We start from the raw sequence: 71711 nt of genomic DNA on the forward strand, positions 1-71711 counted from the left end.
CAGAGATCCACTAGTGTGACGTCTAAACAAAAAGTGAGATTATTTGTTAATATGTCTCTTGGTTGTCTTACTTTACATTTGATTCAGATTTTAAAGTGTCTGGAGGGATTGCACCCATTTTCGGACGAAAATCCATTTAAAGTGAATCGTCGTAAAAATGACATAGAGGAAATGTACTACAATACCTTTAGTACATATAAGACACTCCCTCATTGTCCTTCTCCCTTGATCTGTCTCAACTCTGTTGGCTATCTCCGTTGCAATGCATTCACCCCAGGAGAGTGGTTGAGGTAATAAAACGGCACCATACATTTGGATTCTGCACTCCAAATGAAAGCAGTGCCATGTAGGGCCATCAGATATTTTAAGTACAATAGAGGATGGTCTCCAGGGTCTGCACCTCTGCACGCAGCTCCTTTGGAGCAGGGCCTGGCACACGTCGCCCATCTGATACATTATGCATTATGCCCATATGTTGGTCTATGGCACTGGATCCCTCTGGAGACATGGAGAAGACAATGGAGATAGAGGGAGATACAGGGAGAAAGAGAGAGAGAGGGAGAGAGGGAGGAAGAGGGAGAAAGAACGAGAGAGAGAGAGAGAGAAGGGAGGAGGCTTTCCCTTGATGCGTGACATGTAGAAATAATGGGTAGGGCTTCCTCGTCTCAGTGCTGAGCTCCAAGTCTATTTGGGTGTGGATGCTTTCAAGTGTTTGTTTGTTTTCTTCGAGTGCATGCAAATGTGTGTGGCCTACATGCACTTGTATTTGTCATGCAAATGTCAGTGGTACAGAACATTCGCATGCCTGCTTGCACACAATACTGAGGTATGTCAATCTGGTTGCATAGAAATCATCATCTGTCGTTGTTTGCAGTGATGCACTGGACAAAAAAGACATGCACGGAAGTGTTTTTTTGTATGTTTGTATGTTTGTGTGTTTGTGTGTGTGTGTGTGTGTGTGTGTGTGTGTGTGTGTGTGTGTGTGTGTGTGTGTCTGTTTCTCTGTCTGTGTGTTTGTGTGCATGTATGTCAGGACTATTATAAGTCTAATGGGACATGCACAGCTGATAGCCTGACAGCAGGATGGATGAGTTGTTGGAGCAACACCAAAGGGCCTCTCCCAGATGGCATGGCCAGTCGTCTGCCACACTTCACAGCAACTACAGTTGGCATTCAATGGAACACTCTCACCAGGTGGCACTAGTTGCTCTGGCCAAGTAGGCTATTATTCTCTCTCGCTCTCTCCCTCTTCCTCCCTTTCTCTCTCCCCCTCTCTGTACAGGTATGAGTGCATATGTATGCAACAGCATTAAAAAAAAAACTTTAAATGGACTTTGCATGTCAAATTATGTAAAATAACATAATTACAAAAGTGCAAAAATAACTAAACGTGACAATATGTGCATCCTTAAACTAATATATAACAAACAGCATCATATACTGCAAAATAATATTTCTACAATAAAATGCTACAATATATCTGTGAAATGATATATTCACAGTGTAATGAATGAATTTAATAGATTCCAAATTGATTCCAGATTAGAGGTCAACCCTAATACTTCTCATACTTCTGAGTGGGAGCCCTTAGCCCAGTCAGTAGTGTGCCTGGTTCACAAACTAGAATAAGGGTGCCCACTCGGACGAGGTTTACTTACCCACAGGGTGACCTGATGTCATTGACGTGATATGCAAATGAGCGAAAGAAAACGATCACCAAAATGTCATCAATCCTAATTTGTTTGCGCAAGGTGCCGCCCTGGGTAGCTGGATCTTGAGTTGGATCAACCACTGCTTCATAGACCAGGATTTCCCCACTATATGAATATTATTGTATTTTATGAGCAAATTAAATCACAGTACAACCACCAGGTGAGGAAAGATTTGTGGAAAGTGTCACTTGAATTGTCATTAATTGCATACTGCCTTTGAAGTACATTTTCATTCCCAAGTGTATCACAACACAAATAAAGCTTTCATAGTCAGTGAGATCTCATTCTACTCTGGAAACAATAATCTATTAATCTCTGAAAAGTGTATTTTTAGATTGTGTTCAGCAAGTTTTTGTCTCTTGTCAAATAATTGAGGAGGTCTTTTCATTCTCAAAGAAACTGGTGTGCATGAATAGTGCCTGACATGAAAATGATTGGCAGGAATGGCATTTAAGTGTAAAAGAATTATGACACTTCCTTTAACATTCTTAAAAACCTGTCAACCATACAGCTCTAAAGTAGGCATGTCCTTCATGTCGCACCCCTAGCCCCACACACACACTCACACACACACAAATACACAATAACACACACTTGTGCTAAAAGTGAATGTTTCTCATAGCTTTAAAGGGAACCCTGTGTCTTTGTCCTAATGTAACCTAATGTGTAGGACTTTCTCTTCCACTGCACAGTATGAGATCTGTGTAGCAAAAAACATTTCCTAAACCTTGATGAGCATCATTAGATAATCCATGCTTTTTTGTGCATATTTCCATTAATTCCTGTCAGTAATGCACGGTTGTATTGACTGCCTGTCCATCTCCATCCTGTTTGAGAGAAATCAATTTTGTGAGCTAGGTGGTGGTGCACTGTACCAGGGACCACCTGTGTTACCAAGCACAGCACAGCACAGCACAGCACAGCACACTCACCAACTCACTCACTGTGACCACAGCAACTGCCAAAAGTTTTGAGACGGCCCATGAGGGATCCCATGATCTTCATGTGCCTCATTTTTCATTTTATTTATTTATTTTTAGCTATTTCCTCTGTTTCTCTCTCTCCCCCTCTCCCTTTCTCTCTCTCTTTCTGTCCAATCATCTTTGTGAGTGGGTGCATGTGCGTGCTTAACCACATGCACACACTCACAACTACTCTATGTGTTTGATTTGAATGCATGTGTGTGTTTGTGTGTGTCAGAGTTCGGAGATTGGACCTAGTCGGAGTTCATGAGACTGGGTTTACAGTTGCTGGTGAGTGGGACAAAGGGCCAGTTGTTCCGACGTGTCATGGAACAGCGTGTATCAGACACAAGATTGAATGTCCCTTAAGCATAAAGGAAACATAAAGGAAGGCGAGGCCATGCCAAACAGACACCAAAGAGGCTTTTTACAGTGAGCAAACAGATGGTTGGGAATGGGGAAACAGGGTCAGGGGGAACATAGAACAAGGCTCTCACCCCTCTACTCCGCTCTCCCTCTATCCGTCTCTTTCTCCCTCTCCCTCCCTCTCTCTCTCTCTCTCTCTCTCCTTCTCTCTCCTTCTCTCGCTGAGCATTTGATACTCTACAGCATCATCTGATGTTTGCCTCTCTTTTTTAATTAAAATGGATGGTTCAGAATAGGAGCTCTCTTGTTTTCACTTGAAGGTGGTCAAAGAGCGGTGGGGTAGGTGTGTGGGTGGGGAGGATGGGGATCAAGAGAAAGGAGGGGCTTTGTGCAACAAGCCTTTCCGGAATGAAAGAAGCCACTGTGTCACTGGCATAAGACCAATCAGAGATAACCTGCGTATGAATGATAACGCTGGTTGTAGCTTTTCTCAATGGCTTGTATCTACACCAAGGTCTGATAAGTAGACATGGCTTGTGGAAAGGGGACTCCCGGCTCTCCCCGTGGTGTGACTACTGCATTCAGGTCTTCACAATGGCACAGCCCTGTTTCACATGTTTTATATCTTTATCTCGCAAATGTCAGACTTGACATACGGACTCTCCAGTTAGGGATCACAGCTATCCATTGCCACTGTTGTCTTATCTGTTGTCTGATTAGTTTGTGTCGTATTTTGTTCTTAAGCCCAATCATGGCAAAAAATATGATAGCCAAAGAGTAATTGGATATGATAGATACTAATCTCTTTATTTGCCTAAATTACTCTTTAGGTTAGGAAAGCCTAAACATACTGTCATATGATATGGCTTGAGTCAAACAGGTTTTTGTGTTTCGTTGCCTGGAGGATTTGTGTAATCTTCTCAAAGGTATTTTTTGTGCAGAGCGGAAAGATCTCTATAGTCATTTGTAACAGCCCCTACAATGATTGTCAGTTTAATAACTAAAGCCACAAATATGTTTGAAACAAGTATTCATGTTTGCACTTGACTCAGATTGGAAATTACCTTAATCCAGGTTTTTTTAGCATTTAGATACTATCGAGCATGAATGTACAAAAAAGAAATATGTCAACTTGTTTATTTTATTTCTATGAGATGGACTTGTAGGTGTGAACAGCACACACTGCTTGTTAGGTTTAGGGAGTAGACAGGGAGACCAACAGCCTTTCTTCTCCTATCAGTGACTAACAGGGTGACGACAAAGGTACATTACTAACTATGGTTGTGTTACTGTAATATCGGATGTGTCACTTTCACTCTATCAAGTTTCTGTGTATGAAATAAAACATTTATTTAAATATCTATTTTGTGATGCAACCATGATAATACAGGCTTAGTCTGTTGTAACTAAACTTCCTTTAAATGTTACTTCTATTATATGTAATCCATCAATAGTTCACCATAAATATTCTGTTCACGGTACAGGGCAATACAAACGATCTAATTCAACAGCATCATAGATAGTAAATATATGTTACCGAAACCCAGCATGTAGGGCAGTCTTTTCCATTTTACTGAGCTAATAATGGTTGGTTCATATGTCTGGTTAGTAAGTGGATACTTCATGCTCTCCTGGCTTATTGCCTCATATAGGGCTCTGTTTCACTGTGAGTGACACTGGGGGTGGGCCCAGGGCCTGTGCACTCATGTGCCTTGATGTTCCTACACTGGCCCAGCGGCATAGTCAGGCCTTTGTTGGACATGGGCACTGCCCCGGCCTCCCTGCCCCAGCAGCTGTGGAGGGTTGAGTGGCCCTGAGGTTAAGGAGGCCAGTCTACCTTTTGTAGGCTACTCTGAGAGAGGCAGTGGAGGACCACAAGTGCTAGCCCAAGCGAACAATACACACAGCATCAGACAGAGGAGACAGGGAAAACAAAGTCTGGGTTGTGTTGCTTGTTTTTGTTCATCATGGGAAAGTAAAAGATTTCACTGATAGAGAGAAAAGCATTCATTTCAAATGGCCAAAGTGCTCAACCACTGAAGCTCTGATGCACTGATATAGTCTAAAAGATAGTATTAAAATACTTGGTAGGGAGGAAGATCATACACATTCACATATTTTGAGATAAATAGATACAAAATGGCAGTTACAGCAGCATGGATAGATAAAACCCCTTTTGCCAATTGCCTTAATGAAATTGCGTTGTGTCAGGATAGTCCTCCCTGTACAGGGGAAGCTCACACTCCATTCCATATTATGACCATGACATTATTACTTACCAACATATTAGTAATCATTATGATCTGATATAATCAACCATGCTTTTTTCATTCTTAACTTAATTGTCATGAATATGTTTACTATATCTGTGAAAATGAGAGCTTGCCATGGTGTATAATTGACTCATTTTGCAAACGTGTTAGAATGTGTTGAATTTATACATGGTGTATGAGAGAGGAAGTGCTGAAGGCCTATTAAATCACTATATGACTAAGTTTTAAACAAGGCTACTACCCAACCCTATGGCTTTTCATTCAAAAGAGGACCATTCAGTGAAACCCATTTTCATTCCAACATAACACCTCCACAATGGTTTACTGATAATGTTGACATTATCACATTTTCTATCTGTAGTCAGTGCAGTCTGTTTCCCAATGCTTCTGCAATTAATAACAGGAATGCATGTGACCTGGAGCAGAACTTAAGGAATCTCACAAGCATAAGGAATTCCAGGGGACCAAAACAGGATAAATCAATTACTTTTCCCTTCTAGGAAAACAGGAAGCTTCAGCAGTCTGGGCAGACGTCAGCCTCTCGGTTTCTTGAAGATCTGTTTGAGTGACATAATCCTGTTTATCCTTCTCGTCAATAAATACATTACAAACTTCAGTAATAAGAAAAATAATATGTGGGCAGTCATTCTGCAGTGTGCCCATTTAAAGGTCTTCCTCAAGACAGAGAACCCAGACGCCGGCAGCTGAATTTAACCACAGAACTACTTTGTTTTCAAACACATGTACATGTCCCACTTAACCGAGCAGGAGAGCAGGCCGCAGCCGTGGTGAGTGGGAGAGATGCTAATGTGAAGCGAAAGTCCCACTAGCTCTGTTAAATTGTTCCCAACACCTTGCATGAGCTCGGACAGACTCCTTAGTCAGTGGGAGAGGGAGGATTAAAGTCATAAATCCGAAACCTCCACACCTTCCCCCAGCTGTTAGCCTGCCCTCAGCAGAGGGAGGGAGGGAGGGAGAGAAATAAAGTCACGAAGTAAGAGAGAGAGAGAGAGAGGCGGGGGGGTCTGTGTGTGTGTGTGGAAGAGAGAGAGAGAGGGTATGTGTGTGTGTGTGTGTGAAAGAGAGAGAGAGAGGGTCTGTGTGTGTGTGTGAAAGAGAGAGAGAGAGAGAGAGAGAGAGAGAGAGAGAGAGAGAGAGAGAGAGTGGGTCCATGTGTGTGAGAAGGAGAGAGAGAGAGAGGGTCTGTGTGTGTGTGAAGGAGAGAGAGAGAGAGGGAGCGAGACTGCCACAGTCACACTTGATCTCTGTTATATAAAAAGGACACATGCACACATGCACAAAGAAAAAAACATCTGTGTTTCCCCCCACACACAGTATCTACTGTGTTCAGAGCTTTTGGCCGCTGGAAAAGTCAGACAGCTGTGTATCACTGAATAACAACTCAAAAATGACCAACTTTATTATCTTACAGAAGATCTTTACAAATGGTGCTGTGTGGAGTTATTGTTCATAGAATCAGACTCAAGTTTGGGATCAAACTGGTTCTTTCACGTTGGGATTTGGCTTGTGTGGTTGTCCAAATCAAAATGACGGACGGTGATCACCAATTATCCACTTAATTGATTATGAGTGTTTGTTTCTTCACCATGACTCTGGTTCCTTCCCATCGGTTTTGTTTCCTCTTCTTCATAGACTGCAGTCTAAGCAATATTCTCTCAACAAGCCATAGCCTAATACTTCTTATCCTTGAGACCTAGGCCGAATCTCGATTCTTCCCCTTGCCCCTTTTGCTTTGTCTTTGTCTTTGTCTTAACCCTAGCACTTAAGTGTAAGGGCCGAGGGCTGAAAACTTTCCCCTATGAAATGAGACGCTACTCGGTTTCGGGTATGTCACTTGGCGTCGCTGGATAATACAGGATGGTACATGTAAAGCACAGGTCGATGTCTTCAAACAAGTGCTGTCATTCACAGATATCAAACGGAGTTAGCGGATAAGTTATCTGTAGACATGCGTGACTGTATGAGCTATGAAACTAGCGATTTAAAAAAAGTTTCAATTATGGTTGCAAATATATATACGACTGTATAGAGCACAAAACTAGACTGTCGTAATTGTTTTGTGGACGGTACATGTAAAGCACGGATCGATGTCTCCAAAGCAAGTGCTGTCATTCACAGATATCAAACGTAATTCGTGGATAATAAAGTTATCTGTACACATGCATGGAGTCAGGCTAGTCCTAGCAAGCTACCATATAATCCAATGAAGTGGTGGCATACGCGCTAATTGTAACCTAAAACTACCGTTTGAAAGCGTCAGTTAAGACCTACAATACTATGCATAGTTCGTGTAGCACATTTCAGATCAAACCGAGTCATTATAAACATATAAAAAGTTGTGTAGATAGCTTTATTCATGTAAAATATTCCTCGCTTCAAGCAGCCATTTTTTTTTTTTTAAATCCCGAGCTGGTTTCGCTGTGTGCTCTGGGATAGCCCTTGGAGGAGCAAGGTAGCTCTCGGATCAGCTTAAAAACGAGGGCCATACACCACTCAATCTTACCCCTTAATCTTGATCAAATTGGGTATTGAGACACCACTAGCTATCACATGAACGCGCAACTTCAAGGGTAAGGGGAAAGATAAGGGGTAAGGGGAAGTATTGAGATTGGGCCCTAGTATGACACCTGAGGCTCACACCAACTATAACATTTACATTTACACTCACAATTCAGGAATACAAGTCACAAACATTGTGTACAATCTCACATTTGACTATTTACTTCCCCTTAGTAGAGAAGGGCCATTTTTCAGTTGCACAGGGCCATTGTGCTCACGCCAGCACTGTAAACAAACCATCAGTGACTCAAGCTGCTTCTCCCACTGAGCGCCATGCACCTGCTGCTTCATTGTAAGCTGTCTGCATTCCCCAACACCTCCATCACCTTTTCCCCACTTCCATACGACGACCACCACTCCACTTACAACAGACGAATGGCTTTTCCAAACCACTCTTACAGAGCATTTCTAAAACACAGCGGGCGTAATACACACCACATGTTTAGATTAGGAAAAAATGAAAAATGTTGGATGTTAAATGTTCAAATGTGTTATGCAGACAAATGTAGGCCTACTCATAGATGTGGTGGTAGGCCTACTAATGTGTTGATGTAGTATAATGTCTGGTGCGTAGTGTAAATATAAGATGAACAAAAAGCTGTACCTTTTTCTTTCACAGAAAACTATGAAGTTAGGGTTGAGGCTCATAGCCTGCATTTCAGAAGCTTCTGATATTGCGTTGAAGGACGCAGCAGCACACTTCTGAACTACAGTGAATGAAAAGATTTGTAACTCTCCTACTCCCCCACCGGACAGTGAAAGTGATGCTGCTCGACAGCTTATACGGTTGTAGACCTATAAATACCCCTTCTGCTGCAGTTGTCCCATACAGGAAACGGGAATAGGAGTGGCTTGTAAATTCTTTGAGCGTCTGTATTTTCGCTCATACACTCCAAGTGAGGCAGCGAAACAAATTATTATCATTTGTTCACGTAAGGACAGTTGGTTATCTGCGCACGAGTTCTTAGGGTGAATGACCCGGGGAATAAATTGTATGTCCGATGTTAACATACATCAGTGATGGGTTGCTACAAAATAGCATGTTGGTAGATCTTATTGATGTTTTCTTTAACGACGATACTAATGCAATTTCATCAGATTTGACTTTTGCAGGATTTTTGCCGTATGATAGATTTAGGCCTATGGTTTCACCTCGCTGCTTCAGAGGGGTCTCTGGGGTTAAAAAAAAAGGAAAAGGAGAAAGGAAATTGATGAATAACATAGGCTATTACACTGTAGCTAACCTAATCAAATTGGATAAATTGTCTACAAAATCACAACACTGAGCACGTACAGTGTCAGTTGTATCTAAGACACCCGCTTTCTTCAACTGAAAAACAACATTGTGACCAAAACCGATTGCTGCCAATTGAGATGTGCGATTTCATCATGTTTCTTTAATTGCTAACTATTTCAGCCTTCTGTTAATCACCTGCAAGTGAATCTCAAATGCAAAACATTATGTCAGAATATCCTTCATTGCTGCGTATCGTACCACTTCAGTGTGGTGTCCCATTGAGGATTATGACAAGCCGTTTACATGTTCTCCGCCTGATAACATGCTCTATTTCAGCATGAAATGACATGGCAAAATATGATTAAACTAGCAAGAATATGGCCTAATCTCTACATTTGGTAAATGGATAATCTAACTGCAGTAGGCTAACAGGTGTTATCTACAAGAGAAAAATATATTCTGTATAGAATTGAATTACAACCAGTGTTTCACCCTAATGACAAGTTCCAGTTGCAGTATGGAAGAAGTTTATCCTAAATCTGACCATGCAATTTGCTAAGATATTATTAAACAGGTTGATTTTATTTTTCCACAGTCCATAAATGGTGGTGATGACATTTTTAAAAGGACAATTTAAGCCCACTTATGAGCTACAGGGTAATATTAAACAGCTGATTTTAGGCTGCAAATTCTGTTTTGTGTGATAAAACCAAAACATTTCAAATTATAGTGCTATTTTCGCAGATTAAAGTTACCTTTATTAGATCAGTAGCCTACAAATAAGTCCAGATGAAACCCTTAAACGGCTTACCAGAAATTTCTGCTCCCGGGAAAGATATAACTCAATGGGCGGTGCTTGTGTTCTCCATGGGCGTGGTTTCCGCTAAACGAAGGGTTTGGTTGATTTGCAATCGATCAGTTGGAAAAGACAGGGGTAGATTTTCTAACTGTGGTAGAGAAATGTGATGTGCAGCATACGTGTTTGTGCAAGATTGCTACGTTCGGGTTGATGCAAGCGTTGAAACGATTTGCTGTTGAGCGGAATAGTCCACACGGATAGCAAACCAACTTCGAGTTTTCAAACAACATATTTTTTTAAGTGTGTTTTTGATAATTGTTTTCGATCGGATACATATAGAAGTATTACTTTATCTTTGTTTTGCATTTACGAACGGAAGGCGCACAGATCGTGAATCTATTACTGACGATTTTAATGCAATTACGGACCACAGGAAGCCGGGAGTAAAGAAGAAAACAGGAGCGCAGAGGCCCGATTTCTCCGCATCGCCACAAGTCCACCTCTGTTTCTCCTGTGGAGTAGGCTACTTGAGTCTCTCACCACCGCGACCTGGATGGATGGGTATGGGGAAAACAGGATTTTGTTACCGCGGGGCTGAGCGCCTCATCTACGCGTCATCATTTCTCCTGCTGATCCTGCTCACTTTCTCGGCCGTGGTCCAGATAGGTAACTGATATTTCCTCATCGCTTTCGTCCTGTTCTTGTGGTTTTTGCCCCCTGACATGTCAGTGATAACACAACACACCCTGTGTTGAGCATAGCCTATTAGATATCCAGACGCCAGCTACACAAACAAACTACACAAAACGTCAATCCTATTGCTTAAATCATTCTTAAAGAAGGTCCTGAAATTGCAGATCATGTAGATGTAACGACACTGAACTTTGAAAGAGTTTCAGCCGTAACACTATTCCTTCCTACTTTCACGTTCGGCCGGATTCTTGGCTGAGTTCGGACTGTGTTTAGTTCATCTACGATTTCTCACTGTAATAGGTTGTGACTTGAAGGCTAGTTGATACCAGGTTGACAGAAAGATTGAGTTAGAGATAGTTTTGCGGTTGTGTCTGCCCCGATCGTTGCTATCTCATCATTTTAAAAATTGCAACTCTGTTTCCATTCATGGCCTCGATGTAGCCTACTTCTTCGTTCCACACGCCATTCCAATAAGCTAATATGGTTTGCCAAGAAAAGTTACAAAGTCGCAGTAAAGACACACTATCATGTTTTAGAAATGAGTAGCCTAGAAAGGGCACATAGCACTCATCTCAACATTTAGAACTTTGTCTAGAAAATCCACGCTTCTTTTTAAATAATATAATAGCCCAGGCCATATTTCGAAACATGTGGCAGTTACATTTAGTGAAATCTTATTTTGTTTTTCATTAGGATGCCAACTGCAATTATAAGATAGCCTGTAGCCTGTAATAATTAGTCTGACAACCTGTCGTTGTTGTTTAATTTGAGCATTACGACAGCTGAATATGACTCCGAAGTAGCCCACGCCCTTTTGATTTCCTATAGCTTATGAATGCTGATCGATGCCGTCAATCAGCCTTGTTGCATAGAGCAGCCTACTCTGTGGAAGTGTTTCCCAGCTAACTCAACCCAGCAATTATGTTCCTGATCCGTGAATAGGACACTGTTAATTCTAGCCTACACGTTTGGTGGCCTGTTCTCTCTTGGCCCTGTGACAGCTGCTCCACTTCGGGTGTCCTGACCGTTGCCCGTGTTCGCGGCCATCACAAATGAATGGTGGATGGTATGCTGCTGGGTGTCCATTGAGTACTCACACCTTCATAATTCATTTAACATGGATCCCGGGCAGCTGGAGATGATACGGTTTAAGTCACTGAGATGACCAGGCGGTGGTTCTAATCCACGTTTATCCACAGGAAAATTCCCCCTAGAAACTATGTTGATTCAGACAGATTCTTGGGGTGATTTCAAGCATTCAGTAGAACCAGTTTCCAATGTGGATGCACATGTGGTAGTCAGTTTGTATGTTGCTTTTGTTTTGGTTTAACCTTCTTCTTCTTCTTTCTCGTCCAGTTATGACCAGCAACTGTAGCATTCATGCCATCTAAACAATTTAACACTTTTCAACAGCTACAACTTCTATAGACTATTGAATTTGTTCAGGCCATTCAGAATTGGTAAACATTTGTCCAATCTTGTATCTGGCACATGCTTTGAAAACATGATATTGAAATGGAATATTTATCTTTAAAGTGGCATTTGCGTTTAAGTGGTAATATGTTTTTTTTTTTTTTAGAGCTAATGCCTCTTGTAAGAGGAGTTATTGGCGAACCCCTTTGTGTCTTGATCAAATTCACAATTAAGAGACCTGAAGAGATTATACATACGGTAACCCAGGCTTGTCATATTTTCAGTCTGTACTTCATGCCCATCACTTTATCTTAAAGCTTTTTTAATTTGACAGTTAAAAAAAAAGACTAAAACAAGACAAGACTAAAAACATCTGTTGTATAAGAACACAGTCGTAAAGCAACCTTTGTTTGTTATTACTCCTGTGTCCCGGATTAGAGAGGCATTCTTCTTAAATCACTGAATCGTTGAGGAGGAGCACACAATCTCCCCTCACACAGCCTGGATATTGTATGGATAACAAAGGATTGCTGAGGCACAGTGTTGCAGATGTCATTTAGATTCTGAGGCTCATATGGAAGACGGGACGGGACGGGAGGGGGGGGGGGGCTGGAGAAAAGGGCTCTTGCTTGCCTGCTCAGCGGTCGTTAACATTCACTCCTGCACAAGGCGTAGGTCTGCTGACCTCTCTGCCCTGGCCAAATTCCACATCTTGAAATTTCACTCCGCCACACCGGTTGGGGCCCTCCGGAGCAGAGAAGGTCTGCTTAGAAGGCCACCCTGAGAAAATATTTCCAGCTACTTAATTACAACAAGGCCGTGCTGTGTGCTCCGAACGGAATGCCTCAATCATGAAGGAAGAAAACACAAATTAATTTTGGGGGCCTTGAAACAAATACCTTTTGTGTTTTATTCTCTTCAGTTTTTATTGCTGTGCAGGTTTTTATAATCTGCCTGGAACAAGAAGGACAACACCAAGCCCATTGTTCTTGTTGAACTCAAAATTGGAAGAAAAAAAAATATTTTATTTTTAAGCAAATAGCAGAGGTTATACCTAAAATATATACATATAACAACATACCACAAGAGAGTGATTTTCACATATTTTATGTAACCTTCTTGAATGAAACAGTAGTCATAAGCTGATTTTCATATATTAATAAGCTGAAAACATTTGATGAAAGCAATTTCAAAAATGTATGTAACTTAAAAGGATTTTTACCTGTAGAAACAGAGAGTTCCTTGCCTCATTCATACCTGTGTTTTAAGGTCAAATGTTTGAGTGAGTGTTTTGAACACCATCTCATTCTTATATGTGCCTTGGATCGCTCAGTTTGGCACTACGGTTTTTGATGCTAATTCTAAAACCAATTAGGCGTCTGCTATGTTAGTCAAGAGATCTAGCGGCACAGTTTGACAAGGCGCTGAGAAATTCTTGCTCTGCATGTGACGGTTTGATTTTTACACCTCTGCTGCCCCCAACTGGGGCCCTCCTTAGCCATAACACAGGGCAGTTCTTCATATTTACCCTGATGCACTTTTCTTCAGTCTTGATGAGTCAGCCATGCCATGTGGATAGTCTTTTTGGCAGTGCTTCTGGTACGGAGCCCTTCCCGCTCCCCCACCCTACCCCACCCCCAGGTTTGTTTGTGTGACTCCTGTCAGGCCCAAGAAATATCCGGGCAGCGTGCTCCTCACCATGCCGATTTAAATAGGAATGTCAGGTGATGCTCTAATTGTGTCCAGCTGCCCAATGGTGAAAAACAGCTTGTGTCGATGATTTCTGTAAATCTGATTAGATGGAGTGATTTCAGATGAGGTCCTGGTCCGCTGGAGCTGCTTCAGGAGGCCCGGTGTGCGGTCACGTCCTGCTCACACATGTTGGTGATAAAGGTTCTCCAGGCAGTGTCAGGGCTCGATGGCATATGAGGTCACACGGGGCCGCCTGTGTTCTCTGTGAAAAGATCTTCTGTCTCTCTGCAATTTACAAGGCATGCCCACCAAACATGGTTACATCTGCAGTGAGCTTCTTCTGTTTGCTCCTCATTTGCTCTTCTCCGGATAAGTAATCCATCTGACGCCTCAAGGTGGATTGACGAATCCATTGAGATTCTTGCTCTGATAGTGGAATGTAAACACATCAAAGAGGTTCTTGGTGATTAAGACCCTCTCTTGCACTGGCCAGAACTGGAATTTGGCGGCTCGGAGGAAGCCAAAAGTCTGTTGTATTTGAAACCAGGCCTGATGAGGTGTCTTGGACTGAAAGTCAAGATCGCTTTCCCATCCGCTCTCTTTGCCTGATTCAAAGCCCACAAATGATAACATGGTATTAGAGAAGGCTTGGGGTATTGATCGACAGAAAATATTGAATTGGCACATTCTCTTAAGACCATGCAGAATTCTAATGGCGCTATGAAAGATAGCCTGTCAGGCAAGTTTGAAGGTAGATAAGTTCATAATGTACTCTGTTGCATTTGAGTCCTCATCAGGCTGTGGCTTATTGGCAGTAGAAGGCCTGCTTGGGGAGCTCTCACTATTTCAGATGTGAAGATTAAAGGTGTGTTAATGGAAAAACAAGAGTGGCTGTCTGATTTAAAAGGCTCTCTTTTTTGTAATTAAATTAGGACTTGCATTAGGAAGTGTCAGCTGAAGGACTGGATAGAAAAGTGCATGATTATCAATGTGTTGGTCCTCTTAGAGAACCAAGTAGCCAGCAAGCTAAGCTGAGTAAGTAGAGTATTGATACGTTACATTAGGCTAGACATTTTGCAGAGATTCATCAGAGCTACTCAGAGGAAATGTCCTGAAGTGAAACCAGAGCCAAATGAGCAAAAGTCATACTTAAGCCAGGATGAATGTAGTTTAGGCTCTGCCTCTACATGGAAGAATAAGTCTGAAGAATTGCAAGATAAATTTGAGATTTTACACTATGCTCTCACTATGCTACAGCCAGTAGAATAAAGTCCCTGTAGTTTTGTAGAGTGCCTTGGCATTTTAACACAATTACTTAGATTTGACTTTGACTCTGTTGGTTAATATTTTGTGATATATCTGGAGATTTGGCAGTAAACAGGAGCTGTTTTGTTTTGTCCCAAAGCCCCAGAACCTTTTGACCTATGTGCCGTCAAAGTGCTAGATTCTTACCATACCAGGAGTATTGTACGAACTGGGAAAAGACCATGGAAACTTTCAAGGTGCTGGCTCTTCTTTCAGCAGCTAGTCACTGGGAAAGCATCCACTGTTTGTCTCTACTGAGGTGATAGTTTTATTAGGACTTCCTGTTGACCTCATTTTAGTTTCATGACTTTATGTGGACCATGTGATTGAACCTAAATCTCTCACTCTGAATCTGACATAGAAATATCTGCGTCTGATTTGCCCTCTGGACGAAATAGTCAGCTTTAGTCTTGTTCAGTTAGATATTTCCAGAAAACCTGAATGCTGAATGTTTTGGTTTTGCCTTACTTTATTTATGTTGCTGTTCGAACATTATCAACTAATCCTTTATCGCAGGTTTACTGGTATGTGTTTTTAGAATCTTCCAAAAACCAAGTATTATAAATGATTAGAGTACAGCCAAATCAGGGACCACTACTGCGGACGGCACTTTATCAGTGGCCACACCAGCGTAAGGGAGACTGTGATCCCCTTTTGTTTTTATTAAAGCTTAGATGCTAACTAGATGGTTTTGCTGTGATTTATAACTCCACCATGTGTTTGTTTGTTTGTTCCTCTGGCTCCAAAGCCTGCCCCACTCACTTTCTTTTTTTCCTGTTCCAGAGGGAAGCCAAGGGCACACCCCACAGTGCCGCATCCAGAAGTGCACCACCGACTTCGTCTCGCTCACCTCCCACCTTAACGCGGCGCTGGATGGCTTCGACACGGAGTTCTGCAAGGCGCTGCGGGCCTACTCCGCCTGCACGCAGCGCACGGCCAAGAGCTGCCGTGGTAACCTGGTCTTCCATTCGGCCGTGCTGGGCATCAGCGACCTCATGAGTCAGCGCAACTGCTCCAAGGACGGTCCCACGTCGCCCACGCACCCTGAGACGCCCCTGGAGCCCTGCAACTACCACAACCGCCACCTCCACCAGCAGGCCTCATGGATGGGCCAGGGGGCAGGCACCGTGCAGCCCCCCACCTACCTTTTCTGTGGCCTGTTCGGCGACCCACACCTGAGGACTTTCAAAGACCACTTTCAGACGTGCAAGGTAGAGGGTGCCTGGCCTCTCATCGACAACAATTACCTGTCCGTTCAGGTCACCAACGTGCCTGTGGTGATGGGCTCCAGTGCCACAGCTACCAATAAGGTCAGTGATATGTTCCATGCTCAGCGTTCCTTTGAGTTGACCTCACTGATCCGTGCTAAAGGACCATTTATGTATGATGCACAAGATTTACTGTGATTTTATGTATTAGTGAGGACTCGTACCATGTGTTTAAACTGCAAACTCACATTTTCATGTTCAATTTTTATCACAGTGTTCTATAGGCATGCATGTGTGACTCTTATTTGGTTACATGTTATTTGCTTTTATTTGAATTCTATTTTACTACTTTTATTGTTCTGCTTAATAACCATGACAGATGTTTCATTCATAACTGTTACATTTGCATTACTGGTGCTTGTAAATCTCGTAAAAGTGGACCTGATGTTGTAGAGATTTACTAAATCTCTGCCTCAAGTTTGTCTGCTTACAAGTGATTTTCATTCATGTTATCCAAACTATCTTTACACAGAGGTTGCAATATACATGCCTAATTTTGTTATTTAGACAGACACTCAAATGATGTTTATTACCTGAGGTCTTTCGAGGCCAGTGTCCCGCCTGGCTTGAATGTGCACATTTTCAGCCAAATATAGAGGGAGCCATCCACAGAGCAGCGACTTTCCCAAAGTCATATGCATCGCATAAAAAATTGTACATCTGAGGCAGTGTTGCCAGATAACCCAATTTTCAACCCTGACCAAATTTTCACATGTGCAAGCTAAACAAAGCAACCAGCAAAGGCCTTGTGACCAACACTTGTGACCAGGCAGTCCATGAAATCCTAATTTTATTAATGAATACATATAGCATTCACTGTGGTATGACCTGTAATGAATTGAGTTTGAAAGAAGCCTTTGCTGTTACATTCAAGTAAAAGGGGCGGAAGAAATGACCCACACAGGATTTTTTAACAAACAGAGGAATAGCTTTTCTTTCACACTTAATGCAAATAAATATGGCACAGTCCCTCGTCAGTGAGGTAGGTGAGGGGTTTTGTGACCTGGGTGGAAGACGTTTCCTTCACAAAGATGTCTTTGTAGTTAAAATACTGAATTGTTGTTTTCCCCTGAAGTCACCTGAAGCCGTGTAATGAAAGCTTGAGCCTAATGCACAGAGAGACTCAGTTGACCTTGTGACTTGGAAGGTGGGAGACTATTATTAGCCATTAGCACATAATTATTAGCACACACTCCTTGACTGAGGTATTTTTTTCAGATTCTTGCCCCTAATGGCCAGCTAGTCGTCACTTTTCATCCATGTCATCTGGGGACAAAACCGGCATTCATTGTCCTGCTAATGTAACACCACACTTCTCATTAACCAACTGACAGTCTCCCCCCTTATTGGACAGAGTGGAGTTTTTCTCTCACTCTCTTTTTTCCAACCACACATTAATTGAATTTCATTAAATTGTTCTTTGTGCTCAAGCAGCACAATAAGTACTTTGAGGGCCAGTCAGTGTGAGATGAAATCAGAACTGGCAATGTTTGGAATGGGGAAATTTATAAGAGCTTTATTGCTAGCCAGATAAAAAGGTTGCCATTTATGGATAAAGCCTCCGTCTTGCGTGATACAGTTTTTGTTGTACTGCTTAAAAACAACAATTTCCTGTTTGGTTGATCTGAAAAAGTTTCGAGTCGGATTAAGGCAGGGATAATGTGCAGATGATAAACAGAATGCAGTATTTATCCTATTTTCCTATATCCTTCTTGAAATGGTTATATTTCTGCAATCAATTTAAGGTTTTAATCCGTTAATCTTCTTTCTTTCTTTTTTTCTTTCTTTCTTTCAGTGTCAGACTAGCTAGTCATTTTTCGGGTTGGAAATTTCGGGTTGGAAATGTAATAAAATATCCTTTCTTCTTTCAGGTCACAATCATCTTCAAACCCTACCAGGAGTGCACTGACCAGAAGGTGTACCAGGCTGTGACAGACGACCTACCAGCTGCCTTTGTGGACGGTACCATCAGCGGCGGGGACGGCGAGATCAAGAGCCTGTGGGTGATCGAGAAGTCACCCGGGACCCACGTGGAGATCCACGCCGCCTACATCGGCGTGACAGTGATTGTGCGTCAGCTGGGACGCTACCTTACGCTGGCGGCGCGCGTGCCCGAGGAGATGGCCATGGCCTTCGACGAAACGCAGGACCTGCAGCTGTGTGTCAACGGCTGCCCGACGTCAGAACGCATCGACCGGGACGGCCACCTGCCTCTCCCCCTTCAGCTGTCGCAGGCCGGACTGAGGCACCAACAGCATCACCACCAACATAGCCACAACCACAACCACAACCACCACCACCACCACCAGCAGCAGCAGCAGTACCAGCTGCCCAAACCCAACGCCCAGCGGGCAGCCTATTCCCTGGAGGCGGCCATGACCAAGTGCAGCGAGCAGCTAGAGGTGAAGGACATCTACTTCCACTCGTGCGTATTCGACCTGCTCACCACCGGTGACGCCAACTTCACCATGGCGGCATACGACGCGCTGAGGGACGTGAAGGCGCTGCACCCCAGGAAGGAGCGCTGGCACATCTACCCGCCGTCGGGCGCTGTGCAGGGCCAAGTGCTGCCTCTGCTGGTGTTTCTCTCTTCACTCCTTACTGTTTTGCTATGGTGAAAACAAAAACAAAATAAGCTTGCGCAAAACTGTACCATGTGGATCAGGACATTTTTTTATGATGGTACAAGTGAAGCAAAGCAACAACAGATACAAAAGTGTTGATGTATATACTGTGCATAACATGACAGGAGTCCGACTTTCTTGATTTTAATCCTGAAAATGTAACTCTCTCTCATGACTGTAAATTTTGTGTATAATACTTTTTTTTTTCTCCGAAGACCTGGATGTAGTAGTTTGGTGTGTGAATTGTGTGATTTTTTTTTTAATACCTCAAGATAGAGGACGTTTTAACAGAAGCACTTTATTTTTAAATTTTTTGCAAGAAAAAAAGAAAAGCAAAAAGCAAAAAAAACAGAACAAAACAGTGTTTCCCATAAGCAAGCCCAACAACCATGGAACAACTTGGGACAGTCTAGAAACGGTACTAGGCCTCACCACATGAATCAGATGAACAGCTGAACAGTTTTAAATATGAGTGCAATTCGTTATGTTTGAAAGTGAATGGGGTGGATGAACTTGGGATCTCAGCGTGCTTTTCATGCTTTTCATGCGCGCACAACATTTGACACTAACTTCACATGTCCGCACATCTCTGCCCACTAGTGCAAGGAGACGTGCTGCTCGGTACCTGACCAAACTGAGAGGGTTTCCCCCTAGCCCTGTTTGGAAGATGCCCATGAACAATATATCTCACTCTGTCAGTTGTGATGGAACACTTAATTGGAGCCAACAGCAGCAGCAGTATAGCATTTATACCTACTGAGTTTTTAAACATTTTGGGCACACTAACTGGTAGTTTTATGACCTGAATATGAAATTTGTGGTGGTTGACAGTTGTAGGAACGACTATCAGTAGGCCGTGATGAAGAGTGAGAATGATTGGTGGGCAGACATTAATATGGTTTCTAGCTGATCAGCATGTGAACATGCAGGAACCAGTAAACAGAAGCAGAAAGTTCACAGAGATTTCTGTCAGTTGTCACTCCAGAATTATTCTCTCTTACCAAACCCATGTTAGTGTTGAATAAACTGGAATCCAGCAGCTCTCATCTGCTCTCATACAGCTCTCATCTGCTATATCAAGCTTCCTGGTAACAATCCACAGTGTACAAGCAATCACAAAGTCTGGGTACTATTCTTGATAGATCTGTTTGTCTTCACCAATGTCTTCTCTCAGCAAGCGGCACTGACGATCACCTTATGGATGTCGGATGATCGATTAGCTAATTGGTCGATTGGATTCCTTTTTTCTTTTTGCTAACCAAAGATGAACTTACCCGAACCATAGGAGAAACATAGTAGAACACAGAAGTACAGATGAACATTCTTGTGTGTGAATGTGTGTGTGTGGATGTGTGTGTGTGTGTGTGTCCGGTGTGTGAATCCAGGATTTGTTAAAAAAAAAAAAAAAAAAAAAAACGTGTAGAGTTGTGATTTCTTTTATGTTCCGATAGCTCATTTGCATTGATATGAATGTCCTCCTCTCAGTGCAGCTTCCTCTGTCTGTCGCTCCCGCACCCGCTCACCCCTTGCCCCCTCTCTCTTTCTCTTTCTCTTTCCCTCTCTCCTTTTCTGTTTTGCTTTGATGGAATAAAATTCATAGCAACAACGGCAGGTACTGATTTCAAGAGATGAAAGACACTTAAGGGCGGGTTCATGACAATTATGGTTTCCCACATTCTTCCCTTCTCTATCTGTCTGGAGGTCAATGCAACCCAGTTATAGTAAAGTCAAAATTGATGATCTGATGTGTTGACAGCTCCATTTTGAATTTTTAGTAGTCGGGTGCGAGAATATTCCCACCAGGGGCCACCAGTGTACCATCCCAAACTCCCTTTATCACATTATCACCTTCTAAAAAAGACATTGCTACTGTAGATTTTCTTTCTTTTTTTTGCAACTACTGCCAGTGCTGAAGAGCTGCTACCATACTGTGACAAGTGTAATAGATTGTATTTAGAACACTGGGAGTTTGACAGGAGGTCGGTTTTCAGAATCAGAAATAGTCTCTATTTCAATGTGAGGTGGGATATTTATGTCCAGAACAAGGCCTTGGAGTGCAATCAACTGCAAAGTTAAGCCAACATCCTGTGTTAAGCTTTCGTTAGCATTTGACTTTGTGATCTCTTTTGTCGTGAGTGAATATGAGTTTTTGTTTTGTGAAGAGTGACTGCTCAATGGTGATACTTAAATTATTTATAAATGTAGTGTCTTGTTAGAGAAAGTTAAGCTCCATACTCTTTGCTGTTGGAAAAAAATGTTTCAGATGTGATTGTACTGCCACCTAGTGGACCACCATTGTTACATCAGTGTTTTAGTATTTTACTGGATGTGGTGAAGAAAAACTGATAAAAGGAAAACGTGTGTTTTATTTAAAACAATAAATTAAAAGTACAAAATCATTGTTAGTTCTTTTGTTGCATTGTAATTAACATTCACTGTTCATTTCACAATTCACAATCATCTATCAATGCCACTTAATACACAACTTACCGAAAACATTGATATGGACACGGTGCCTGTTTATCATGATTATGACTATGAAATTTCCCAATCTGCATAATTGTGTAGATGGCAAATTGTTATAGGTGATAGTCCACTCTGTGATGGAATTAGAAAACAAATTAGCATTACATTCACATTTTGTGTTTTCAGTGTATCAGGTCCTAAAGACAATCGCCCCACAATGATTGTTTACAAATGCAGCCTATATTTCCTGAACTTAAAGTTTAATGACAGCGAAAACAGTTTGCCAGTGTCTCAAAATGACAACGAAAGACAAACAAATGCACAAACATATAGCACAGCCCCTTCGATAAAGTCGGTTAGTTTGCCTGACACCTGCGAACAGTATCTGCTCATTCTTGGATAGTGTGATCAGTGAGATCAGATATCACTGTGTGCTGCCACCACACCACACCACACACATCTGTGTGTCACCGCTGAACCCAACGTCTCAGAGACACTCCCATCAGCAAAACACACACACACGTCGGGACCTTAGACCCAGGCAGCATCTCCCCGTAATGCTGAATCTGACCAGAAAATGTCTGTGGAGGTCAGTTTCTCTCTGAGGGTGCTCATGAACTGTGTCCACCTTCAACGTTCATGGGAAACGTTCATGGGAAACGTTCTGGAAACCGCAGGCAACACACAGGCTCGTCTGTGAGAGTGGTGACACCATGCATTTAAAGTACCGGTACCGGTTATTTATCACAGATCAAGTCAACACCAGAAAAAAAATCTGTAGTAATACAGCATATGGAAGAAGTGAGAAGAGCATATATAACAGCCTCTTACCATCTCATAAAAGCTTGTGCTGTCATCAGCAAGTTAAAAATTGTGATCTTCAGAAGAATTATCCTGAGAGCCAGGATCATCAGGTGATTTGTCTGCGCTGTTATCCCTGCTGATTGAGACAGATAGGATGATAATAGAGCATATATTACCTGGTGTATGACTGTTGTATGGCACATAATAAACTGTCTTCTGATAGCTTACAGTAGACCACACCAGCCACCAATCATTACCTTTAGATATGCCGGACGTGCTGGTTTGATGTTCATAACACTGGTTAGGCTCTTGTCCTGAATCTGAAAACAGTTCCTCCTTGTCATTTCCAGTGATACATTCCGCAACACTTTAAGGAGAGGTTTGTTAAGTGTTCAGCATCTGCATGGTGACTCACCTGTGCTCTTATTTGGAAATCCAACATATTGCGTCTGTATGACTTTAGCCATCCTTCTGCGGCTCACAAAACAGATGTAGCTCTCCCATTCGCTGGATGCCACCAGTATCACAGACGTGGCGGTCTGGGTGCCGTCCTCGCCTCTCATCAGGTGGTTTGAGGCAGGCTGGGGTCCTCTGGATCCCCCGGAGATCCAAGCCACCTCCAGATCCCCATTCAGGACGTTACCGACCATGCACATCAGGATGGTCAAGCCCCCTTCTGACCCAAACCCATGCCCTGGCAGGTGAAACGGAGGAGAGAGAGTAGCTAGCAGCTCACTCTCTACCTGCACTGTAGAAAGCAACCCATTTAATACAAATGAATTAACATGCTTTAAAACCCTTCACACACATAAGTAGTTGGCTCATACCACAACCCAAGGTAATTAGTCACCAGCTTTTAACTCTACCCTTCAACTTAACATGTTTATCTTGTACCAGGTCAACTGTTGAGTTATTGAAAGGTCTTTCAAATCTATATCATGACACCCCCCCATTCAGCTGTCCGGTCCCGTCCCGCTGGGACGTTGGGACGTTGGCACGTTGGCACTGTTGCCCCCCGGCTCTACTCACTTGTGATGAGTTGAATGGTCAGCAGGTGGAGAAGCATGGTGCTGTGCCAGGCTGACGGCCCTGTGGAATGAGCAGCGCTGTGTGAAGGATTAACCCGCTCTCTCTCTCTCGCTCACGTGACTTCTCACCCGCCACGGAATCTTTCCACTGTCTGTCTGTCTGTGTGTGTGTGTGTGTGTGAGTGTGTCTGTGTGTGTGTGTGTGTGTGTGTGCGTGCGTGTGTTTTTCCCCATGCTGACAAGATATATGGTGGGGGATTTCACCAGAGTAGCTTTCAGTTACCTTTGCTCTTCTGGGCACCTACAGTGTGTATAAGCATCTGGAGATGAATGGTGGACCCCTTAGGGGCAAAATGCATCACAGTGGCAGGAGACAACACCTGGGTCAACATTAACAACATTAACTCCTTTCATTTCGCCACTATTCCACTTTAATTTGAGCGCATAGAAGCAACTTTATGTAGAGGCAGTGGTGTTCAGGATTGTATTTGGTGAAGATGGCAGACAAGTGTGTGTGTGTGTGTGTGTGTGTGTGTGTGTGTGTGTGTGTGTGTGTGTGTGTGTGTGTGTGTGTGTGTGTGCTTGTGTGTGTGTGTGTGTGTGTGTGTGTGTGTGTGTGTGTGTGTGTGTGTGTGTGTGTGTGTCAGAAGGCATTTAAGTTGTTGTTGGCAACTTCTGACAATTGTTATGAATTATTCTTCGATGTTTCTTTTGATATGTTTTAGAAAAAAAGGTTATTCAGACTTTTTAAGTGTCAGGCTGCAGAGCCCTGCAGACACATCTGTGATATGCCTGTCTCTGTTGAGGTGGTGTGGTTGATGATAAGATCGCTAGCTCTCAGAAGTCTGTACACCTGTTGTATTTGCTGGTTTGATAATGCAGACATGTTCACTGCCTGATGAAGTTATGAACACCAGAGAGTCTCAAATAATATTGAGTTAATTAAAGATTTTTAACAGACTAACAAATATGATTTCATTTGTCACAATTACCACATACTGTATGAGGTTATAATGAGGTCATGTGCCAAAGTAGAGTATGGGTATCAACAGCTCTGTTTGAAACATTTAGCTGTTAGGCTCCTGAAATTGCAATGCGGTTTTAGAGAAAGCATCATAAAAAAATAAAAAAAATAGTGGCTCAGTTGGTCAAGAGAGGAGTTGGTCAAGAGAGAAGCTGATCAAGAGAGGTGTTGTTCAAGAGAGGAGTTGGTCAAGAGAGAAGCTGATCAAGAGAGAGTTGGACAAGTTTATTTCACACAAAATGAAAAGCTACACCTCATGAGAGTGACAGCCCAATTTGCATCCCTTCTGCAATTGGATCTTTTTTTCCACCACATTAACACACACACACACACACACACACACACACACACACACACACACACACACACACACACACACACACACACACACACACACACACACACACACACACACACACACACACACACACACACACACACACACACACACACAGAGGCCAGGTGAGAACAGCCGTGCCTACATTCACCCATTTCAAAAACGCCCCGTTCACTGAATTCTACCCAGCCTAAGTGGCCTCATTCCTGTTGAGCGTGAAAGCCGTTTGTTCTCTGAAGCCTGTTTTTGTCCCGGCGCTTGCAGCCATTGGCCGGCCCTGGCTCTCATTTGCATACAGAGCACAGGAAGGCAGCATAGGCACAGGCAGCAGCTGCAGCGCACCCGAGAATTGTGGGTCTGACACATGAAAGGGAAAATGAAAGCTGACTGCCACAGGAGACGCACAGGCCCAAATGATGCAGCTGAAATTGAGGTAAATGCGTCAAAGTCGATAAAGAGACTACCCCTCTCAAAGGGCGACTCTCTTCTTTGGCTTCGACTGAGTGTATTTGTGTGTGTGTGAGACTGTGTGGGTGACGTGCTTAAAGGGTAGCTCTGTGTGGTGTTTTTTCAGCAGACAGTAGAGACACTAAAGCAGACAAACACACACACACACACACACTCTCTTTCTCTCTCTCTCTCCCTTTCTTTCTGTGTGAGGCACGGCCATGTGACAGAGCTGATCCCTCTGTATTAACATCAGGGCTGGAGCTCATGCAGGCTCATATTACAGATACAATGTGATCTGTCTCTTTATATATACATAAACTCTACTGCCTGAGAGTTTTCAACACACAGACGCACTGAGCCTGATCTGTTGTTGTTGTGGAAATTCCAACCTGTACTGTCCCGGTAGGATATTGGGAGCGATGCAATAAATAAAAAGGGTTGAAATCAGAAATGGTGATTATCAGATGACTGTCAGAAGGGTGGGAGCCATAATGATGTATTTTGCATCCCTACAGGTATCTCTGAGGACTGTTCAGTATCTTTCCGCTTCGGGCAGCATTTGTCCCTCGACTGCAAAGTAACAGAAGTCTTCTCTGGTTAAACGCCGTTATGCTACTGTTGGTTTTCACCCTGCTCCCCCTGACTGTATTTGGCACTGGCCATGCCTCCGATTCGAAGGATCAGGTGGATGAAAGCGTGCACACGGCTACAAACGGCGTCCCCTTTCCATGGAGCAAGGTCAGGCTCCCAAACTACATTGTGCCGGTCCACTACCATCTGCTCATCCACCCCAACCTCACCGCGCTCAAATTCAACGGCTCGGCCAAGATAGAGATCGACGTGAAGAACAACACCAACTGGGTGGTGCTGCACAGTAAAGGTCTCAACATCACGACAGCCACCATCTTGGATGAGAGCGAGGCCCACCTGTCAGACCGAGTCCTGCCCGTGCTGGAGTACCCACCCCATGAGCAGATCGCCATCTTCTCGCCCAAAATTCTCACCTCTGGGGAGAAGTACTTCCTTTACCTTGAGTTTGCTGCTCCGCTGGGCGATGGGTTCTATGGCTTTTACAGGAGCACATATAAAACTAAAACAGGAGAGACCAGGTACCTTCACTGGTGTTAACAGCTAAAGTTTCTGGTGTGTCTGTCTCTTTCTCTTTTTCTCTCTATCTTTCTCTCTCTCTCTCTCTCTGTCTGTGTGTGTAATTGTTTGTTTATGTGTTTGTTGTACTGCATTAAAGAAAAGAATGATAGCTACTGCATAACAGTAATATTTCCAGCTCAAACGGAAACTCAAGGAGTTGTCTCTGGATTGTGTGTTTCTTCTCTTCTCTGTCCTGATTTTAGGATCCTGGCCTCCACGCACTTTGAGCCCACCTCTGCACGCACGGCCTTCCCGTGTTTCGACGAGCCCAATTTCAAAGCCAACTATTCCATAAGGATAAGGCGTCAGCCTACCTATATTGCCCTTTCAAATATGCCCATAGTAAGACTTCTTTAGCATCCAAACTTACATGCTGAATTCAATAAAATCCAGATCGTTGTGTCAGATGGATGTCAGTTAACTGCATTCTTTCTCTCCCTCATAGGAACAGACAGTAGAACTGACCAACGGCCTTCTGGAGGATCGGTTTGATACTAGTGTGCAAATGAGCTCCTATCTGGTTGCTTTTGTTGTGTGTGACTTCAAACATGTCACTGGTAGGACCTCATCTGGAGTGGAGGTAATAGTATTTTATAGCCTGTGTTTATATTATGTTGCCATTTAGCACAATTTAACACACATTTTAAATAAGTAGTAACTTATTGTCCATTAGCCACAACTCTGTCAGTTTACTATCAGCTTACCTTCTCCATAACCCACCCCACAAGCCCCTCACCACACTTAAACCTAAACATGAAAGTGTAAATCTAAGACCATTTGTATTTAATGCAGTCAAGAGTATACAGTAGATACAGTGCATGTGGACTAAAGATAACAGAATACATATAATATTACAAACATAATTAAGTAAGACAAAATCAGAATATGAATACGTAAAACAATATGGGACCAAATCTTTTATTGGTATTTGGAATCTTTTTTGTTTAAAAAAAAAAAAAAAAAAAAGTAATTCTAGACGGTCCCAAATGAATAATAACAGAGTACCAAGTTGGTCCCCTTTTATGCTGGCACAGAGCCTATGGGTATACTGTTGCAGAACAGCATGGCTGTACAGCAAGGAGAATTTGCATTCATATAATTTCCTGCCTGTGTGTGATAAATGAATGTGACCTTACTAAAGAGAGTGCCTTCGATTTTTGGATTATTACATTGTTGGCCTTTAGTTCCTAAGGTTAGAGTCCCAATAGTCATGCAACAGAAATCAAGCGCTGAGTATTTGTTGGCCTTTGTTGGTCTCCACAGTGCCTCATTACTCTGGGAGATGTTAGTGTGTGTCTTCTCTCCTCAGGTTTCCATTTACGCCATTCCAGACAAGTGGCACCAAACCCATTACGCTCTGGAGGCTGCAGTGAAGATTTTAGAGTTCTACGAGACCTATTTCAACATATATTACCCCCTGCCCAAACTAGGTAAATGCAGTATCATTTTCCCTACTCTACTCTACTCTTCTCTACACTTTAGATGCACTTTTTTACATTTTTTTTCAGGGGCACAATCAGGCCATTATCAGTCCAAGTAATTGTAGATTCAAATAACTTATATTCACTCAATATGTCATTATAGTGAACAATTTATTGAAAATGTTCATGCAACTTGTGTGCTACTTTAAAGCCTATCTATTATACAAGACACTGCATTTAGCCTCTAATGCTTGATACCTTTAACTGCACATTAGATTTGATTGCCATACCAGACTTTCAGTCGGGGGCGATGGAGAACTGGGGTCTGAACACATACAGGGAGACCGCTCTGCTTTTTGACCCCGCCACCTCATCTGCCTCCGACCAACTCTGGGTTACCATGGTGATTGGACATGAGCTGGCCCATCAGGTTTGTTTGTTGCACAACATCACACTATTGAAAAACAACTTATGTGAAAAACAAGGAAAGTGACATGGGGCATAAAAAACGATATGTGGGTAAACATATATGACATGGTGGACATATATCACATGGTGGTCATACTATCAGTGGTGAACATGTCAGTGGTGAGATATTACATTTTTCAGTGGTTCATTTTCTCATTCACACAGTGGTTTGGAAACCTGGTAACAATGGAGTGGTGGAATGATATATGGCTGAACGAGGGATTCGCCAGATATATGGAATTTGTCTCAGTTGATGCAACATACCCAGAGCTAAGAGTGGTGGGTGATCATAAAAAGTTTTGTTTTAAAAATAAAAATCATAACAGGAAGAAGCTCCTAATGTTTAGTCACTTTGGATGGAAATGGACAAATAAATTCTATCTTATTTCAGGAGGACTATTTCCTGCATACCTGCTTTGCAGCCATTGGGCGAGACTCTCTCAACTCCTCACGACCAATCTCCTGCCCAGCAGAAAACCCCACCCAGATCAAAGAAATGTTTGACACAGTCTCTTATGACAAGGTATGGGATAACTTGTACAATGTTTGGATAACCAGTATGATTATAATCCACCAGACCTCAACAAGGCAAAGATGTTCATGAGGAAAGACTGCAGTATAGGCCTTGATTTCAAATACCCTGCATTTTCAACAAATATTGTTGGTAAGTCTTTCTTGGTCAGTTTTTAGATGTGACATTACCTGATTCATTCATGTCCTGTGATTGGTTGTCTCAGGGTGCATGTATCCTGCACATGCTCAGACACTTTCTCAGCGATGAAGTATTCCAAAGTGGCATCGTCCGATACCTCAAGAAATACAGGTTCAAAAATGCCAAAAATGAGGATCTATGGGAAAGCATAGCCAATGTATGTTTCTCTTCCTATTTATTAACCAAATATACCTTTTATACAAATATTACATGTGCTGAACATAGCTTAGATGATTAATATTCTGTTTACAGACATGCTCAGAGGATGAGTTCACATCAGGGGAACACTGCTATACCAACACACAAGCAACAAAGAATGCGGTAAATATCACCCAAAATCCATCCTTCAAATGCATTACTGTATTTACTTTATTTTGTGTTATACTTTAAATTTACAAAGTAATCCTCTGTCTAAAACATTTGGGAAAAATTGTGTTACACTTAAAATGTACAAAGTAATCCTCTGTCTATGAATAAATATTTTTGTCTGTATGTATTCTATGTGGCCTTCAGTATCTCTATGCAGGAGAGCATATGGACCTCAAGACCATAATGAACACATGGACACTGCAGAGAGGCATACCATTGGTGAGAGTAAACCTACAGGGATCAAAGCTGTACCTTAAACAGGAACGCTTCATTAAGACCACCCTTCCTGGTGACCCTCTGTGGGCATCTCTGCAGAAAGGGTAAGGGGAGCATGCTTATGCCAACACTCATTCCTTATAAGGTGGACTACACACAACACAATGTATTCTTTAATGCATTTATCACAAATGACTGAATTATTGAGGTACAGTTCCTGATTACCTTCACCAGTATGAATCTAATGGGGATTCGGAGGGCCTTATGTTGTCCAATTTGTGATATATATTTTTACATGTTTTATGCATTTAAGAATATTTCAGAATATATCATGGCTTTTATATGGCTTTATAGAAAATATGTTGACAGTTTTATTGTAGATAGAGTCATTAAGTATGAATCGTCATATGCAGGTGAAAGAAAATCTAATGCATATCAATTTAATGTGATTTCAATTACAGCTTTCTTTGGCACATCCCTCTCACATTCAAAACAAGCCATTCAAGAAGTGACACGAGGCACTTATTAGACACTGAGTCAGGTAACTACTATCCCATCACACAAGAAACAAGCAGCACATGTACATTTAACTTTCTCGCTGTGCTTCATATCTCTTTGACCATGTCGTATAAGTGTATTCCTGATCTCCCTCAGGTGTCCTGGACTTGGATGAGAGTGTGGACTGGGTAAAGTTTAACACAGACATGAATGGTTATTATATCGTCCACTACGAGGGGGATGGCTGGGAGAGGCTAAGTGCAGTTCTGAGGCATAATTTCACTGCTCTGAGTCACAAGGATCGGGCCAACCTCATTCACAGCGCCTTTCAGCTAGTCACGTGAGTTGACCCAAGTTCTATTTGCTGGTAGTCTAGAAGTGACTCTAAATGAACAGGAGTGCTTATTTAAGCATCAAGATCACAATGTCACATCTGCTGTTTTGTTTTGACATTTTTTGGTAGTATTTCTGACATGACAAGAGCACCCTTAAGACGTCTGATGGCCCTAGCATTGTTTTGATTTGTATCTTATCCAGTGCAGGACAGTTGTCTCTTGACACTGCTCTCAACCTGATAACTTACCTGAAGTCTGAGACCCACAACGTCCCCCTCATACAAGGCTTTGGATATCTGGAAGCTTTCCACAAAATGGTAGAGAAGAGAAAGCTCTCGGATGTCACCCAAAATGTGAAAGTAAGCCTCACACTTCAGAATCTCAATATTTCTGTAGCCAGTTCATGTATCTGGTGACAAACCTCTTTGCCATGGTGGTAAAAAAGGATTTTATTATGGTGGGCATAGGCCTTCATATTGCAGTTCTTCCAAGGAGTGATTGACAGGCAGACATGGAGTGACAAGGGGTCCATCTCAGACAGGAGGCTTCGCTCTGAGGTGCTCTCCCTGGCTTGTGATTTGGGCTACCCCCCTTGTCTTGAAAAGGCTAAACAGTTCTTCAATGACTGGATGAAATCCAATGGCAAAATGAGGTATTTCAAAGCTTTGATTGCCCATTGAACTACCCAATAGTGCTGTATTACTACATACTGCTCATTATAATATGTATGACTATGCTAGTTTCACAAATATTTTTAATTGTATTGTAAGATATAACTATTCTATTTCTCTCCTCAGTCCACCCAGTGATGTGATTGAGACAGTCTTCTGTGTTGGAGCTCAAAACCATGAAGGCTGGATGTCCCTCTTAGAGAAGTATTCAACATCCATGTCAGAGGCTGAGAAAGACAAAATTCTCTCAGCTTTAGCGACCAGCAAAGATACAACTAAATTGATAAGGTGTTACAAGCATGTTTGTTGTCTTTGTGACCATTATATAGCCTATTTGACATTTAACAGTTAAGAGCATCTTAAACCAAACATTGTTATGCCCTCAATTACGCACAGACTACTATACCTTGGCATGGAGGGACAAGTCATAAAATCAATGGTGCTGCCTTCACTGATATATAGCGTGGCTAGAAACCCAGAGGGTCATAACCTGGCATGGAACTTTGTGAAGAAGAACTGGGACAGGCTGGTGGAAAAGTGAGTGAAAATTTAAAGATTCTGCATAAGGCAAAATATAGCCGACCTTCTACCGTGTGTACAATTGAATAATCTGATGATCAGTGACATTTAACATGGAGTTTTGCTGCATGTCTATGATCAGGCTTGGAATTGCTGTTTTTATTGGTAAGGTCTTTCTAACTAATGTTTGACAAAGAATGTATTGCTTACTGCCTTTGCAGTAAGTCCAGTTTTGATGATATTCTAACTAACACTGTAACACTGTTAATGTGAAATTATATTCGGTTGTGAAATTTAAATAAAGGTTGAACCTAAAAGACCACATCTTTTACAGAAATCATGCCACTGCACTAGTCTTTTTGACCACACAGACTTTGACAAGGCATTGCTTGTACTGTAAACCATTTCTTCTTTCAGGTTTCAGCTGGGGTCCTTCAGTATTAGGACCATTATAATTGGCACAACGTCTCAGTTTTCATCAAAAGAAGAACTAAATGATGTAAGTTTATATATTCCCACTGCACAAAAAAAACAAGCTATTTCAAATGATCCCCATGACGCCTATCAAGACCTAAATTACACCCTTGTATATTATTTCCAGATCAAAGATTTCTTTGAATCGATAAAAGACGAATCATCTCAACTGCGAGTCACACAGGTGGCGCTGGAGAACGTGGAGAAGAATATCGTGTGGTTGGACCGCAATTTGGAGACTTTGAGGACCTGGCTGCTTAAAACTTTGAAGCTCAATGACAAAGAACTTCAGTGAGATCAGATCTCTGTAGGCCTACAACTGGGCCAACTGTCTGGCCAATATCAACAGAGCACGGATCATATTAAAGGAGACAAATAATTATGTTTTCATTATCATGGTTGCTTTTTTTTAATTCTATCTCAGGATAGTGTTTTTTTTTTTAAGATTATGTTAGTGGGTTATCAGCCTGTATTTTCCACATGTTTTCAGAGGCATTAAGGCTTTCAAAAGAATGATAGACGTCTCTTCACCTCTTTTTGCAAAAGAATGTGTACTTGTGTTGCATTTGACTTTAAAAAATTGCAAACATATACGTGACTTATTTTAAATAATAATAAAAACTGTCAAGGATGTATGGACAGATATAATTATTTGAAAGAACTACCCTATGTGGAATCCATTTCCTGCGATTTGTGTGCATTCTCTTCTGGTTCTACTGCATGGATGAATTTGGCCTACCCCTGTCAATAGAACAGCTAAAAACATGTTATGTGAACGAGAGTGTAGCGCTCTCTAGTGGTTTAATGTTGGTTCATCAATACAGCTACCCACAAAACAAAACACAAAAAAACACAAATAAAAATGATGTATACATAGTGAATGTAAAACTAATTGACTGAAAAAACAATTAGTATTTGCTCTCACAGGACATAACAGTTCTTCAACGGTTTGCTGTTCAAAATGGCACTGTTTTTGTACAGCCAAATATTTTTGTTCACATGAGCATACTATGGATTGTAAAAAATAAAGTATAACTATTGTGACATTATCACCTTTTGTATTGGTATTTGGAAAATACAGATGTAAACCACCAGTCAAGATGTGATCAGACAACCTCTGATTTTACAATTTTTTGTTAAACTTGGTAATTCAAATTATCAATATATCTAATTCCATCTCTTGCCAGGCAAAACATATGCATTTTACACAATGGGTATTATGTCTCTGATAGTGTCAAGTCATATCTGGTACAGGGACTATTTTGGACACACAAGGCACATAGCCTACAGTAGGCCTATAAGGCCACAGCAGTTGTTTTTCCCAGCAGTGGCATCTGTTATGGGGAATTAAAAGCATTTCTGCTTACTCATAAGTGTGGTGAGGCAATGGGCCACAGTCACTTATTTCAGGTTGTGTCTGCAGTGAAATCAGACTCTCAACACATTCAGATTTTTTCCCACTAGTATGAACAGACTAGGGCCTTCAAATTGGAAAATTAGTTGTGAAAAAGTCATCTGCAACACATTTCCTCCAAAATACCCTTGTAACCAAATGAGTTACAGGCAAATCCCCACTGAATGCACATTTTTAGCATTCCTCATAGGCTAACCAGTGGTGATATATGGTTTCCTTGTCAACTTCACCTGCCCCTTCTTTAAATGATCTGTCTCATTATGTTTTAAGTACTTTAGTGAACATGTTGTATCTTTTCCCAATCCCTTAGTTAAATCACTTTCACTTTATAAACAAAAATAAATGTCTATTATTTGTCTGTCATAATTGCACATATTCTGGCTAACTGACAATTGACAACTGACAGTATTGTGAGTTAGCCAGAATATGTGCAATAATGACAAATAATACACATTTAGGCCTATAAAACGATTATCCAAACAAATGTACGACTTGCCATGAAATCGTATTATGCATTGTTAGAAAGTTTTTTGCTTAAAATCAATTTGTATGATATATTAGCACGATTTCCGTAGAGCTACAGCGACTGATAATGCGACAACACTGGCACTGGCTTTGCCATAACAAACAGGGAAGCGAAGATGAACAGTGATTGAAAACAGTTTCGCAGCATTGATTCCGAGTCAGGTTTCAGTGCCATAGAGCCGTTGAAATCAGAAATGCCATGACCTTAAGCTGATACTGACAAATCTCAGTTAAGACGTATATGAACTTTATGTTTTCTTAGCTTTGATGAGGAACTCAGTCCGAGAGCTTGAAATGTAAGTTGCTTTGTTAGCTAGCAAATTAGCTAGCCAGTGTTGGCTAACTTACTTCACTGACAACCAGCTGTCAGAGCCTGCTGCAGTGCAGTATCAAGGGCTGATATCTCACTTTGGTGTGGACCACTTTTACGAAGTGGACTCAATTCAAACTCAAAAGAGTTGCACCTCCAAAATGGAGTCCTTTGATGAAGGTAAGAGAACTGAGGTCATTGTATGTTTAGCCAACCACTTCATCATAGCTGCTGTCAATGCTTCTTGTCAAGTAACCCTTCAGCCAGCTAAAGTTAGCTATGCTAGCTAGCTAGTTCGAAGGAGCTAGCTACTTTGACACTCTTTAAGTCTATCTGTTTAACTTCTCAGTTCTTGTTCACTTCATATTACCAGTTAGATGATAAGTTGTATAAGTCAACTAGCTGTTTGGTAAACGATCTTAGTGCGTTTGCATGCATGATGTACTTTAAGTAAACGCTACCATTAAAAAGTATTAGGCTAAATTCTTAGCTATTAGGTGAATTGTAGAGAAGTTTGCTCTCTTCTGAGCACTATTCATTGGACTGTGAAGTAACAAGTTTAGACGAGGTCATGGTTAAGGACCGAGTTGTCGAAGCAAGTCATCACGTTTAAATGTAGGCTTCCCTTGTACGGATGCAGGATTTGGAACTGTTGCTTTCTGAATTAAACCCTCGCATGATTTAAGACTACTTATTTTCTTTGACAGGACATAGCTAGTTAGCTTGCTAGTAATGTCATTGTACATCCTAACTTTACAACAAATGAATGTAGCAATGATTGTTTTATTCAATTGAAGTGTCACGTTGAAATTATAATGACAACATAACAGCAAGATATTTGAAATTCATGTCGTTGGACGGCTGGCTCTCTAACTAACTTTCAATTTGGTTCACAGCAGACAGCCAGTGAGTAGCTATCCTAGCTAGCTAGCTACCTAGCAATTTATAAACAAGAGCAAGTTTATTGTTGAAGTACCTGAGGGAGCACTGGATTCTGTTCGGGGTTCTGTTCTTAACAGTCTGTCGGTGTAAAGCAAGACTATGGTAAGATGTGTGGTTGTCAGATTCTTTCTGCGAAATGGACATTTACCTCAGCTGGCTATTTATAAGTAACCTTCAGATCACAACTCTAGTTAACTAACATGCTATAACAAGGAAGACCATGCACTCATCAAATTTAGTAGTGTTTTCGGGACATAAACCAGCAAGTTCTAAAAGATTTCTGTAGCTGGACATGTTTGGATGGCTGGTTGGCATTCACAGAGGAAAACCAGGTCCTTTTGCTTTCAGCAGGTGGTTTATTGCTTTTCAACAAATTGTAATTTTGTAGGTGTTGTTCATCCTCAAGTTAAACCAGCAAAGCCACAGCAGTGCTCCATGTCTAAAGTAAACAATGGATTCCGTTTATATTTCCTTGATCAAACATGGCAGCTTGAGTTCTGTTGACTTGATTTGTGAATTGTTTACAATCAGTATTACACACCTGCACAATGTGCTTATAGTTACAGCCTCATAAAATCGCTTGCTAATTAAAAGAGTAAAGTGCATTTGGAATATGTTGTGACCCTTTCAATATTTCCTCATTTTGTTATGTTTCAGTGTCATCTTAAAATGGATAAAAAAAAGTTCTCTCATCAATCTACACAAAATACTTTTAAATGACAAAGCAAAAACAACTTTCTTGAGAGTTTTGTCCATTTATCTAAAAAAAAAACCTGACATATTACATTTACACAGAAGTATATATCACATTACATTTACACAGAAGTTAGAACCCCTAGTTATGACACTTGAAATTGAGCTCAGGTGCATTCTACTTATTTGTATAAATATCAATGATCTTTTAAATGCTACTTCAACTTGACTAGTGTCCACCTGTGCTGAACTGAAATCATTGGATGTAATTAGGGAAGGCACCCACCTGTCTAGGTCTCACAGCTGATGGTTAAACAGAGAAAACCAAGACATGAGAAAAACTGACATATTACATTTACACAGAAGTATGTTAGAACCCCTAGTTATGACACTTGAAATTGAGCTCAGGTGCATTCTACTTATTTGTATAAATATCAATGATCTTTTAAATGCTACTTCAACTTGACTAGTGTCCACCTGTGCTGAACTGAATTCATTGGATGTAATTAGGGAAGGCACCCACCTGTCTAGGTCTCACAGCTGATGGTGTAAGAGTGAAAACCAAGACATGAGGTTGATAGAATTGTCGTAGGCACGTGAGACAGGAAGGCCAGTGGTCACGATGAATGAGACCCAAAGATCCTTTATGGAGATGGGAGAACCTTACCGAAGGATGCTATCAGTGCAGCACTCCATCAATCAGGCCTTCATGGTGGAGTGGCCAGATGGAAATAAATAAATAATTAAAACATAGAGCAGTCCTGAGTGAAGACTTTTTCCAGAGTGCTTAGGATCTCAGGCTGGGGTGAAGGTTTACATAAAAAAAATAATCAACGACCCACCAAGAAAACTGCACTGTAAAGGCAGGGTTGTTTGTTTTGGTTTATCAAAAAAAAAAAAAAGCATGGTTTTATGACGCATTTGAAGCTGTGGGTTGCATTGTTATGAGTTACAACCTAAGCCTCATCTTCTTTAGTTGACCGTAGATTAAGCCTATAGTGTTACCATTTATTTTGTCATGGTTCATGGGGAATTATCTGTTGGTCTCATCTGAGTGTTACAAGGAAAAAGGCACTTTACAAAGAAGACAAAAAGAGGAACTGTGTAAAAAAGGAGGAAGTGGTCTCATGATCAATCTGTGGTAGATCTCTGCACCAGATTAACAGCTTGCATTTTTAGGTCTCACTGCTCCACTGGTTTGGAAGGTTAAGTAATTTACTGTCATGAACTATATGTTGTGGTTCAATATGAGAGATACAATTCATGTTTTGGCTTTTAGAACCTGCAATTCTGGTTTATCAAGGTGCTAACAATGCCAGTCTCATGGGATCTATTCCCATGGAGGACACATACCGGCAACATCCGCATTTTCTTATTTGTATGCTGCACAATAGTGACTTCATGATACCAGGAATATAGCTTACTATGATGACGCTTTTTGTTTTATGATTAAAACTATTAAATACACCATGAGTAAGTGGTAACGATAGTAAAATAGGTTCATGGTCTTCTTTTTCTGGTGTAGGAATGCAGCAAGTATTTGTTGTGGATACCAGGCAAATTGTAAAATTATAGCCTAGAGTGAATTCAATAGTCAGGACAGAAGACGTGTTTGTCTGGGAAATATTTGCCAAAAAATGTGCTGTCATAAGTGTGGTGCTGTACAGACTGCCTGTTCTGTCGTGACTCTATCTCTTGCACTTCACTCAGTGCTTATCCAGTGACTTGCTCATGTATGGTGTAAGTAATGTTTCGTTTTTGGTCTTACCTCCGAATTGACAATGCAGAGCGAGCTCCACTGCCGAGGAATATGATTGAGAACAGCATGTTTGAGGAGGAGCCAGACGTGGTGGACCTGGCCAAGGAGACGACCCCCTCCTACCCGCTCGACCCAGATGACGTGGTGTACGAGCCCCGCACCTCGCGCCTGCTCGTCCGCGGCTTGGCTGAGAACGATGCGGACGAAGACGAGGAGGACTACGAATCGTCTGCCCGACTGCTGGGCATGTCGTTCATGAACCGCAGCTCCAACCAGCGCACCAGCGCCTCGGCCTTCATCCGACAGGAGCCTTCCAGCTTTTGCTCCATGCCCTCAACCAAGACCCTGGTGGCTGGGGTCTTCATTCTGGTGCTGGTCGCCTCCATGGTCATGGTTATCTACTTCCTGCCCGGTTGCACGTTCACCAAAGACGGATGCAAGAAGACCAACGCCTCGCAGGAGGTCGTCTTCCCAATCTCAGAGAGTGGGGAGCCATTCCCCTGGGCAGATCTGAGATTGCCTGGTGCCGTGGTCCCAGTGCATTACAACATCCTGCTACACCCCAACCTGACCACCATGACCTTCAAGGGAACGGTCTCCATCACCATGACACTTCAGCAAGACACCGACAAACTTATCCTTCACAGCTCTAACATGAAAATCAGCAGAGCGACTTTTGAAGGTAAAGAGGTCAAGCCTTTGGAATACAAGCTTTGGCAACAAATCGCCATTACATTTCCGGAACTCAAGAAGGGACAGCAGTGCACGCTGAAGCTGGAGTATTCAGCAAACCTCTCAAACAGCTACGATGGATTCTACAACAGTTCCTACCTAGACACAACTGGCACTAGACGGTAAAGGATGTGTTCACAGGCTTGCTAATTTTGAAAGAGGGCGTTGTATATGTATGCACAAATATAGGCCCCACTCTGCAGTAATATTCTGTTCAGTGTGGTTTAGTAATGTAAATAAGTGATAACCTCTTTTCTCCGTGGACAGTAATTGGATTTTTCTGTTTGTTTCTCCCTGCAGAGTTCTGGCTGCAACCCAATTTGAGCCTTTAGCTGCCCGTAAGGCTTTCCCCTGCTTCGACGAGCCAGCCTTTAAAGCTACATTTTCTGTGAAGATAAAGAGAGAATCCAGATATATAAGCTTATCTAACATGCCCAAGGTAACACAGACTCATTAACAGCTTCCTCACAACAGTTACATTAGTCCTGCTCAAAGAAGCCCTAAATGTTAGGACTCTTATAGCTTTGCTGAATCAGACCGTTAATGGTACAGCTCCATCTATTTAGTTCGGCCCGTCTGTATCATGAATGCCTTTTAAAAAACACCCTGCTCGATTTGTGGTCTTATGTTTCAGACCAGTACTACCCCTCTGCCAGATGGGCTTCTGCTGGATGAGTTTGAAAAGAGTGTGACCATGAGCACTTACCTGGTGGCCTTCATCGTGGCCAACATGAGCAGTGTCAGCCGCAACGTCAGTGGAACCCAGGTAGTTTGATAAAGGCAGCCTGTCAATCACAACAACTTAGAAAGGAAAACCCTAGAAAAACTGGATGCCGTTGCATGCCTCAGAAAAACTGGTTTATAGCCTGGCTACAGAGGGATATGGTATTGGCTTTAGATAGATGAAGGGAGGAAGGATTTCATATTTCAAAGACTGACAATGAACTAAGGACAAACACAAAATAATATATATTATATTCATGAGTTCTGAATATGTTGTGCACTACTATCACTACTTACTACTATCACTTCTTACTATTACATTCTCTCTGAGGGAGTATAACTTGTTTATTCTCTGTGCATTTGTAAAGTTTATTTAAGTCTCCTTAGTTTGACCAGTATGTGAATATGCTTACTTTCAGGTCTCGGTGTATGCTGTACCGGACAAGAAGGATCAAGTCCACTATGCACTGGACAGTGCTGCAAAGCTGCTGGAGTTCTACAACGAGTTCTTTGACATTAACTACCCCCTAAGCAAATTAGGTGGGTCCATCCATACACAATTGTTGTGGCGCGTTTAGTGGGAGGGACCACTACAATGGTCATTATCCGCGTGTCAGTGCAGTCTTTGTCATCATGTGACCTGGTTTTATTCAGATATGGTGGCCATCCCTGACTTCCTGGCTGGGGCCATGGAGAACTGGGGACTCATCACATTTCGGGAAACGACGTTACTGGTGGGGAATCACTCGTCACCCCTAGACAAGCAGCTGGTGACTTCTGTCATTGCACATGAACTCGCCCACCAGGTATCTCACCATAACCCTCCGTACCCATTCATCACTCATGATGATTTAAAGTGGCATCACCAGATCCTCAGGGGATTCATTTACTATTGTAGTTTAGTTTGGTAGGTTATCAGATATATATATAAAATGGTCAATATGATTTTAATAAGGCAATGGCTGTTGGGTCCAATGTTGGGTCCAATGTTGGGTTTTGGGTCCAATGCTATACGACGTCACTGCTATTTGACCATAATATATTCATTTGCAGTTTGCCCCATTTTTTAATTTTATTATTTAAATTTATACAAACTCCAGACAACTCCTGGCCCGATCTGAATCCTGCAACTCTGTGGTTATAAATTATACCGCAAATGTAACCATTATGCTACTAAATGTTAAAATATTTGTAATTGGATTTCCTTATTCCACAGAAACTCTGACCAAATGTAGCATATCATTTTAATTTATTTTTGTATTTTTAAACAGCTGTCTAGGTAGACATTCTTCGTGTTTTGTTGTGTTTTTGTGATTGAGATTTCATCCTAGCGTCTAGTCCACAAACCCTATTTGTTTTCAGAATGACACAAGTATGTATGAGCAATATTGTTCAGTCCAGGTGCTTTTGATTTCTTTCAGTGGTTTGGAAACCTTGTCACCATGATGTGGTGGAATGACCTGTGGCTTAATGAAGGCTTCGCCTCTTACATGCAGTACATGTCCATAGAGAAATTATTCCCTGAACTTGACATCGTAAGTTGTCTTTGCATTGTTTATTCTCATTCATATTTTTTAAATATGTATTGAGCTATCCATAGTGATGCATACAGTGCCAGTCAAAAGTTTTTTCTTTACTTTTAATATTTTCTACATAGTAGATTAATACTACAAAAGAACACATATGGAATGATGTACTAAACAAAAAAAGTGTGATCTACCATGTAGAAAATAATAAAAGTAAAGAAGAAACTTCTCAAAAAATAACAAGGTGTGTCCAAACGTTTGACTGATACTGTACGTGATTAAGTCAATTCATTTGTTTTGCAATTAATTTGATCTCAATGTTCCTCATTAACTTTTCTTTCCTCAGTTTTCTAAATGCCTTGCTGGGCTCTGTGTTTTAAATATTGTTTTTAGGACAATGAGTTCCTCAACGTTCGTTTCAGAGCTTTGGCTAAAGACTCGCTGAACTCATCCCATCCTATTTCGTCCGTGGTGAAAACCCCAGAACAAGTGGAGGAAATGTTTGACTCTGTGTCTTACGAGAAGGTGCGCTTTCACAGAACTTATGTAGTTTCTTAGAAAAACCTACGTCATGACCTCATGAAGATATTTTTAAGAGCATTCCTTCATTGTGGTGTGTGACCACTGCAGGGCCGCTGTTCATTCTGTCTATGACATTCATTCCAAATATTCAATCAGTGTTTTTAGAATGTGTGCCATGTCCCCTTCTATGCTTTCAGGGTGCCTCAATACTTCTCATGGTTAATTCCACACTGAATGATGGAGAGTTCCGGAAAGGAGTTATTGAGTATCTTAAGAAATTCAAAAATCGTAATACAGTCAACGAAGACCTGTGGAACAGCCTCTCCTCGGTAAGTTGACATTAACACTTGTCTGTGCGTGTGAGGGGAACAGTCTCCATGTATAGGTTGACAAATGAGGGACTTTGTGTTACTATGTACCAGTCATGTCATGTGATTGATCTGTTTGACCTGTCACAGGTGAGTAAACTGCCCTCCGGTGTAGCAGAGATGATGAACACGTGGACTCTTCAAAAGGGATTTCCTCTTGTCACCGTGGACAGAACAGGCTCTAAAGTCAAGCTGTCACAGGAACACTTTCTACTTGATGCTGGGAATTTCACCTCTAAGTACAGAACTAATTAACTGAACCATAGCGTGTTTTGTGGGTGGAAATGTTTGTGATTTGACTAATTATCCCTTCTGCATGTCCCTTGAAGGAACTTGTGGCACATTCCGCTGACATACGTTAATGACAGCTGCAGCATTGCCAGTGACTGCAAGCAGGTGTTCCTCCTCAAAGAAAAATCAGGTGTGCTATTCACTGTCATCATTTGTTCTGATCAGAAAAGACAACATTGCTGCTGCCGCTTTGTTTCCGAAGTCTCTTTAACGTGACCACTTTAGGCCTCTTGTGAAATCATTTTTGACTAATTTTAGTGCTTTCAGTTTCAGTTTTGGCCAAACACATGCTTTACTCCCTGGAAGTCCAAATTGAATCGCAACCTATTTTGAATTACAAAGTATTTTTTAGAAATGCTACAGATCATACATATTTTTCATCAGACAGTTAATAAGTTTCAGCATGAAGGATTGCCCAGTTGCTTTGAAATATGCAGAAGGTATGCACTCACATTTGTGTGTTAATGCATTCTCTTTTTAGCCAATTTGGACATCCCTGCTGGTGTCAAATGGTTAAAATTTAACTACAAAAACGAGGGCTTCTACATTGTGGATTATGGCGTGGAAGGCTGGAAAGCTCTCATAGATGCCCTGCAGCAAGACGTGAACGTCCTCTCTCATGATGATCGAGCTGCTCTTGTTAACAACATGTTCATGCTCTCAAGGTACTAACGTTGTGTTAGATGTGTCCTAAGATAGTTTATAACAAGAAGAGGTGTTACCATTCTCCAACACGTTCTTCTCATTCACTTCCTCGAACTTGTTCAAGGTTCAAGTCATTCGGACTCTCGCATTTATTTACACCACGGTCATCAGTCGGCTGCCCAGTCAGTGTTTTAATTTGACTCCTTCTTTCAGACTGGGCAAGGTGTCTTTCAGGCAGGTGTTGAATCTGCTGGACTACATGTCCAACGAGACGGAGACGACTCCACTCACTGAGGCCCTGGGCCAGCTCATGCACATGCTCAGGATGCTGGAGAAGAGACAGGACCTGAACCTGGTGGGCAGGATGCAGGTTAGTCCACCATGCAGGTTTAAACTTAGTATTGGTAAAAAAGCTAAACCGTGTGCCAATTTGACATGTCTCTCAGTGGTTTTCACTGTTTGTTTGGGATTATTCCATAAAATGTCTATATAATACACCTCATCACGCACACTCTTCAAGATTGAGAACATCCGTGTCTCATTTTTGCGTGGGACTGCACTGAACCGAATTCACTTCCCAGCATGTGTTCCTTTGTTTTCTACTTAGGCGTACATCATCGGTCATTTCCAGGCTCTGATGGACAGCCAGTTGTGGGAGGAGGAGAGCTCCGTAGCCAAGCAGACCCTGCGCTTCACCCTGCTGGAGATCTCCTGCAGCTTCAACAGGGGCAACTGCACAGACAAGGCCATGGCTGTCTTCAACAATTGGGTGGCCTCCAATGGGACAGATCAGTGAGTGCAGCAAGTCCTGATCATGTACATTTTTAAGCAGATAACACAGTGGAAAGGTAAACCAGGTAATTGCAATTTCTCACAGACTAAAGTTGTTTGGTCCCTGCTAACAGGACCGTAGGCAAGAGGCAATGGTCTACAGACTTATACATTTAAGACCAGAGGCACCTGTACGTTTTCTTTTTGCTTGTACTAAAGGCAGTATGAATGTGTGTCAACACCTTAAAACTTCAGAGTATTTTCAGGCTGTCCATAGTAACGGTTCCCTCTGCTCGCTCTCCTCCATTCCTCCAGCATCCCTGGTGATCTGATGAGGGTGGTGTTCACCCAGGCGGCTAAGACGGAGGACGGCTGGAACACACTGCTGCAGGCCTACAGGCACTCCATCTACGACTTGGAGAAGCGCAAGATGCTGGAGGCCCTCGCCAGTACACAGAACGTCTCCAAGATCGTCTGGTGAGGATTCGGATTTTGTAGTGAATCGCAAGCACTAACGTACAAATCATGACATGAAGTGTTGTCGCAGATGTTTGAAAATCTTAGGTCTCAAAGACCGAAAATTTCCACTGACCATTACTGTTTTATTTTAGATGGGAGTAACCCAGAAAGTCATCCAGGAAGGAAGGCTAACATATTTAGTTTCATGACATTAGCATAACTTGAGGATCTAAAAACCTGGGCCCTATTCTGTGTAGCTCGCTAAGCAGGTTTAGCGAGCTAGATTCCAGGCTAAGAAAAAACGGCCCTCTTTTTGGTCCGGCGAAGCAACTTCCGATACATTACCATAGTAACATATTACTTAGCACTAACCTGCTCCAGGGCAGGCTAACCTAAGTTTAGCTGGATAAGCTTGCCACACCCCCGGCAAAAGGAGGGATCCCATTGACCAAGGAGTCATATTAGATAGTTTGTTAGCGTAGGGAGAGAGTTCTTTGCGATCGCCAAGATCAATTTTTCCATCATGATGAGTTCTTGTATGAGCGCTACCGATTCAGCCGACAAGGAATAATTAATTTACAAGACCTTCTCGAGTCATTTATTGCAAACATTACAGTCGAACTTTTTTGTAATGTCGGCGATGCGGAGAACAAAGCACTCATTATTATATGACCGTGTTATTAGTAGGGTAGACTGAATACAGATGAAACATGGGTACAGTTGATACAGCCAAAATAACTTACATACGCAGCAATCCTGAGACGTGATTTTTAGTTTGCACATGCATACAAAGTCTTCTTTGATCCCAGGAAATTTGAGCACATAACCCATCTCCCTTCCGGAGATACCGGCGAGTTGTTTTACCTACCTAAGATCTTGATTTTATCATGTCCCTTCTACAATGACGATGTTATTAACCATACGTCATCAACAAATGCAACTTACATCATTGCAAGTGTCTAGTTTTTTTGCAGTAGTGAATAAAGCAAAAAGTGTCTCAACTGTACTCAGTCTACTACACCATAGCATTTCATTTTTGAAGAAAATCATTAAGGTGGATGCATGATAAGAAGAGAGAAATACACACAATTTCTTTTCATTGCTTCAATTTATTGAATTTCTTATTAATACATTTACATTTAGTAATTTAGAAGTTTAGTTATTCAAAGCGATTTAAAAGGAGATGTAAAACTACAATTACTACGGAGGTGAGGGGAATCGAACTAGCAATCTTTTTGATTACAAATCGTGAGCTCTACCCACTGCACCAAAGTCACATAATCCAATGACTAAAATGAATCACCCCGTACAAAGCCCATAGACAGTTTCTTGTATTGCTCTCGCAGCGGCGGCAGTGTTGGATTTTGCCATGATTATGGTCTTGAATTCTTCATAACCCGTTCATGGTCATCTCCTGCCTTCATCAAAATCATGGTTTTGGTGATCAACCCCTCCTGCCTTTTGAAGTAGGACGTGCACGCGCAAGTTTAGCCTGGTTGACATTAAGCCACGTGATTAGGACGTGGATTAGCCGTCGGCAGACTGATATATCCTATTCTCTTTTAGAGAGATTAACCTAACGTGTTAAAATGACAATTGATTAACTTAGCTTCAGTTCTACGCCTAGCGGACCCCTGATTACGACATATCGGCTGGTATTCGTTTACCCCGCAAACACATAACATAAATATTTTCTCCATCGAGGAGTTTTGATAAAGATGGAACATAATGTTGTTTTAATCATTATCTGGTGGCGTAAACAAAGGATCAAAGTAGACAATGCATGATAAGTACAGGTAGGCCTATTGCTTTCTGTTGTTGTTGTTGTTGTTGTTGTTGTTGTTGTTGATGATGATGTTGTTTGATAGTCATAACTTTGAGGTTATGACAAAACAAAGCCGCGGGAAAAGAAGAGTACAATGTTCCGGAAGACATGAAAATCTAATAAAGTTATGATCAGTTAAATGTAAGGGACCATTTCCTTTCTGTAGTGTTACTTTAGAAAAACCAGGCATGGCCGACATGAATATTTCAGGTCTATTTCCGCTAAGGGAAATGATGGGGAGAATATCTTATTTAATATTTTATTTATTTATAATTTTTATTTTTTTATTTATATATATAATTTTTTTATTACATAAAAATGATCACCCCACCTGCAGCAGTCAGCTGAGATTCATAGCCTAGGAAATGTGCTATACGCCCTCTGGTGGACACAGTATGCCATGGCAGCACTGGTAGTTTTTGTAGGCTCAATCTTCTGCTTGAATACAATAGTCTAGCAATTGGCTTATACATAATGCCGCTTTATCAGTCGGACTCTAATATGAATGGCCATATCTGCATAGCTGCTTACAAGTCTTACAAAACTCCTTAACACTTACATTTCATGTCCAGGAACCATGATGTGCACATCATTTTAAACTTGGTTGCACTATTTTATGGATTATATGCCCATTTAGTCTTTTAGACTATCCTTGGATTTCCCAGTTTTGAACTAATAGACTATCAAACATAACTGAACTATTTTGGGTGGGAACATTTGACTCTGATGTACTTTATCACCATTGTTTGGGGCAGGATACTGAAAGCTGGTCTGAGCGGAAGTGTCATTCAGAACCAGGAACTCCCGCTGGTCATCAGCACAGTGTGCAAAAGCTTTGCAGGCTATCTCTACGCATGGAATTTCGTCAAGGAAAACTGGGAAAAGATCACTCAAAGGTGAGCACTCCTTTTTTTTAAATCCTTCAGATCATGGGGAATATGAAAATGTTTCTTATGGCTCATATCCAGATTTGGAAGCTAAATCTCTGGCTGATATCTAACATTCTTCTCTCTCTCTACCTCCCACTCTCTGTATTCCTTACTCATTCTTTTAAGGTTCCCCATTGGGTCTTTTGCCATTCAAAACATTATTGTGTCAACAACCTCCCAGTTTTCTACCAAGCTTCAACTTCAAGAGGTAAGTAAGGCAGAGGGGAAAGATCTTTAAACAGGTTTACATATATGCATACATTTACATCCATCATGGCAAACTAGCAATGTCTCAAGTGCTAACCGTAAAACCTCTCCCAAACAGCTTCAGAACTTCTTCAGCTCGCTTAAAGACAAGGGCTCACAGATGAGAAGTGTGGAGGAGGCGGCCGAAACAATCAAGTTGAACATCCAGTGGATGGACAAAAACTTGGACACACTCCGAAACTGGCTCTAGAGCCTGGGCGGCCCTGCCACTCCACACCCCTCCCTTCCCGTTTGCACCTCCCTCCACTCCTCTAAACCCCAAGGTTGCGTTTCCGGGCAACCCCCTCCGCCACGGAAACGCCGTCGTTTGCACTAGTAGGAGTTTCAGCTTGCTCAGGGCTATCTGTTTTGATTGTACGTCTGAGGCACATACACAAAAAACTTGCAGTTTTGTGCAAAAGTGTTTCTCTAAGTGTTCTCTTATTTGTCTACTTACCAAACTAGCGTCTTTGAGTGAAAAATATGCCTTTTGGCAGCAACCGGATGGAAAAGACACACAACTGATCTAACTGTGGTTACTACTGCCAGTGCTGGTCAGGAGTGTCCTCTTAAGCGTTTTCCCCTAGAGAGTGTTTTCTGAACCACTCCATGTCGCTGATGTCTCCAGGCCTCACTGCCTTTCCTTTTCGGGCTTGCCGTATGCAAAAGAGTTTAACTTTGAGTTATGAGTAACTCTTCTGCCACTGTAACAATGTATATACTTTTTGCCTTAGTGAGTTTTCCCTCTGTTACATGCTATTTTTTTTAAAAAAGCTTTTGCCCAAGTTTGCATTATGGTGAAAATGTTTGTTTATCTCTCTCGGGTATATATGGCTTTTGCAACTGTGTGTGCAATGGCACCCATTTGGCAAGGGCCATCCTCACACAGTGCTTTGAGTTTGGCATGCCACACAAGAATGGTAAACAGCAACACGGAACGCTGTTTCTTCTTATTTTGATATTAGCTGACATGGCAGATTACAAAAAATATCATTTTTCAACAACGTAGTCTTGAGAGTAGGAATTCAGCCCACTGGTTCTTGTAGTCCTGAGTTATTCATTTCCAAATTTAGGCTATGCCAGCACTATACATTTGGTTTGGGTAACATGCTAACTAAACTGCCAGCCTGTTCTTTCCCATGTGAATCAGGGATGGACTTTCAAAGGAGATGGGCTCAGAGATACACCTACAGTATATTTTCTTTCAGATTAATTTTCTTCGCTTTACATTAAATACATAACCAAATTCATAGGGATCCATGTTGTTCTGTTAACTGTAGTCCATACAGTTTTTACAGTACATGACATGAATTAAGTATTAATGACTTGTATCATAAAATTGTGAATTTGTGCCAGTCAGCATTCACCTAAATGTGATGTTTTATGGCAATAATTCAGCCATAAATACACCGCTCATTATACAGTCGCATATGTGCAATTTAGCGGTATTGTGAACAATTTCATGAAAAGCTTAGCCAGAGTTATTTTATATAAAAAAGTTGAAAGTTACTTTTGAAGTTTAAGTCCATATGTGCACATTATGAATATGAAGAACCCGTAATGCTTTCTATTAAGGTTTGGACTATCTGTCTGTATTTCCAGTTAAAGAATTTTCTAAAGAATAAGTCAATCCCTTTTTGTTTTTATATGCTATACACTTTACGGACTTATGTCAAACAGTACTTGAAGAACCAGGAGTTCAGAAGGTGTTCTGTGTTGATTCTATGTGTGGTACGTTGTCATCCGAGGGGCATGGTGGGCCTATGATGTTCTCACTTAAGACCTGCTGGATGGAGAGAGGGAGCTGAAGATGGCCGTGTAGACAGACCTGTGCTGAACTGGGATTCTCACCTGACTGAGGAATATCATGAGACCACTCTCCACATGAGACCACACGAGAGGACTGTTACACTTTCCTGAAATAGGCTGGGGAGAATGTTACTGTGTGAGGGAGATTTCTGAGACTGTGTGTTGACATTCACAGATCTCATGTGTGGCTTTTTTTTTTCTCATGGGATGTATATCAGGTGGGTTGTAGTGCCACCAATGAACCGAGTAGGTCTTGACTGCCCCCTCGCACCAGAGTGAAATTATTCTTGTTTTCTAATTGTACATACATCAACCTATGTTTTCATACAGCAGTGAATTTTAAAATTGTATTTAAAGAAAATCATTTAAGTATTTTGAGAGATTCCATTTATTTATCGGCAGCAAGCTTGATCTGTTGCCATTTCTTGGGAAGTCTGTTTCTATGTTAATTAATGTCTAGAACATGTCTACATTTAAAGGATTGGGACTCCATGAATAAACATTCTTGTCTGAAAGTGAATTTGAATAAAATATAGGTTAAAAATATCGTTTTTTGAACAATTTCTTGCCATGTTCTACCACAAACAAATTGTACCATTATTTCCGTAAGTTTATATTGGGACTTTCTTTTGAGATGTTCTTTTAAAGTAAAGTCAACCCTGTGCGGTTTCCATTATGCTATAAGATATAATTAAAGACATTTTCTAAACTCAGTGTATTTGTGAATTTGTCAGCTAACAGTGGCTCTCTTCCATAAAGCTTTGATTGGTGAAAACCTGGGGAACAGTTGTCCATTGAAAATTAAGCTGACCTCTTCTGGTCCCTCAAGTTGAGTTTTGTACTTTTTAATCTTGGTTCATGTTTACCCACCTTCAGATTAGGGGCTCACCTGTGGTTCTTGCTCTTTTTACATGACTGGCTTTGAGAACCGCACGAAAGGGCCTTGATGGTCCCTTCTTTTTTGGAGGGGAATCTGAATTCATTTTTCATCATTAACCTTTTTTTAAACATCATACTGAACATGACTTTCTAAGAAATTGTTGATAAGATCTAGAAGTGGTTATGGAATGTAGAGAATGTTTTCCTAGAATAGGCTAGTGCAGTTTGCAAAGGAAAGTCTGTGTATTCACCTTCAGACTAGGGTCTCCCCTGTCTAGCCCCCTATAGATACCTGCACTGTGTTTTCCATCTTGAACCCATTCTATGCGCATCACGTAACAGGTGTTAAAACAAGCACTTTTTGCAACCAAATTGGGGATCCAATATTTCATGATTAGATTATTGTTTTCATACTCATAACCTCCGTTTCTAGCAGGGCCACACAAACCAATGATGAACACTATGGCACAACACAGATTGTTCCTCTTTGAGGTTCAGTCTGCTCTTTTTAGCGTTATCGCGGCAACTGATTCAAATGTCTGAGATAAATGTCTGACAAGCGTCTCATGGAAGGAAGAATGTTTTTGTTCCCATTATAACCTAACCACAAAACTGGCTTCTATCGACCCATTCCATCTTGAAATTGGCCAGTATGAAGTGCCTGCAATCTAGGTATGTCATGGTCACAAGTGGACCTGTAGTATTGTGACAACCTGACCTTCACTTGTTCTTGCCTCAGTAAGTTCATGCCTAATTTGACTTAAATAACTTGCTTTTACAACAGCACTTAATGATTAGGATTGCCTGTCCTTTTGTCTGCTGACAGGTAGTGCATATGTCACAGTGTCCTTAACATTCCTGTTTCTGTAACAGAGAAACCCTGTTAACCTCTGGGCTGACCCTCAGCCTAATGCAAGAAGTGCTTGCTTTGAGAACAGCACCAAAGGGTGTTAGATTCTGGTGTATTTCTCATGTACAGATCCTAAAGTGTAAGTTTGGCCCCGAATTCCTGTAAGGTTAATAGGTTACCATAAGTGTACCACATCATATGGTTCTCTATGAGAAACAGCTCCAGTGTCCATAAGATGTCTGCTTAGGCCCCTCTGTGTGTGTGCTGTGTGGCATTCCTCAAAGGCGCCCATTCTATCAGGCCCAAGGGCAAGGGCATCGATGAGCTCATGAGACTGTTTACGTGTTCATATGTGTGTGTGTGTAATCCTTTGGTAGAGATGTTATACATTCTATTTGGCTTACGTAATTATACTGGTTAAATTGGGCTGCGCGCTAGACTCTTGGTCGATCAGAGCAAGAATCACGAGAGACGACACCATCTCCTCTCCAGGACGGATCCACGCACCCGCGTGTGCCCTGAAAGAACTCTGCTCCACCACGACTCTAGATACTTAGACTCAGAAAAGTACTTAGTGATATTTCTTGTCTGCTACAATAAATATCTTTGGCTCTGATCCGAACCATCTCAGCTTCCTTGATTGAGACTCCATTCTACAACCACCGAGACCACCTTTTGTGATTAGGGATAGTTAGTCTAAATAGGGAAAAGATTCTTACAGTGGTGCCGAAACCCGGCTTCTACTGGTTGCGAGGTGACCTGTGAACTGCCTGACCCGAGGACGGCGCATCTGAGTAGGCCCAGCCAGACGGACGGACGATCGCTCCAACACCGACACCACGGAGGACTCTGCCGTGCCCGACTGCTGACTGCCAAGGCGTGGCCCCTGGGAACAAGGTGACGTTCACTGACCCTTTGCTCCATTACGAAGCTAACGAACTAGTTTAAATTCAGTCTGTTTGGCCTTTTCTTTTTTAGACTGCTATTCAGTTAAAACAAAAAAGAGTGGGAATGTTGTACCATCAAGGATCTGATATTTTTGAAGATTAACCTGTATCAGTGATTCAAGCGCTGGGGTCTCTGATACATGCTGTGTTTGTTATAAATGTTTGTTTGATATAGCTATTTGGTTGTGTGTACACGAAACTCTATCAGTCTCGCCGTATTCTGTAGAGGGGTTGGACGTCAGGCTCGGAGTTTTGCTTCGAAAGTCGATGTATAATTTGTTCTTGTGTTTAGACTACAGCGGTTGCTTACGTGTCCTGAACTAAACTTGGCCAGGTTGTGTGAAGGCTGTTTCTATGATTAGCTGGTTCTAAGACTGGAAACCGTTTGTGACAATTGTTTTCTGAAGGCTTGGATAGATTTACAGTCGAGGTATACAGGATCGCCGTATCTGTATAAGTGTGGTGTCGTTAATAAGCTTTCCGGACAGCTTGGACACCTGGGTTCTAAAAGACGCCGCGGCAGATAAATAAGCCTTTGTGCTGAGACACAGGGAGCTTGTCTAATCGGACCAGTCTAATCAGAGGTGGAGTATCACGCTTCGCGGACACCTTCCATTGGTTTTATTTGTTAGTCAATAGCCGTGGAGAGGAGAAGGAGGCTCTGCTCTTTGCTGTCACACAGCCACGCTCTGGGTTAGCGTGAAAGTCCTTAGTGCTGGCCACGGGTGGTTTTAGAACTAAATTAGAATTAGAATTAGAATTTTATAGAATTACTCTCAGCGTGCACTATTCTCCCCTCTCTGAGACAGAGAAGGAGGGCGAGGGTGGGGGCCAACGTGCGAGTGGTTGAAAGGAGCAGCTGAAGCCAGCTGTAGAGATAAGGGTGGAATTTTTCACTCGCAGTGTGTGAGACACAGAGAACACACATTGGGGTTAAAATACAGCTACTGAACTTGGAAGTTGCATTTTGATTTGTTTTATAGTGTGTGAGAAACACATTGTGGTTAAAATTACAGCTACTGAATTTGGAAAGTTTGATGGGATTTAATTTGTAGTGTGTCGCTAAGACACATTGGGCCCTATCTTGCCGATCAGAAACGCAAGTAGGACGGCGCCAAGCGCAAGTAGCTGTGTGGGCGGCTCTATGGCGCAGTTGCTATTTTAACGGCGGAAAAAACACACTTGCGTCCAGCGCAAGTGTCAAAAGGGTTGGTCCAAAGGAGGTTACTCAGCCATAGGTGTGGTTTGGGCGTAATATGCAATAAACCAATCCGAGCGTCATTTCACATTCCCTTTAAGAGCGAGGAGCGCATAGTCCATAGCGGCTTGTTATTTTGATGGCGGAATTACCTGGTGGAAGACCGGAAAAGTTCACAGCCGAGGAGACCGACGTGAGATTTACACCAATTTTTTGGCAAGCCATATATAATTACAAGGAAAATAAAGTATTTACCACTTGAGGAAATCATTGTGATATCCATATCCAAGATATTTTAAAAATAGGCATACATCTAGCGTAGCCTACACATTGACCCAAATGATTCAGGTTAATTGAAGCTGCGTGACATTTGATTTATTGTATGGCTATGCTTAAAAGCCGGGAGATAGATATATATGGGGATGCGAGAAACCCTCCAAAAGTAAGCAAAGTCAAGCAAGCATGTCAAGATATTGCCGTGATTGTTTCTGCAACGGGGCACCCGAAAACGTTGCCGAAAACGCTATAATGACGTCCGGAGACGTGGGACATCCAAGCTGGAAGGGAACACACGTTCTCGTGCCTTCACGGGAGGTGGATCTGCCTCGACCCAGGATCTGACGGCAGCAGAGGACATCGCCACGTCTACCCTCACGCCTGAGAGCCTGCAGGGATTTGGGGGCATGGAAATCGGCACCCAAGCCAGTGCACCAGCTGACCAAACCCAAGGTACATAAATAAAGTCCACATACACAAAGATGAGTTTACAAGATTTATAATAATACTGGCATTAAATAAATGCAACAAAGCCATACAATAAATCAAATGTCACGCAGCTTCAATTAACCTGAATCATTTGGGTCAATTGTGTACGCTAGATGTATGCCTAGTTTTAAAATGTCTTGGATACGGATATCACAATGATTTCCTCATGTGGTAAATACTTTATTTTCCTTGTAATTATATATGGCTTGCCAAACAATTGGTGTAAATCTCTCGTGAAGACGACAGAAGTAAAGTAGCCTATAGGTCCTATACTGTGCGGGCAAGCACATGCGCCGTTAAAATAGCGTTCTGAATACGCGTTACAGACTTTAGACATTGCGCCTCACATTAGACCAGCTTTTTTTTTGGTCAATGGCGCACGGCGCACGGCGTTGTTTTGAAACTGCAAAATACCACTTGCGCCAGAGAAACGCCTTCTCTGTTCCGCCCCCGCCCATGTCGACGCAAGTTCATTTCGAAGCGCGCCTCTGGAGGGAAAATCGCGCTGTGCGCCGGGTGCAAGATAGGAATTATACATGCGTCGGTGACAATGTCAATTGCGCTGGGTGCAAGATAGGGCCCATTGTGGTTAAAGTTACAGCTAACATATTTTGGAAAGTTGAATTGAATTTGATTTGAAGTGTGTTTGCTACAAGAGCACTTTGAAATGGTGATGTCTCAATTTAAACGACTGTTTGTGAAACATGCATTTATAAAGGGACGAGAGGATTGCCAGCGCAAAGACCAGTTGTTCCAGGTTTTTTTAGCGGAGCTGGAACAAAAATTTGAAGCTGCTGACGAAGTGGCCAGACAGACACTGGCATTGGAAAGAGTTGCGTCGCAGGGTCATCCAGGGGGGTGGGACCAACAGGGGGCGGCCACAGGGCAGTACCCAGATCTCCCAGCCCCTCCCGATCACGAAATTGGGACAGCGCCATCTGGTGGCCATGAGGTGGAATCTCACGCAAGCGTGTTTGGAACAGATGAAAGCTATGCAGGAGCAATCTACAGGCCCTACCAACCGATGCACGTGATTCAGTCACCTATGGGAGCCCACCTGCCTCCACTGCCACTCACCCCTCAACAGGGCTACCTGTCACCCCAACCCCAATCAGCCCCTCCTCTGCTTCAGCCACAGGCCAGTCATCAACCACTGCCCTCATCCAAAGAGACACCTCTGAAGGCCTTGTACTTGCAACAAGACCACCCCATGAGGACCAAGGGAAAAGCTGACTGCGGCCTGCTGAAAATGGAACCTGTGATGTTGACTGGAAAAGTTCCTCCAAGTGTGAAACAATACCCGCTCAACCGAGCTGCTGTCAATGGACTGAAGCCAATCACCAAAGATTTGTGTGACCAAGGAATCATCCACAAGACTCGATCTGCCTCCAACGCCCCGGTGTGGCCTGTGAAGAAACCAAATGGATCCTGGAGATTGACGGTGGACTACCGTCTGGCCAATCAAGGCCTCGCCCACCTGAGTCCTGTTGTGGCCTCTGGTGACCAGTTCCTCAAGATCTTCACAGTGATTGACGCCGTTAACGCGGTAGCAGATCTCTTGGACGCAATGCTACTTCCCAAAGAACTGTCGGTGGGCAAGGTGAAAGCTCACACAAACTTGGACACCCCAGAAGCCCGTGGTAACGCGCTAGCTGATGACGCATCCAGAAGAGCAGCAAGACAAAAAGAGGGGAGGAGAAAAGGAAATGTTGAAATGGAAACTGACCTCGGAACGGAAAACGACTACGGAAAATGCCTACGATTAAAAAAGGAATCTGAAAACGAAGAATGGCGGAAGGAAAGCTTGGCCAGCATAATGGAAATGCAAAACGCCGCGAGCCAAGAGGAGAAATGGGAATGGATGGGAAACAGTGCAAAACTACACGATGACACGGTGTGGCGACATGGAACGAGAACGGTGGCCCCCCAGAACTTACTGCCATACCTAGCCACGCAACTTCACTCACTAGGACATGTGGGTGTGGAAAAGATGCGCAACAGGTTTAGTCAAGTCTGGTGGAATCCAAAATTCACCGGTGTGGCAAGAGATGTCGTGAAGCGATGTGTCACCTGTATGAAAAACAACCATGATCGGAAAGTAAAACTTCCCATGCTGAAGGTCCCTGCTCCACCTGGTCCTTTTCGTTGCCTTCAAGTGGATTATATCACACTGCCGGCGTGTAAAGGATACAGAGACGTCCTCGTGGTCATCGACAAATTTTCTCGTTGGATTGAAGCTTACCCTGCCCGCCGAGGAACAGCTGCCCACACAGCCAAAGTGTTGGTCAAAGATTTCATTCCTCGTTATGGCCTACCAGATCAGATCTGCTCGGATAATGGAAGTCACTTCACTGGAGCAGTTTGTGCAGAGGTATGCCGGATGCTGAACATCGAATGGTCTTTTCACTGTCCTTACCACCCACAATCGTCAGGACAGGTGGAACGAGCAAACAGAACACTGAAGGAAAGACTGGCAAAGATGCATCAAGAAGGAACACCTTGGGTGGACGCACTCCCCATTGCGTTGAGTAGCATGAGAGCTACGCACAACAAAGATGTGGGCCTGTCCCCTTACGAAGTGGTGTTTGGCCGGTTCTTCAGCTTCCCAGGCTCAATTGACCTGCGCACAGCCGATGTGCACCTCACCTCAGACGCATTGATGAACTACTGCATCAAGCTCTCAGAGACCCTCCAGCTGACGTCCGAACAAGTCAAAGAGGCTTGGGTTGAGCCGCCAGAGGGAGGACACTCTCTGGTGCCTGGACAGTGGGTCATGATTCACAAACCACAAAGAGTTCCGCTAGAGGCCAAATACGAAGGGCCGTATCAGATACTGTTAGTTACTCCATCTGCTGTTAGGGTCGCTAACAAGACGAAATGGATCCATGCAAGCCATTGTAAATTAGTTGATGCACCAACTGACTGAGATTGACATTCACTGGGCTGGCAAAATTTCACGTCTGTGTTACAGAGTAGGTGAGAAGAGGGAGGTAAGAGTGCGGGAAGACTTTCATTTCTTGGATGGATTTTTTATTTTTACGGAGGGCTTAGTGACGAAAGGAAGATTAGGGAATTAAAGTGCAGGTTTCTCCTCTGTCCTCTCGAACCAGTCCAGGTGAGATGTTGGTATAGGTTTTTGGTGGTACAACTTCTTAGATTAGTTTACGAGATTAGAATCACACTTGCTATTGCTATAATAGTGTTTACTGTAATCAAGATGAATGTTTAGCTGCTAAGCATTAAAGCATGCCATAACTGTGTTAGATTAACAAATTGTTTGAAGGCTTGCAATTGCCTTCCCCCCAACTGATACTGCTCTTGTTCTTTAAATCCTATGTACCCCGTGGTTGGAAACCTGGAGATCGTCATCACGACAGAGATCCTGAGATAGCTTGGCTATCTGCACCATCTGAACTGTGTTGCCATCTTCTGAACTTTCCAGACCACGAACTGTTATCCTCTTCATCAGCCGTCCCAGGAGAAGACTCTTGAAACGACTGTTCCAAAATGAAATGCCATGTGTTGTATGCCCTGTTGATATGTTATTTGTGTATAAAAGGAAATTGTGACATTGACAGCCATTATGAGGTCCACAGAGATAACACCTTCTTGCTGGCTGCGCACGGTTTAGCCAAAGCTAAAGGAGCGCAAGCTTGTTGGGTTTGTGGGTTAATGCAAACCTCCTCACAGGTACCACCTTACATTGCTGTCCCCTTCACATTCCCTGAGTACATCGCTGCCTATGGTACATCCTCCATAGATGCCCCCTTTTCCCAAGGTGGCCGCCCTAAAGGCCATACCTGAGAAGGGAACCCCCCATTCCCCAACCCATCTCCCCAAAATTGTTTAGATTACGCTTCTCTTTTACTTTACCTTCCCTTCCCATCTCCCCCCACTTTCAGTAGGGTTTCCCCCGAGTGACCCCAGAACCTATACTGGATTTCCCAGTGTCTGACAAGTATGCTTGCTTTATTATTTCCTGTCCTTTTTTCCAATTCCTCACCCTCCTTCCCTGTTTTGTTTTTCTTTCCATATAATCATACAAAATGTCAGAGCCATGAAAGATGTTTATTGTTAAGGTTTTCCAGAAATACACTGTTGTTGTTGATATTTTAAACTATGTTTAAGAATGATCAAGAGGGAGGAATGTTAGATTCTGGTGTATTTCTCATGTACAGATCCTAAAGTGTAAGTTTGGCCCCGAATTCCTGTAAGGTTAATAGGTTACCATAAGTGTACCACATCATATGGTTCTCTATGAGAAACAGCTCCAGTGTCCATAAGATGTCTGCTTAGGCCCCTCTGTGTGTGTGCTGTGTGGCATTCCTCAAAGGCGCCCATTCTATCAGGCCCAAGGGCAAGGGCATCGATGAGCTCATGAGACTGTTTACGTGTTCATATGTGTGTGTGTGTAATCCTTTGGTAGAGATGTTATACATTCTATTTGGCTTACGTAATTATACTGGTTAAATTGGGCTGCGCGCTAGACTCTTGGTCGATCAGAGCAAGAATCACGAGAGACGACACCATCTCCTCTCCAGGACGGATCCACGCACCCGCGTGTGCCCTGAAAGAACTCTGCTCCACCACGACTCTAGATACTTAGACTCAGAAAAGTACTTAGTGATATTTCTTGTCTGCTACAATAAATATCTTTGGCTCTGATCCGAACCATCTCAGCTTCCTTGATTGAGACTCCATTCTACAACCACCGAGACCACCTTTTGTGATTAAGGGTAGTAGCCTAAATATAGAGAGAATCTTACAAGGGTCTTGATGGTTCCTTCTTTTTTTTGGAGGGGAGACTGTGGACAGAAAACATTTTGTACTTTCTAATCTTGGTTCAAGTTTACAACCCCAATTCAGAAAAAGTTGGGATGGTATGAAAAAAAAAAAGCAATGATGTAAAAATGTACCTTGACTTGTATTTCATTGCAGACAGTAACACAATATATTTCATGATATGTCTGGTCAACTTCATTTGATTTGTAAATATACATCCATTCCTAAGCGATATAACCACATGGGCACAGGATTACTTTGGAAAACCTTTGTAAAGCACTACAAAAGCCAGGGTCTGTCATGGTATGGGGTTGTGTGAAAAGGTGAAGTCCCTCCCCCTTCTCACTGTGGTCCAAGAGGGGAGAAAGGCTGGACTCCCCCACCGTAATGGTTGGGTCCTGGTTCCCCTGCACCTGTGGATGCTGGCCAATTGGGACTGATTGGGATTTTGCACAACATCCTTTCCAGGAACGCCCATGCATATTTCAACAAGACAATGCAAAACCAAATTCTGCACACATTTCAAAGGCATGGCTGAGGAAGAATGTGCTGGTGCTGGGCTGGCCTGCTTGCAGTCCTGACTTGTCCCTAATAGAGAATATGTGGCACATTTTGAAAAACAAAAATCGACAACCAGTGGTGGGTAGTAACGCGTTACAAGGAACGCAAATGAGTAAAAAAGTAAATTTTTCGGGTAACGAGTACTTTTTGCGTTCCTTTATAAAGTCTGCACTTTTACTCTTACTCGAGTAAATATTTGAACTAGAATTCTACTCTTTACTCCGTTGCATTTCCATTGTGCTTTCATTAAAATGAGTATTGTGATAAAAGTACACATATCTTTGTTTACTGGAATACAAGCGCACGGCAACCAGAGAGTAAAAACGGAGAGGTCAGTTAGCTATGCGTTATCGACGCGCCCTCCACAGGTCGCAGCATTGTTGTCATTTCATAGCGTTCAAAAACTCCACATCGCAATGTTCAGGTAAGTTGCATTTGTTTTATCTGTACTGCAGGTAGTCCTGGAGATAAATGTTACATCCTTTACCATTTTACAAACACACATCCTATGCACAAGGCGGAGTGCAAACTCTTGCACATAAAACCATATAGTATAGAGGTACTTCTATACTCTTTGATAAAACTCTATACTGCTAAGACGTTTCCATTTAACGTTAGGCTACATTGGCTGCAGTAGTCACGTTAGAATGTTAGCAGCTAGCGTAACGACTAGATGGCCACCGTTAAAGTTAGCAGTTTGTTTGACTGACTGACATAGTTGCCAGCTAACGTCCGAATGCACGTTTGCTATAATATGCAAGGGCACAAACAAGTAGGCTATACCTAGGCTACAGTATGTTAAAATTATTTATCACATCAATAGCGCTGGTATGGTTAATAAAAAACGGTCTCTATATTTGCGTGTGTCTCTGGAGTTGATCTGATATCAGATCTACAGTAGCCTATGTAGTCTAGTCTTGTCTGGTTGGCTCAGCTTTAAGTGTGCGTGTAATAAGGTTTAATGAAAATAAAAGTAATGTATGTGTGATCTATGAGACGTGTAGCCTAATGAAAAAAAAAAATTCATGAAACAATGAAGCAACTTGTGAAGAAATGTTTCAAGAGTGCATTTCTTTCTGAATACTCATGTTTTGCATTGATCCAAACACTCCAACACAAAAAGTAACTTGTAATTTGAGTAACTTTTAAACAGAGTACTTTTTTACTCTTACTTGAGTAACTTTTCCAATTGGAATATTTACTTTTACTCAAGTCGATTTTGAAGGAGGTAATTGTACTTTTACTTGAGTACCAATTTTCAGTACTCTACCCACCACTGTCGACAACGAAGACTCCGTACCGTTGTACACAATAATACTTGTTGCAGGAACAATTGGACAAAGTAACACCTGGGCCCTGTTCGGCGTACAACTGAAGCTAAGATAATTAATTTAGCTCGCAACTGGAGATTAACTAGCTCGCTAAATGAGAACAGGCCAAGCCGGTCTGGCGACGGGCGCTAATTTATTTTAACCTCAAGTTAATTTATCTCGTCAGCTAAATTGCGCGTGCACGTCCTGCTTTAAAAGGCATGAAAGGTCGATAACCAAAACCAGGATTTTTTGAACGGCATTATAGTCTAAACTCAAAGAAAAAGACTCATTGTTTTCTCCGCTAAGGCGGGATATGACCATGAACGCGTTATGAAGAATTCAAGACCATAATCATGTCAAAATTCATCACTGTCGCGAGTGCAACAGCATTAAAGAAACTGTCCATAGGCTGTCTAATTAGTGATATCTTTTCTTGACCCTAACATGTGACTTTGGTACAGCGGGCAGAGCGTAGGGCTTGCATGCAGTAAATAGCCGGTTCGATTCCCTTCACCTTCGTAAGAATTGTAGTTTTAAATCGCTTTGAATAAAACCGTCTGCTAAATGACTAAATGAAAATGTATTAATAAGAAATTCAATAAATTGAAGCAATCCAAATAAATTGTGTTTCTTTCTCTCTTCTTATCATGCACCCACCTTACCATCCACCTCCACCATCCACCATTCACTACCGCACAAACACTAGACACGTTTGCAAAACTAAACGTTTGCAATGATGTAAGTTAAAGTAGGTAAAACAACTTTAGCCAATATCTATTTGGGTTATGTGCTCAAATTTAGTGGGATCAAAGAAAACGTTAGTATTCATGTGCAAACTAAAAATCACGTCTCAGGCTGCATTATGAAAGTTATTTCGGGTTCATCAACTGTACCAATGTCTCAACTCTACTTTAGGCTACCACTGTCGGTGGTGCAATAAATGACTCGAGAAGGTCTTCTAAATTAATTATTCCTTGTCGGGTGGATCAGTAGCGCTCATACAAGAACTCATCATGATGGAAAAATGGATCTTCTTGGCGATCGCAAAGAACTCTTCCTACGCTAATCAAACTATGACTCCTTGTCAATGGGATCCCTCCTTTTGGCGTGGGTGTGGCAAGTTTAGCCAGCTAAACTTTGCTTAGCCTGCCCTGGAGCAGGCTAGGGCTAAGCGATTAATTACCATGGAAATTGAGCAAAAGTTGCTTCGGCGAATCCGTTAAAGCGGTGTTGTCTTTTTTTAGCCTGGAGTTTAGCTCGCTAAACCGCTTAGCGAGTGTCGGCGAATAGTACCCTGAAACGCTTTTTCACTTGGTGTCTTCAGTCCCTAAACAACTTAAGTGTCGTGAAAAGGAATGGCAACATTACAAAGTTGTAAATGCTTTACTGTCCCAACTTTTTTTGAAATATGTTGCAAGAATCAAATTCTTATTTTGAAAAAACAAAACCTCAAAAAATTAGCTGATGTATTGTTTTCAATGTAATACAGGTCAAATACAATTTACAAATCATTGTTTCCAGTTTATATTTTAATTTATATTTTAATTTAACATACCCAACGTTTTCTGATTTGGGTTTGTAGATTAAATGTCCATAGGAAAGTCAATAATTCTCTACCTTTATTTTAAATCAGTGGGTAAGTATTTGTTGTTAAAAGGCATTAACCCTGACCCAAAACCTTATCTAAGTGCATCTTGACACACCTTGTCAAGCAATTGCAAAAGTAAATGTATCAATGTTATTACATAACACTTGAACAAAATGGTTTCTAGTTGATCCACCTTCAGACTAGGGGCTCCCTCCCCCTATAGACACCTGCACTGTATGTTTTTCATCTTGAACAGCAACATTCATTTGTCCTAATGCCCTTGATTATCGTAAACCATATACAATTTATGATTTAGATGAACGAGAGTGGCATTCAAATGTTCTGACACGTTTGTTAGAGCTGGTACATTTGGAAGAATTCCGTGGCAATGTGCCAAAGCCACATAGACAACAGCTCTCCCTAAAGAGAATAGCATGTGGTTATACCTGTCAGAGGAATCTGATTGTAAAAAGACATACGTAAGGACTACTGCCCTCAGGCCCTCAGTCAGTAACTAATACAGCTCCTGATTTGCAAGCTGAGAGTTCATACATCGGACAGCGTCTGCTTACGCAACAATTGTTGTTCTTGAAGGGCAGAGAAAGGAACACAAAGGAGTCTATCCATAAATCAGCAGATTTATCCAAACCTTGTCAAGATGTATAGTGCAGGGTAACCCTTTATTTGGATAGTTCAGCTATAGAATCTTTACAGATGGTTTGTTAAAATTCAGGTTGTCTTTCTCAACGTTCACTGAATAACACCTTTACCAAACCCAACCCCTAACCCTAACCTTAACTATAAATCAACTTAACTATAAATTAACAGAGATGGCATTCAACAGATAGTTTGTTTATAATCTGAGCATCTGTAGATAATCTATAAGGGACTATCCAAATAAAGTGTGACTGAGTGCAGAATTTCAGTGTGTCATATGCCCACCAAATAAAAGACTTAATGCCTGTTGTGTGTGACCATGTGCCTCTGTTTACTTCCTCTTTGTTCTCCCACCATTTTCTGTCACCTGCTAGTTGATTGGTCACATGACCAATTTACTAGTGTATTTATTCCTGGCCTTTTGTCCTGTTCTTTGCTGTGTCTTTGCCGTTTTGTTTTCTGGTGTTCTGTATCCTGGTTTTTAGTTTTCTGTTCTCAAGTTCCCAAGTCAAGTATACAAGTCCATGTTTCCTTGTCTTCAGCCGCCAAGTCTCCTACCACAGTCCTTGTGTGTTTTTGTAAGTCTTTTGTGAATTTCTAAGTCTCCTGTTTAGTTTTGTCTTTTAACCTGCCTCGTTTTTGCCCCCTCTTTTTGAATCTTCTGAGTGTTTGAACCTTTTCTGTGTTTTTGGATTTTCCCTTTCCGGGAACTTTAAAGATTACGTTTTTTGGCACATCCTGCACTTGGGTCCTACTACTTTGATCAGTGAGTACCTCACTGGACCAGAAACCCAGCGGCCTGTGTTCGTTTTGGAACTCCGGCCTGGATGTTGTGTCATAAAAGAAAAGAGGGTCCTACTGGTACATTTGCAGTGACAATTCTATTCTGAAGATCCAAGGCACAGGAAATGTGTTGATGGCTCTTTTGTTTATTTTAAGTATTTTGTCTGTGTTTCAGATATTGTATTTTAAGACAAGACAAAACACAGACAAAACAGTAATAGGTTAAGCATAAAAGGGACTGACAAAAAGGTATGTGGTACATTAACGTTACTCAGGCCCCTTTGTGAGTCACTTAATTATTATTAAACACAACCACAAGTTTGGGTAAACTAAAGGCTTAAACTTTAATTTATGTCATAAGTTATAAACAATATCAGGTACCAAAGGGAATATACTTTAATATATTTAAGGACGAGAAATCAGCTTTTCTTTAATGAAATACTTTAACCATAATCCTGTTTTCGTCGATGCAGTTTATCGTCTGAATTTCCATAATAAATTAAGGTGAACTTGATTGGGCTCTTAAACATCTACTATCTACTATAAACATCTTTGAGAACTTTTCAGACAACTTGGTTTGTGTTTTGTGTCCAAATACTTCAACTGAAAGAGACTATACTAGATGTATGGTATAAAAATATAATTTTTAATAGATCAAATATGACAGGTAACTGAGAACAAGGTGTAAATTGTATATAAAAAACGAAATGTAAATTGTATATATATGAAGACATATGAAAAATTTCCATCAGACAAGTATAACCAAAATACATGGACCCATTATATGCGCATCACGTAACAGGTGTTAAAACAAGCACTTTTTGCAACCAAATTAGAATATTGTTTTCACATAGCCTAGCTCGTTAAATCACTGAGTCTCTGAAAATCCTGTGCATTATCAAAGCCACAAAAACCAATGATAAACGCATATCATTACAACATACCACAGAATGTATGAAGTTCCTGTTCTCCTATAACACACCACAGATTGTTCCTTTGAGGTTCAGTCTGCTCTTTTTAGCGTTATCACAATGACAATAATTCAAATCTCTGAGATAGACAAGCATCTCACAGAAGGTGAGGAAGAGTTTTTATTTTGTTCCCATTATAACCTTATCGCGAAACTGGCTTCTATCAACCCATTCCATCTTGAAATGCGTCAGTATGTAGTGCATGCAATCTAGGTATGTCATGGTCACAAGAGGACCTGCAGCATCGTGACAGCCTGACCTTAACCCTAAGGCAAGAAACCCTGTTAACCACTGGGCTGTGTGAATGGCTGGATAAATACAAATGCCCCCTTATTCAAGAAGCAAAGTTATGCTGTACAGGAAAGTGTTATGATTACGTTAAACCAGGTGCCTGTTATGATGGTTAAATCAGGAAATAAGATGTACTGGCTTCATATGTATATGTGAGTCGAAGTTACATGAATATTATTCATAGAAAACACTTCAAGGCAATTATTCCCTAGAACAAAGCCTCGTCTTGAACATGTATTTTTCAGTTGAGTCAACAAATGATTAATTTCAAGGAAAAGTCTGCTTACGCTACTCACGCTCATGAAGAAAATTAGGTCTTGGTGCAGCCTTCAGATTTAAATAACTAAACCTTATCTCAAGTATCTGCTGTATTATCAGTCACGCCCATTGAGTTATCTGTTGGCACATCTTCCTCCACCGTCACCATACATGCGTCAATCCTGCCCTTCTCAGTGTTCAACATGTCGAGCTTGAACCCTTCCTCTTTCTCCGATTTCTCCCCCTGTTCTCTTTTCGCCCTCTGCATCTCCTCTAGCTCCTTCTTCAGGTTCTCGGCTTTCTCCGCCTTTTTCATTTTCCAGAAGTGATGCAGATTCTTTTCAGGGTATGCCACCTTGGCTAGTGGGAACTTAAAGATGGTGTTTGTCTCTGTGGTGATCAGCAGGAAGGTCAGAGCGGACAGGCAGAAGGGCCAGGTGCAGGCAGGAAGCCCAAACTGCAGAGATGCACAGAAACATTTTAGTAACATGGCAGTATACATTGCACTGCAAATATACTGTAAAGTAATATCATTTTGCCAAATGTATTTTGCAGAGATGTTATTGTAGGTCTTGGTTGATACTGTTCAGTGAGTACTTTCGACTCCATGGCAAACTCAGAAGTTGTATTATGCATGTGTGTCGAGCAGTTCACTCACATTAGACATGAGATTTGCGATGGCAGAGCCCAGATAGGCACAGAAAAATGCTGAGGAAATGAGAATAGGAAGAGTGAGGACAGTGGATTGTACAGTAATTAAAGTTATTAGTCTCTATCAGATAGAATGTATCCCACAAACTGCTGTGGGTGGTTATGCTGTTTTATGCAGACTGATGAAACAGGACGTACCACAGGTTATGGCCAGGAGATGGACCTGCCAGGTGAGAGCGTAAAACATCCCACCAATGGCAATGCAGGCCAACACACAGTTGTAGCCCCACAGTCCAAAGTAAATGTTCTCGAAGGGTGCTGCAAGAGCTAGGCCTAAATGGCAGAGCAAATATTAAGGAACAATAATGACAGACCCAATGGTATCTATGTTAAGAATGGTTCTAAATGGATGACTATTCTATGGAAGACTTTGTACACTACAGAGGAGAAACTATGGAGTCCAGTGAAAAAAGAATGGTTCTTTCAAATTCAAAAACATTTCTCGATATGAAAGCCATGTCAATAATGAGCATTAGGCCTTACCTGACACCATGCCAACCGCTGAACCAATGATTGCATGGGCACAAGTGATGGGAGAGGAAATAAACAAGGAAATGATGAAAATCCCTCCAGTCCAAGGGTTATCACATCCATACACCTGTCCTATTCCCACAGGGATGGATTGGAAGAGCTGCACCAAAAATGAGAGACATGAAGAGAGATACAAATCACAACAGGAGACATAACTAGAGAGAGATATACAAATTAAATGAATAAATGTGACAGGTGACAAGCACTGTGTTAATGCGTTTATCTTGTTTGTCCTGATACAGCTGTTACAACCTACAGTTGAGGTTGACATTATGTAACTGCTGTCTCTTCAGGCATCGTTGGACGTACAAACTACAACAAAAAAATCGTTTCTTTTACTGAAGACACCACCTGTAATTCCACAAATGCGGGTTTCCAGCTAGATCAAATTCCATCCTGCATGAAACTACCAGCATCTCATCTACCCTTTTACACCGTATGCTCTGCACTTAAAGGGCATGACTCAACAGAACGTAGTTTCAAGACAGACAAGCGACCGACCCCACGCACTGCAGCTGTGCCTCTATGACTCACCTTTGCCACGTCCACCTCAGACCAGGTGATGTTAGGGAGGGAGGATCTGGGCTGGATGAGCACTTGAGGGAAGTGGTGGTTGTAGTGACCGGTGGCCACCATATGCAAGCATACAAGAATGTTGAACGGCAAGGTGAAGACGGGCAGATCCCAGCGGCTGTTGATTGAGGCCAGGGCGCTTGACACTATGGGACTGGATAAGGCATAAGGCAAAAAGAAAAGATTAACAAGATTGGCTTTTCAGTGTGTTTCACTTTGAAATGAAAACCATAAGTGAGCATGGACCTTAAACGGAGCCTTCAGCGTTCCATTCCACTTACTGCTTTTGTGACGCTGCTTTGATAATCATCAGTTGTATCGCACGACTGCCTCTTTATAGAGAGGTGAACTTTAAATGAAAGAGGAGATGTGCGTCACGGCTAATAGCAAGACAACACATCCCATTTCAAGAATTTCAATTCTTCTTTTTAAGTGGCTAAGAAAGACGTTTAAGAACACTGAGAACGAGGACTTGTTTTAGGCATAAGGTAAATCACTTCCCTGCTGAAAGGTGAATGTGTTTTGAGAATAGTTGTGTATATACTGTTGGCTTTGTTCTGTGTCTCTTGTTCCTCTAGTCTGTCCTGTGTTTGGTCTGTATGCCTTGTCTGTGTGCCTAGTGTGTGATTGTTTTCTGTGTGGCCATTGTATGTACTTAGCTTTAGGCTGAGTCACGGTGCATGTTTTGGGGCCTGGCTTGGGTCGAGTAGGTTCCTGTGATTGGGCCTCAGTTGGACAAGCAGGTGCCCATGTGCAGGTGACTTGGAGTGCCTTTGAGTACGGCCTGTACGTTTCATTTTATATGTTTTATTTTCTTGGCACATGTGTTGGGGTTTATAGTCCCCCTTTGGTAATAAATAGATATATTTTTGTAGTGAAAAGCCACCATCTACTGTGCAGTGTTTTTCCCCACATCTTCACCCAGTCCAGTCACCACATCCCAAAATAAGGTGGGGTGACCGTCCGGTCCCTCACAATGACACATACACAGTTCAACTAGAGCTGTACAGTAACTTAAGATAAAAAATAATCTACATATGTTTGCAACCATAATACCTCACAAATTCTAGCATTAGTCGTTCATTCAGATTCATTAATAGGCTTAAAAAAAAAACCTGAGGCATCCATAGTTTGTTTCATAGCCACAACTTAATGAAAAGAAACACACACCATGCCATGGACAGGAAGATGTTTGGAAGCAGCAGCCACCAGTACCAGTCTCCCGCATTAGAGAACACCGCCATTAGAAGTCCCACCAGGATTCCATTGTATCCATACAGACCAGCTGCGATGGCTCCCCTACAAAAACAGCAGCATTCGTGAGGATCACAGGAAATCATGGGATCCACATTTACCGGACTGTAAAGTGGCAGTGGGTAAGATGCTGGAACGGTACCTGTTTTGTTGAAGAATGAGGGCAGAGATGGTGGCGAACAGGGTGCCCACAAAGCCGTTAAGTGCCCACCACCTGTTCTGAAGTATCAGTCCGGCGAAAATGATTAGACCGCTCAGGGGGTTATTGACAAACATCACTTGGGCGGCACCACGAAGCACCCAGTCAAGAATCTGCAACAGGATGAACTGTCCTGGAAATGACATAGAAAAGACAACTACAGCTCACTTCAATTCAATACTCAATTCAGTTTACTTCAGTGAAAATTGAGTAAATGTCAGATAGTGGGGTTAGATCTTATTGTGGTCAACCACACAAAAGAGAGGTGGGAGTGACCAAATTACTTTTAAAAAGATGAACGTGCCATTCATACAGTGAGATAATACATACATTGGCCTCTTGTCTTCTGATTGCGGAATCTCGAATAAGTTCTCCTCAACAGTGTATAAACATAAGTCCTGAATACTAGTGAAGACACTGGTTATGTAACAACAGTAATTCAATACCCTTAGATATTTTTCAATTAAACCACTGTTTTTAATACTCATTACGCACATCAACTAGGACTAGTTTCAAATCCATTCAAAACATGACCAGTCTTAGACAGTCCTATCCTGTTACTAACTGTGATGAGATAAACAAGACAGAGTATGGCCTGATGTCCTAAAAACACATTCAATATACTAAACATCTCTTTTTGATTTGGTCATTCTTACATTCCTTCTTTTCAGTTCATTTTCTAGAGTACAGTTTGCAATTCATTTTAGTTCTCTTGTTAAAATGGGTTGTGACCTAAGTAAATGCAGAAATAAAATCATTGCCTGTGAAGTGTAATAGATGTATTCCTTTCCCAGGAAGCAGAAGAAGATTCACCTAATTATACTTGAGAAATGATTGGCAGAGGTCATGGAACAATGACAGGAATACTCTAAGTTCATAATTTGATACATAATTATGGAGGAATGGAGTTATGGGGTGACACCCTTGTTTTAGGAAAGGATAAAAACCTGTACAATGGCTTAGTGTTGTCACAATACCAAAATTATGACTGATACAATAATTGTCCTACGCATCATCAAAATTCTGTGATGGGGAAAATAATTTGTCGCTAAACCAGGGCCCGATCACACAGGACGCGACTTTTATAAGCGCAGTCGCATCGAAAGCGCGTTGGCAAGAGGCGCCTGGGGAAAAGCACCTATGCGCCTGTGGAGTGGTGCCTGAGTGCCTACAGTTAGCTAGCCAGCTAGCCTATTTGTTTTAAAGGCATTTATAAAAGGCATAGTGTAGAGACGGCCAATTGGTTGCTCACGCAGGTCCACGCATGTGTCCGCCGTATAGAATTCGAATAATTCTTACATCTGGAGTTGTACAATTCCTCATAGTTATAAACTGCTAAAGGCAGTATATGGGTGAGCTTGGGGGTGTTCATGTTTATAATCACATTTGCTAACCTGTTGTTCTTTGAACTCTTTTTGGTGCCTGTCTGAGAGGTGCTTTGCCATATTAGCCGTGTTGCCTCCCTTTGTCTGAGTCGCTTTGAATTTTTTTTTGCAGACGGGTCTCTGTGTGTCGATGGGCTTTCCTCGACTATCTGCGATGTATTCGAAATAATTCCAGATTTCACTTTTGGCATCTTTTTTATCAATAAGCCGAGGACGATCGGCAAGACCTCCTGAACTTGGGGCCATGTCTCCCCTGTAATCACTCGCTGTCTGTGAGTGAGGGCTTCCTGTTGCGTGTGTGAGCACTGGAAGCCCTGCCCACGCAGTCAATGTGTGCAGGCAGCCTGACAGGGAGCGGAACAGTGAGTGTGCTCTGATTACACACTATTTTAATGAAGTAGTATCGATACTAAAATTATGCAAAATCATATAGTTTTTAACGTGATGGTACCGTGGTACCTTTCTAGTATCGATACACCGTGCAACATTACAATGGCTGACGGAAGAGATTTATGAAAAACTGTGTGTGAACCCTCTGTCTCTCTTTCCCTTGGTGCGCACCATTGTACAAGATTAAACCTGTTTCCTGGACTTGATTATATCTCAGAGTGAGTCTCCAACAAATGTATGGTATAACAATTAGCCTACTTAAGCAGTATAGCACGAGTGGGAGTGGTAGTGGTAGGTAAGGGAAATCCCACGGGTGGTGTTCGGCCGTAGCCACCGAGGCCGGAGGCCGAGTGGCGTAGCAGGCAACATTTTTTTTTTTACTTGTATAAAACAATTCTATAGTCAACCAATTCACATTTCAACAAGTTATTGATTCAAAAAATGTTTATTTCGCCATTGTTTCTCCGCAACAAAAAAATAGTTCTTTAAAATATTAGTTGTTTGTAGGGATGCACCGATACCACTTTTTTACAAACCGATACGAGTACGAGTATTTTTATTTGTGTACTTGCCGATACCGAGTACCGATACCGATACTTCCCAGATTTGGTTTCCATGAAAGATTTTATTTTATCCTCTGCAGGTTATGTCAAGCCTATAGTACAACATTAACAGAAGGCTATCCCAAGCCAAAAATAAACAGAGCTTTCTGGTTTAAACAAAAATAAAGATATAAAATATAGACAGATGGCAATTTAATTTGCTGCATAGTTAACAACACAGTCTGCTTAACAAAAAGTGAACAGAACTATCCTGGATGATAAGAACATGAGCACAGTTCAGTTACAAAAGGATCAACAACTCTCTTCCTCCCCTTCTCTCTCTCTCTCTCTCTCTGTCTGTGTGCGTGCGCGTTTTTTTCTTTTGAAAGACGTCAGTAAAGATTGGTTGCTTGGTCTCTTAAGCCACTGGCATGAGTGAACTTTGTGTGCTTAGCACTATGGTGCGTCTTCAGATGATTAATCAAATTGCTTGTGTCAAACGAAGTACTTTCCTTTCCGCCCCTCGACACTGTAACAGTGCAGATCTTACACTGTGCCTGGCTCCTGTCATCATTTATCTTAAAATGAGTCCAAATCGCCGTTAAGGCAGCACAACGGTATAGCGATTTCTTACGTAAGGGATAATGTATAGAACGCAGGTCCTTATCGGAAAATAAGTCCCGACAGGGTGAACCGGACACCGACGCGAAGCGGAGGTGTCTTGCTTCGCCCTGAAGGGACTTATTTTCCGATAAGGACTTGCGTTCTATACATTATCCCGCTTATTATACGTCAACTTGCCAAAACAAAAAAATTACTTAACACAGTGTGTCTTTTTACAATGTATTTGTTACTATACGTAGCAGTGACGTGCAGTCAGGGTAGGCAAGGTAGGCACTGCCTACCCTGACAAAATTCAAACGTAAAAATGTTTATTAAATAATTTTATTTAATAAACTTGTATTTGTACCGAGTATTCTTGTGATTTATATATGCAATACATACGTTATTCCAATTGTTTAGACGTTACGATGACAATTGTATCAGTTACGCATAAACAAATACAAAAAAACGGTAGAATAAGCAGTGCCTTTACTGTCCATTCATTTTGAACGGCAGCGAAAAACTCATGTCGCGCATGCGCACTTAGATTCTGTATTCTTTAATATGTACGTCGAAAGGCACAACTCTACTGTGCCTTTGCACGTAAATATGTTATGCCAGTAATCATCTACGTTACGTATCAAACATGGACCAATTAAAATTGAGATATTACTGGACATTTGCGCAGCTGACGTCATTACACCAGCTAAGCGTAATCCCCGCGAAAATCAAAGTAAAAATGACAACAGCGGTATCTACCGATATTGTGGAACTTAGACATTTCTCCAAACTCGACTTTAATAGAAAAAAGTAGTAACTAGCAAGAGGGAGGCCTATTCCAACACTAAATGAAATTCTGCAGAAAAAGGGACCAAAAATTGTCGTTTCAAACGGACTGGTATGACAAAAAAGATTGGCATTGTGGCTGTGCTAGTCAGGTGAGTTAGAAACTATTTTGAGCTTAATTTTGAAATGATAAGTGTGGGGTTGAATTAATGCCGACTGCAAGCCATTTGCTTTCATATTCAATTGAGCAGTGTGTGGTCTCATTGCTGCTGACTGACATACATAATTGGCCGCTGTGCGGATAAAGATGTTTGCATTCTGATGATGGACATTAACTGGTGTGTGCATGCGTGTGCGAGACTGAGAGTACGATATGTTATCGTGATTGGATTTTTTTTATATACATCGATCGACCGTGCCTGTGTGCCGCACTTGTACCTACTGTTGTGACGTAGCCTATTAGCCTAAACAATAAATAAAGTAATCTGGCTTTCATAACTCAGTGCCTACCCTCGTACTGACTTCACCGCACGTCACTGA

General features: G+C 41.9%; 4 protein-coding genes across 5 annotated transcripts in view; 3 read left to right on the plus strand and 1 right to left on the minus strand.

Annotated features, from left to right (window-relative positions):
- The first annotated feature begins 10069 nt into the window (after positions 1–10069).
- On the plus strand, positions 10070–21300 carry rgmb (repulsive guidance molecule BMP co-receptor b). Its single transcript, XM_080852855.1, has 3 exons — positions 10070–10595; positions 15816–16342; positions 18172–21300. The coding sequence occupies exons 1-3, from the start codon at positions 10487–10489 to the stop codon at positions 18916–18918; spliced, it is 1383 nt and encodes a 460-aa protein (XP_080708981.1). The 5' UTR covers positions 10070–10486; the 3' UTR covers positions 18919–21300.
- A 3634-nt stretch (positions 21301–24934) lies between these two features.
- On the plus strand, positions 24935–32160 carry erap2 (endoplasmic reticulum aminopeptidase 2; the record flags this gene model as incomplete). Its single annotated transcript, XM_080852645.1, has 19 exons — positions 24935–25016; positions 25549–26142; positions 26386–26524; positions 26628–26762; positions 27492–27612; positions 27879–28033; positions 28237–28350; positions 28463–28594; positions 28809–28940; positions 29036–29104; positions 29297–29472; positions 29830–29909; positions 30023–30206; positions 30404–30560; positions 30669–30853; positions 30999–31160; positions 31269–31409; positions 31809–31890; positions 31993–32160. The coding sequence occupies exons 2-19, from the start codon at positions 25643–25645 to the stop codon at positions 32158–32160; spliced, it is 2832 nt and encodes a 943-aa protein (XP_080708771.1). The 5' UTR covers positions 24935–25016; positions 25549–25642.
- A 1771-nt stretch (positions 32161–33931) lies between these two features.
- lnpep (leucyl/cystinyl aminopeptidase) lies at positions 33932–48967 on the plus strand. 2 transcript variants are annotated; one of them, XM_080852747.1, is made up of 18 exons: positions 33932–34294; positions 37537–38362; positions 38541–38679; positions 38875–39006; positions 39383–39503; positions 39618–39769; positions 40385–40498; positions 40883–41014; positions 41209–41340; positions 41470–41618; positions 41709–41800; positions 42152–42335; positions 42529–42685; positions 42923–43107; positions 43402–43563; positions 46126–46266; positions 46426–46507; positions 46625–48967. In XM_080852747.1, exons 1-18 carry the CDS (start codon positions 34276–34278, stop codon positions 46754–46756), a joined length of 3051 nt encoding a protein of 1016 aa, XP_080708873.1. In that variant the 5' UTR covers positions 33932–34275; the 3' UTR covers positions 46757–48967. The 2 variants fall into 2 exon arrangements, with proteins under 2 accessions (XP_080708873.1, XP_080708874.1); XM_080852748.1 differs by lacking the exon at positions 33932–34294 and adding an exon at positions 35017–35158.
- A 14335-nt stretch (positions 48968–63302) lies between these two features.
- Positions 63303–71711, minus strand: part of slc14a2 (solute carrier family 14 member 2) — an 11283-nt gene continuing 2874 nt past the window's right edge. Inside the window, exons 4-10 of the mRNA XM_080852269.1 lie at positions 67409–67598; positions 67183–67311; positions 65974–66166; positions 65392–65539; positions 65047–65181; positions 64856–64905; positions 63303–64654 (exon numbers count right to left, since the gene is read on the minus strand). Of these exons, the coding sequence (XP_080708395.1) occupies positions 64295–64654; positions 64856–64905; positions 65047–65181; positions 65392–65539; positions 65974–66166; positions 67183–67311; positions 67409–67598 (1205 nt within the window). The 3' untranslated portion in view covers positions 63303–64294. The remainder of the gene's footprint in view (positions 64655–64855; positions 64906–65046; positions 65182–65391; positions 65540–65973; positions 66167–67182; positions 67312–67408; positions 67599–71711) is intronic.

The sequence above is a fragment of the Sprattus sprattus genome (genome assembly GCF_963457725.1).
Source record: "Sprattus sprattus genome assembly, chromosome: 15".
Lineage (NCBI taxonomy): Eukaryota > Metazoa > Chordata > Actinopteri > Clupeiformes > Clupeidae > Sprattus > Sprattus sprattus.

Bases quoted from the DNA above. Each gene is read 5' to 3' on its own strand.
- lnpep (XM_080852747.1), top strand. The intron at 38,363-38,540 runs GTAAAGGATGTG...TTCTCCCTGCAG, and splicing joins GACACAACTGGCACTAGACG to AGTTCTGGCTGCAACCCAAT. The intron at 40,499-40,882 runs GTAAGTTGTCTT...TATTGTTTTTAG, and splicing joins TATTCCCTGAACTTGACATC to GACAATGAGTTCCTCAACGT.
- rgmb (XM_080852855.1), top strand. From the start codon at position 10,487: ATGGGTATGGGGAAAACAGGATTTTGTTACCGCGGGGCTGAGCGCCTC. The intron at 10,596-15,815 runs GTAACTGATATT...TTCCTGTTCCAG, and splicing joins CTCGGCCGTGGTCCAGATAG to AGGGAAGCCAAGGGCACACC. The intron at 16,343-18,171 runs GTCAGTGATATG...TTCTTCTTTCAG, and splicing joins GTGCCACAGCTACCAATAAG to GTCACAATCATCTTCAAACC.